This window comes from Styela clava, chromosome 8, assembly GCF_964204865.1.
Source record: "Styela clava chromosome 8, kaStyClav1.hap1.2, whole genome shotgun sequence".
In the NCBI taxonomy this organism is placed as follows: domain Eukaryota; kingdom Metazoa; phylum Chordata; class Ascidiacea; order Stolidobranchia; family Styelidae; genus Styela; species Styela clava.
This window is the reverse complement of record NC_135257.1, coordinates 21,826,018-21,893,989: the sequence shown is the minus strand read 5'-3', so window position 1 is coordinate 21,893,989 and position 67,972 is coordinate 21,826,018. Positions and strand designations below refer to the sequence as shown.

At 36.7% G+C, this 67,972-nt stretch overlaps 6 non-coding genes across 6 annotated transcripts; 1 reads left to right on the top strand and 5 right to left on the bottom strand.

The window, feature by feature from the left end:
- Positions 1-44,505: 44,505 nt before the first annotated feature.
- On the bottom strand, positions 44,506-44,588 carry Trnal-cag (transfer RNA leucine (anticodon CAG)). Its single transcript has one exon. It is a non-coding gene; the product is annotated as a tRNA-Leu (tRNA).
- Positions 44,589-47,400: 2,812 nt separating this feature from the next.
- Positions 47,401-47,472, bottom strand: Trnad-guc (transfer RNA aspartic acid (anticodon GUC)). The gene has a single exon. It is a non-coding gene; the product is annotated as a tRNA-Asp (tRNA).
- A 1,378-nt stretch (positions 47,473-48,850) lies between these two features.
- Positions 48,851-48,922, bottom strand: Trnad-guc (transfer RNA aspartic acid (anticodon GUC)). Its single transcript has one exon. It is a non-coding gene; the product is annotated as a tRNA-Asp (tRNA).
- A 593-nt stretch (positions 48,923-49,515) lies between these two features.
- Trnad-guc (transfer RNA aspartic acid (anticodon GUC)) lies at positions 49,516-49,587 on the bottom strand. Its single transcript has one exon. It is a non-coding gene; the product is annotated as a tRNA-Asp (tRNA).
- Positions 49,588-49,933: 346 nt separating this feature from the next.
- Trnad-guc (transfer RNA aspartic acid (anticodon GUC)) lies at positions 49,934-50,005 on the top strand. The gene has a single exon. It is a non-coding gene; the product is annotated as a tRNA-Asp (tRNA).
- Positions 50,006-50,470: 465 nt separating this feature from the next.
- Positions 50,471-50,542, bottom strand: Trnad-guc (transfer RNA aspartic acid (anticodon GUC)). The gene has a single exon. It is a non-coding gene; the product is annotated as a tRNA-Asp (tRNA).
- Positions 50,543-67,972: the final 17,430 nt, after the last annotated feature.

Sequence of the window (67,972 nt, the reverse complement as noted above, 5' to 3'; positions counted from 1 at the left end):
TTAAGGATCTAGAAAGCGTTTCAATCTACAAAAATTGCAATATATGATACGGAAAATGCCTTTTTTACTTTTCGATGAGAGGAGGGGGCGTCAGACGTTATTATTTAGGTAAAAATACGAGTTTCGATTATTTTCAATTTAAAATTATTGTATTGAAACTTTTTACTAAATTTGCGCCCCAATCCAAATGGCATCCATGGAATGAACCATACTTACCGCAAATACGTCTGCTGGCTAAAGCAACACTCCCTAATCACTTAAATTTTTTAACAGTATTTGTTATTTACTCTGACTGAAGGTCGCGTGTTCCAGCTTGTAACGGACACTGTGACGTCATAGACTGGGTTATAGATTACACACTGGTATGTGTGTAGTTAAATTCCATCTCTTTGATCAATATGACGCCATCGTGTTTACATGATATTACGTCAGCATTGCTCATGACGTATAAAAACTATGATGTTTTATTCATTTGCTTCGAAAAAGACTCCAAACAAGCATTGAAAGGTGAAGGGGGGGAAAAGTAAAGGGCAGTGTTCCACACTAAGGTGTGCGTGTGTGCGCGCGCACACAGCTTTCAGAGGCTGCGCACACGCATAGATTTACTGCGCACAGACGTATTTCGATGTAATGTAACAATGTGCTCGGTTGGCAGGTTGAGAAAGTTTGTTGTTGGCCCACTTATTACCCGGTTAGAACGCTGAAATTTCTTCATTGGTTTTTGCACAAATATTAGTCATTTCCAAAAAAGTGCGTACACACCAAAATTTCTGCGCACACATACTACAAAAAATTAGAGGGAACACTGGGGGGCGTGCGTAGCCAAAAATTTTCAAAAAAGGGTTGCTGAAATTTCTAATTGTCGAGTCAAACCGTAATAGCCAGCGGGGTTTCATGAATCTTGAGGGTCTAAGAAGCATTTCAAAGCTACGAAAAATTACTATATGTATGATACAGAAAATTTGGCGCTCCCGAAGTATGTGCACCAAGATGGCGCACAACCGGAACCCTAACCGGGCACACATGCTCTATTCAGGTTGCGCGCCATCTTGGTGAACATACTTCGGAAGCTCCGAAAAAAGCCCTTTTTCACATATTAAAGGGTCCGAGACCAGTGGTGGGATTCAAATTTTTTGTCAGCCGGTTCCATCACACAAAAATCATATTTTCAGGCGGTTCTGTTACAAAAAGTCATGTAATGCTAACCGGTTCGCTGATCTCATAAAATTCCGTGAGACGGTTCTACAGAACCGGTGCAAACCGGCTGATTCCCACTACTATCCGAGACTCAATTTCTTCTTCAGTATTGCCTACTCAATTTCTTACGCTCTTATTGAGTAGGTAAGTGTCCGAGACTCACTTTTTGGTACAGCATTGCCCACTCAATTTCTTACACTCTGAGTGAGTAGGGAAGTGTCCGAGACTCACTTTCTGGTACAGCATTGCCTACTCAAATTCTTACACTCTGAGTGAGTAGATAAGTGTGGAATTTGAACCCGACATTCCATTCAGTGGTAATAGATCCTCAAATATCACTGAATCTTATTAGAGCTGGGCACTTCGAATCGAATAGTAAATTATTCGAATCGGTTCAGAGCAAATTTCGAATCGTCGCCATCTTGATTTTGTTTTTTCCGCCAATGGTCAAGGTGAATTCCCTAATTTTGTTTTTATTGGAGCCATATTTTTTCAACAGAATTCCGACATATGATGACCATTTTTTGTAGTGAGTTATTAAGAAATAGGTGTTTATCATTGTGTGTGAACGCTCAGCAATTTGTCTGGGTGATGTATTCTATGTTTTCAGTAATTCATTTGTTGACAGAACCAATTACAATAAAAAAGTCGCATACAATTACATATCCCCCATTGACTACCAAGTATTTGAGATTCGATTCGAATCGAAAAAAAAATATTCGATTCGATTCTGAAATCATCAGGTATTCGGAAATGCCCAGTCCTATATCTTATACATACAACGTCAGATTAAAAAGTAAACAAAATTTTTGCGGTGAACGTCTTCAAGGTCGTTTAAAGGTTAAAGTTCGTAGGAATTTGGCTCCGAACACAAACGAACATGACGTCAAGAGGTTTTTTTTATTTTGTTGCTGCGTTAATTTCTTTCGCAGTTTTGCCCGGTGCCTTTATTACTGCAAGGCCAAGTAATGGCCGCATGCTCGCGGATACCTTTGTTTGGGATTGAAAGTTGGTTTACGTATCATTGGATGCTTATATGAGTAACTCCTTACGTGCCGGCCATGGGCTCAGTGGCGTGCCTAGAGGGGGCGAATGGGGCAACCGCCCCGGGCAGCACATTGTAGGGAGGCAGCAGAACCAAGCTGTAGAGTTTGAGTTGTTACACATGCTCTCCTAGATGTGTTCTTATTTGACTAAAAGCTAACAGGCTTTGTTCTGTGGTGATGGTTATTCAACAAGGATTGTTTCCCCGACCCTTGACTACAGAAAAGATGTTCCTATATTTTACAATTGCAACATTTTTATTGCTTAGTTGAATAAATCAAACGTTTCTTTCTTACTTGACCTTTATTTGATTTATTCTCGTGTATAACGACATCTATAATCTGTTCATCACCCAAATTATTTTAGAACTTTGGTATAAGAGGCAGCATTATCAGAAACTCGCCCCGGGCAGCAGACTAGTTTGGCACTCCCCTGCATGGGCTGCATGCGTATTGCCTTTTTCAGAGTTAAAGGGTGAAAACTACAAGGGTATAAACTATTAAATTTAAAAGTAAACGAAATTTTTGCGGTGAACGTCCTCAAGGTCGTTTGAAGGTCAATTCGTGGGAATTTGGCTCCGAGCACAAACGAACATAACGTCAAGAGGGCTCGAAGACTGATGGAACGAATGAGAAGTCTCACCAACACCCGTTCAACATATGGACTATGGTTTACACTTGAACTGTGTTTAAGAGCGGATAAAAGTGTTTTAAACTATTCACCCGATAGGTTGAGTGTATTGTAGTTTGGGTATTCTGTGGTTCACGTCGACGTCCGCATAGTTTCAATCTTCAAATAACAGTGGATCTTATACAGATGCCGTTAGATTAAAATATAAACGAAATTTGGCCACTTGAAAGATTATAATAAAGTAACATTAGTCGTAATCCAGGCAGCGCGTGGGCCACAAACCAGCCCGCCAAGTCATTCAGTGTAGCCCTAGTCAAAACTCATCGCGGATAAAATCCTAATCCGACAGTTCGTGTTGGAAAAGGCACTCACGTGAGTAAAAATACTGTTTTTTGCTCTTCTCGCGGCGTTAAAATCTGTCGCCGTTTTGCCCGGTGCATTTATTACTATAAGGCTAAGCGATAGTCGCATTCTCTTCTCTTGCCTTTCCGCGTCGTCGTGTGCATGAAAAAACTATTTTTTTGTGTGGCCCAGCTAGATGTCTGAAGTTGGTTATATTCCCCACCGATATAAAATGCTGCACTGCCCTGTACTATGGTTTACACTTGACCTGCGGATGAGAGCCGATAGAAGTGTTTTGAACTTTTGACTAACAGTTTGCGTCTGATAGCTGGGAATTCTGATTTTTTGTACAACCCCGCCACCACTCAGAAAAATAAAAATAATCATCCAGCGAGGGTTAGGAAAGCAGAATGCGCTGGAAATTCAAATTTGAAAATCATTACTAACCCTAAGTAGCTAATTACTAATTTGTATTTTGAAACGTGGAAGGGATTCTTTTCTCATAAGTCACATTTTTGCATTAGTGACGGGGGCTTTGCACAAAATTATTTTACTGTTCATGGAAGAAGGGGGGCAACAACCTATGTGTCCGCAGTTGGCCATCCCTTCCATGTTTTAAAAAATTCGGCAAAATGTTTGGCAAAATCCGTAAATAAGCGTGTAAAAAAGAAACATAAACACAAATAAAATGGCGGGAAAGTGTAGCTGGTTAAGAACCACTGATTGCCTGAATCAGGCCTTGTTTGAAGATAGAAATGTAGTGAACAAGATCACAGCCTAATCATTGATCTAATATTTCACAATTCCCATACCTAACAAGTGACGAGGAAATCAACAAAGTCCTGTGGGAAACTTAGCTGTCAGGAACTTGACCCACGACACTTATTTGACATCAAGTGTGACGAATGACCCCAATCAGCTGTTCAATGACCCCTTGTTAAGGATACTTTGTCTTGTCGGCGTAAATTTTCGCACAGAATTCTAGATAGTTAGGACTGTCATAAATGCGCACAATTTTTTTGGTTTTTCGAAGTGATTCAAAAGTCTTGCTGGACACTGACACAAATGTATCTCTGTAACGTTTTGTATGACCGAAGACTTCTTCAGACAAGCAAATTTCGTTACTCCCGTAACCCAGGTTAGGGTTAGGCCATAATTTAATTCCGATTTTCCCTATTTTAGTTTTATTTCGAGCTGGGGACCGTCTGTGTTAGTCAAGTGAATATACCCCCTGTCCATAGGTTTCAGTCCTATTACACAACTTTATGTAAAAGACGAACAACGACTTGACTTGTTCGAAACGTTAAAGAAACGAATTTAGCGTGAAGATTTTTAAATCGCTTAGGAAGAAGAATTAGCTTCAATCTTGCTACACCATCTATGCATTATACACAAACTAAAAATGTCTTCCTGCACACTAACAAAAATATATTTATGTCCATTTGTATAATATCAATTGGGTTTCTGTGGCACTAAATAATTATCGTCCCACTATGCTTTTGCCTTGCTGGCACAAACACAGAAGATATCGGGGCAGTGTCTTCCTGCCAAACTAGATGTTTAAGTGTGAGTGTGTGTGAATTTATTGAATACTATATAGGTGAGTGAACACCTACCACTTCTTTTGACAAAACCTTCCAACTTCAATTCTGTACTGTACTTTTGAACCTTATTTAAAATGTTGTCTGCTCTCCTGATTCCATATTCATTTTCCTATTTTTTTGTTTTATCAAATATTTACTATCTGTTATGCTGATTATGGAGTCGAAATAAACTTATACTAATAATGCTAACATCTCACCCAGGGCCACATTATTAAACACAAAACACCACATTATTAAAAACCAATAACTTCAAAATACACATTAAATTACTGAATTTGTTTAGCATTACATCTTTTTCCTCAACTGAAACCACAATTGGTCGCTTTGTGTTTGTGTAAAAAATTCCACAAAAAAAATTGTAAAATCAATTTCATTTTCATAGTAAATTTATAGTAAGTGAGATTAATAGGTGTTTCCTGTTTATCTCATGGTGGGAAACGCTCTTAGCTCCTTACATATTGCCAGATATCAGTGGCCATTCGTACAGGGACTTGCTCATAGCGAACGGTGTAAATAAATATAGTAAAACGCCCCACTAGTATTATACGATTTAGGTGACTTTCATAAACTAACATGGAATTTTTTGTGAGTTTGATGAATATTTTTGACAGCATTTGCCAACAAAAACACAGTAATCGGCTTGTTTCAACTCTAAATCCACAACTGACTCATGAATGCCCTTGACTAAACGTGAAGTGCACAGTCTGGTATTTCGCAACATTCAAAGCTTGTCTAGTAATTAAGTTCCCATGATAAAAAGTGAAGGATTGGTTTGTCGATTAGCATACCAGACTCGTATTGTGCGATGAGCTAATTGATTGTGACGTCAAATTCCTGTGTTTATATCGTCATGTTTTTCTATTATAATGTCATGTCTTTATATTAATGACGTCAGTTTTTGCGCTTGTGACGTCAACATTTTGTATTATGACATCATTGCCCAAGACTGGCATTTCGCAACATTCAGAACTAGTTTAGTAGTTGAATTTTCATGATGAAAAATGAAGGATCGCTACATACATTAGCTAGATTACCCAAGCTGTAAATTTATCTCAAAAGCCCAATTTTTGCATCCATGACGTCAATTCTTGTATGTGACGTCGGTTTTTGTGTTTGTGACGTCAACTTTTCAATTTCAATTGTAACATAACATTTTGTATTCTGACATTTAGATCTTGAACTAAATGTAATAGTTCAGTTTCCCCCAAGACGAAAATAGTTATTGGGATTGTCTATCGAGGACACATTGAACAGTGTCCAACCCAGTTTCCCAGTTTGTTTCAATCTGGACCGAAGTGGAATTGGGAATTGACTCGATTTAATTTTTTTTTTTTTGCTCGGTCGAAAATTCATGGGAATTGTAACTATTGTATCAACCCTCGTTCACAGTTGAAAAAGATTCCGCGCATACTTGCCCGGGGTCAAGATGCTCCGGAGAGAAAGAGTGAGATAATGAAAAAAAGAAAAGTAAGAGGAGTAAGTCATAGAGCTGTAGTGTGATATTTTTGTAATTGATTGAAACATTCAAACATAAAAGTCCAAATTCTGTCTACACGAAGTCCTGGTCCAGAATCAAATTAGACTCAGTAGAATTGATCGTCAAAAACACTGCAATATTGAGTATCCTGCCAGATCGCGCCCCGACTTAAAAGTGTATCATGATCCTGTCTTTCTCAGTATTTGGTCGTCATATTTTGTACTATGTCACGTTTGTTGTAAATTTTCAATAAATTTTGCCATGGCAACACTGAGAGCGCGGAAGCGTTAAATAATTTTTCGTCCCAAATTTGATATTATGACGTTGACATTTTATATTGTGACGTCATGCTCTGCATTATGACGTTACTTTTTAATATCAAGTAGTTTGATCAAGATCAACTTTCCAAATTGAATGATTATATCAAAATTCTACTTTATTTTACTATTTTGCTAACTGTTTTAAATGGTGTGAAACTATATCAACAAAGCAAGTGAATGGCCATTCCCTTCCAGCTGTGGAGAGCATACGTCATACTTGACGTCATCTCGAGAGTTTGCAGTGGGCCACCGAGTCGACGCGTCTGGTGTGAAATTCGCGTATACTTGTGAGAGAGGCTGTGAGATAAGAAAATTCGTTCAGTTCCCGATTTCCGCGAGATACTTAAAAATTAACTTCGGTTCCGGATACGGATATTGCGGTCATCAAAATTTTTGACTCCTCCAAGACGGAGGTGGTTGGATAACAAAAAAAATCCGACTTCAATTACGACTCCGGATCCGGAATCAGAGTCCGAATTCTTTAAAAAAACGACTTTAGCTTCGTCTTGAACTCCAGTTTGGCAAAGATTTTGATTTTGACTTCATCTCTCTATTTCAGTTTTGAATAACAGTCTTGCAAATATGACCAACCCCTCCGGCCTTGGTTATAATAAATTGGAAACTGGAAAAATAACACTCTACTCGAATCTTCTAAAAATAGCAGAGCAGGAGCATTGTTTGTATATGTATGAAAATGGATCATAAAAATTGTCAAATTGTCAATCTAAACATTCACCTCAAAACACATTTGCACTGTCCACACCTTTAGTAAATGGACATGGTCACGGCTTATAAATTTTATGATATAATTAGGTATGAGAAAGCCATTTCAGGCTGTTGATTTTTTATGCGCTATTTTCACACATCTCAAATCCGGACCAGTCTGTATACCTTTGTTCCCCAAACCGCTCGTAGGACAATTAGGGACCGCGTAATGATTTAATATGGCCCGCCGATATTAAATGACATAGTTTAACACTTTTTTTGTTGGGGGGGGGGGGGTTGTACATACCGCCAATTGTTACGCCAGTGTCAGAGTTTATGCGCGTGTATATTCATAACAATCCAGTTTGGTATTCTTCGGTATCTTAATTATACCTACCGTTACCGGTATCGACTCTTCGCGGATTTTCTGGCCCGCAAATATTCTTCTGCTTCTAATATTAGCCCGTGGTCAACCAATTTTGGGAACCACTGCAGGGTAAACAAATAGCAAATGATACACAAGAATTATTAGCTGAATTGCATGAGACTAACTCCCAATCCTTTCCCAATGCATTTGCTCTGTTGGATTCGTATGCGTATAATGCAAGGTTGCTGTAGCACGAGTAAAGATAACTATCCTAAGTGATTCAAGAGCCTTGCATAACACGAACACAAATATATTTCTGTAACGTTCCGTCTAAGCAAAGTCAGAATTCCTCAGACATACATAGTTCAACCAAGATCAGACCTTGGTCTGACGAAACGTACAGGAATATATTTGTGTTGGTGTGCAGAGAGACTCGTGAATCACTTTCATTTATATATCAGTAATTGTTTGTATTGAGCCTTGTTCGGAGCCTAATTCTGAAAACACTCTATAAAAAAAAAAACTCCTCCCCAGTCCCCACACCCAAATGGGTAATTGAAGTTGACAATTATATTAGGTAAGCAATTTCAAAAAGTAAATATTTTATTCTCCGAATAATAGTAACTCTTTTATAAAGAACGCCAGAACCACAATACAGGATGCTATTGTTATATTACCAGGTCATTTTAACGTAATAATGAGAATTTCCTAAAATATTTATTGTGTAACAATCAGTGCCACTGTGTGAGGTCTCTGCGCTACATAAAATTTTATTATTTTGTCATAAAAGCGTCGGATTGTTTGATTCAATAGTCATAAAAAAAATATCAGAATTCATTGTTTACCTCATAAAAGCTATAACATCGAGAACACAGACTAGAAGACTTTCAAGAGTTAACATTGGCAAATATTGCGAAACTTCGTTATGGCAACGTGATGTGATTAAATGACCTCATAATACCCAGAGGCGAAGCCAGGAGTGAGAGGTTCTGAAATTTCTAAGGTGGTGCAATCTATACAGCGACGAATTCGATATTATGAAACCCCCGTCATATTGTTTTACGTAACAAAAGATTGATGTCACATCATTGTTACAGCATAAAATAAAAACAATGATGGCGCGAAAATCTATACCAGAATGCATAATTTAGGAGTTTGTTACAAAGGTGTGACGTAAGCTACTGATGATGTCACAATAGGGAAGGGGAGGGAATGCATAAACTTTTCTTTGGTTTAGTTGAGTAATGAGCCCCGTGGGTCTGTTAAAAATAGAGGGGTTCGAATTCTGAAAATTGTTTTGTGTATTAAAGTACTGACGTCATTGTTTCCATGGTGACGTTATTGTTCAAACTATGAAAGGTATACATATCGTAATAAATCTCAATGACACTGCAAAAATCAGTACAAACAAATTCATTTTTGAAAACCTATAACGAACAGGTGACGTCACAAGATGATGAAGTCACAATAGGCTCTCCTTTTAAAACAACTTACGACTAAAGTCACCTCTATGTGTCCTAAGCTTAATAAAGTAAAGGTTATTGAGTATATAGCATTGTTCATCATTAAAGTCATTATGATGTAATCTATCAATGACTTCATAGTTCACCTTGGAAACGGTTGTTGTTTTGTGCAAATAAAAAAACCTTTGGACCAACCATCCTAATATACACCCTAAGGCCTAAGCGTATCGTAAAGCTGACGACAAATGGTGCAATATTTCGATTCTAGTAAACAAGATCTAAATGGGTGGGACGTGGGAGGTAACTAAATCTACGATCGATTACTCTGTGTGACGGTAATTCCGAATTTGCTGTTAAAATTCACGTCGTTTCGACATTTTATTGGTATTTTGACTCCGAAAAAGGCTCTGCAAAGAGTCTACACTCTGTTGATATAAGTAGCAGTTTGGAACAGGTGTTCTTTACTTTCATTCTATTATTTACCCCCATCTGCCAAGCTCATTTTATCAATTACCAGCAAACATCTTTCTCTGCAGTGACAATAACATTTTCTTAACAGATGACTTTGCAATCCCGACCGGCCAAAAAATTTGTTCATCCAGACTGGCGGGCCATGTAGGTATGAAGTAAAAAGTTTCATTTTATGAACAATATTTACAGTGTTACAAAAGCAAAAGTTAGAAACAATAAGCATCGTGTAAAACTAAACTTTATCGCAATCTCGATAAATTCTTTGAGTTATTCTTTTAGCTAAAACATCAAAATGCGGTTTTAGTTTCGTTGTGGCGGTATCAGGCGGCCAGATTTAATAACCCAACGAGTCGAATTTGGCCCGCTGCCAAAAGAGTCGAATTTTGCCCGCGGGCCGTACTTTGCCTATATCAAGGCTAGCGAATCCGGCCCGAAAACGTGGGGTTTCAAGAGATGAAGGTTTGAAGAACGTTTCAAGCTACGACAAATCGCTCTGTAGATATAGAATTGTTTTTTACGTTTCAAAAGGGGGTTCTGCCCATCCATCGTTAACCCAAACAATTTTTTTCTTGTTGTCATAAAAATATCGCAGTTCTTGTTAATTACTGCGCAAATTGCTTTGAAATTTTTCAGTGGTTTGGGGGCTGTATTTCTCGCCAGGAGACCCACTTTCATTCATAAATTCTGTGGGCTCTAAGGCAGGGCTACCTAACTATCTTTACCGAAGATCCGCATACAAAACTTCAAAAAATATTTGGGTCCGGTCTTTCCAGAAATCATATTTCGGCATACCTAAACGAGCACTTCCTCATCCGACAAATGATTATTAGCTAATCATGATTGTTTATTGTGGCATAATAGTCCTTTTCATATATATTTAAATCTATGAAAATGATTTTATGAAAGGAAAGTTCAAAAGTGGGGCTCATGATCCAAAATAAAGAATTAAACACGGTCCAAATCGATTACCTGTAAGGTCCGGATTCGGACCGCGGTCCGCCAGTTGAGTAGCCCTGCTTTTTTTGTGTGTGCGATAACGTCTTCAATATGAAAGATTGCATACAATTTCCGGGCGTAATTTATCAAACTGTCGAAATCGACAATGCGCAGAGCTACATTACACAAATACTTGCGGCTTTGCAAGGACGCTGCGATCAATTGATATATGAGGAATGACGGTCGATGGTGCAATATTTTAAATGTCATCTTAAGATTCCGTCATTTCCATGAGTCAGCTTTTTTACCTGTATCAAATAATCTTGTTTCCACAGGCTTATACTACGAACAAGGGTAGTACGCACTACGTTCACTCACTCAAAAGTAAAAGAGACTCATCTATGACCAAAGTTATGAGCACTCACTCACAAATAATAGAGACTCATCTCTGAGCAAAGTTACGGGCACTCACTCAGAAATAAAGGAGACTCATCTCTGAGCAAAGTTACAGGCACTCACTCAGAAATAAAGGAGACTCATCTCTGAGCAAAGTTACGGGCACTCACTTAGAAGTAAAGGAGACTCATCTCTGAGCAAAGTCACGGGCACTCACGCAAAAGTAAAGAAGACTCATCTCTGAGCAAAGTTACGGGCACTCACACAAAAGTAAAGTAGACTCATCTCTGAGCCAAGTTATGGGCACTCACGCAGAAGTAAATAAGACTCATCTTTGAGTAAAGGTATGACAATCCATGATATACCAAGAGTTATTAAAACGATATATAAGAAAATATATACTTTCTTATCATTTGGCTTGTCCATCAGTCCTCCCTCACCTTACTCACGCACGCAAGGAAAATTAACCCATTATAAGCTTACGGGAGATTTACTCGTACTTCGGAAACGCGAAACCGTATATTTATCGATCGTCGGTATAACCAAAATTAGGAATTGTAAAACAGACAGGGTAAACATGACAGGAAAGTGCAAGATCATTTTCTACGGATCAGAGTACGAACGTCATATCCGAGTCATTCGATAAAACCCTTCTAATAATATCATAATAAGTATGTTGTTGTAAAAGAAGTTATCATATGAGAGAACGCCAGTTAACCGGTTAACCAGTTAACCGCAGCGTGAAGTTTGACGTAATAAATTATAATTTTAGCTTGTTACAATATATTTCGACCGAAAATTGATTCTGAATTTATCATTGTCAAATTTTCATAATCATCAATCGTGGTACTTCAATTTTTTTCACATTTATTGAGCCCTTACCAATACAGTTAGTGATATTCTTTTGAAATAAACGCCACGCGATGACGCAATCATTTTTAAAGAAATTGTACATTATAAAGATGATTTACACCTGAGATGTCAGTTAACGGTTCAAATAAATCGTAACTGTTAAACATCTATAATCGATTAACCGATTAACCGGGTAACCATTCCCAGCCTGCCACTGCCACATAATTTTATTCAATCCTAGGGCTTCTGATACATCATTTCCGTTGGGCCTTTGGGGTCGGGAGATGAGTGGTTTATCCGACAGTTTATATCGATATATTATATATTGATTATTCATAGCCGAATATCTATTGGGTTTGCCATTATTATTAGATTTGCAACACCTTAAAGATCATTTTATGCTGCCAGTATCACGTTTGCTTTTATATATATTTTTATAATTTATAATATCCAGACAATAAAAGACAGTTGAACCTGGTTCAGGTATTCCTTAAGCCTCTTGATTAGAATGTTTTATTGGGGTTTCGCTACACCAATAAGGTTTAAAACTATCGAATAAGTCCGCTGGACAGTGATTTCCAAAGTTGCTTAACCGAGCATCAAAACTATAAGCGGAATGATATTCACGGGCCAGGAGAAGGAAGCGCCTGCAATGGACCGATACCGGTCGTATAATTCAGATACCGGTATAATTGAATTGTTACACGCGCTAATCTTTGATAATGACGTAACAATTGGTGGTATCTATAACTGTGATAATGACGTAACAATTGGTGGTATCGAAAACGCGAAAAAATTGGTGTTCAACTATTTTACTCAAGTTCGGCGGGCCATATTAAATCGTTAGGCGGACCGTAATTAGACCGCGGGCCGCGGTTTAGGAACCACTGACATAAGAGACGCAATTGCTAATAGCTTCATAATACAAAGTCAATTTATTTATTTCCTATCACGATCATTACTAGTTATTTCCTTTATCTCTGCATGTTGCCGGGATGTTTATTCAATTTATAAATATTATTGTTCAATTCGCATATTTGTGCATTTTCCCACGGATTAAAGCGCGCGAAAATTCTTTCACTTCCTTTATGACGTTGCAATGTTGTAATAATCACCAAGCTTTAACTTATTTTATATTTGAAATAAATGTATTTAATTTAATGGAATTTTGAAGTAAACCGAATTTCGAATTTTTGGTAGGACATATTTGGCGTATGTATGGCCATAAATAAACAAATAAACAAAATTTAAGCAAAATTTTATTATATTTTCCGATTTTTTTTAAAAGCGAACCAAATTTAAATCCATCATCGCCTTTCTGTATTGAATTTCAACTTAGCCAGGCTACGGTGAAATATGTCGGGAATGTAGATTGTTATCTCACAAAGGAGGTGGTCTATAATTCTCTCACATTTCCCGCCAAAACATGACGACATAGACGCAATTGTTAAAAAAATAATACTGGAGTACCCAGCTGAGTTTACGCCTTGGTGCACATAACTATGAGAACATAATAGTAACATTATTACAAAACAATGCAAATTATGCGGTGATGAAGACATTTTACCAAACGTGGGCGACTGTTGGGTTACCCGACACATACTTGGGTGACATGGGGTCGTTAAATACTTTGAAAATACCCGCTAGTTCACTAAATTCTAAAATAAGTAGCGATGTGTTGTGAAAACTTGGGTAATTATTACAGATGGGGCTGCTGAAAGGTTCTGGGCTAATTCCACAAATAGAAACTAAGATAACTGGGTGTGAGAATTCAAAGTCGTTGAAGTTTCGAGATGTTTTTGACTGTACTCCCGTATTATGTGCACCAAGATGGCGGACACCAGAACGAGTATGTGTACCAAGCTAGGGTTAGGCCATAATTTTATTCCATTTTTCTTTACTTTAGTTCTATTACGAGTTCGGAGACCAGTCAAGTGACTCCCGTAATATTTGTACCGGAAATTATGGCCTAACCTGGTACACATACCACGTTCCGGTATCCACCATCTCAGTTCACATATATCGGGAGTATCGTTTTGAAAAAAGCGATTGACATTTTATTTGTTTCCACACGGTGTTAACTGGAATTGTCTCGAGTCTCATATCAACAATTATCTACTGCGAAGGACTGCAGCAAGGATGATCCAAACTATATATCTTAGCGATACACCGGTTACTTGCAACTCTTCTATCAGTACTCTTTCCACTTTTAGTTGAAGGCTCGGAACCTTTAAGCAAACTTTTATGAACACTACTACATGACTCTTAGCGTGTTAGTGGTTCTATCGCAGCTGATCACTAGCTCTTTTCAAACCTTCAAGTGGGGGCCCAGACCTTTCTGCAAATAAAAAATCCCAGATAAAGCACATAGAGCAGGGGTCGGCAACCTTTTGTCGCTCGTGGGCCAAAATTAAAGGTTGCACGTCATTGGCAGGCCGCACATATTTTTATAAAGTTAAAAACCGAACGAATGACCGATGAATCAAATTTTTCACACCGATCAGAAGTTACATGTTAAGCAGCGCGCGAAGACTGATCATTTGAATATTTTCTGCGCCATTAAATCATTTGCACTTAGCATCAACTTTTCTGCGTTTTGTTGCCATTTGTCTAATTATAATTAAATTACAGGCTCATTAAGATAGTAATTGTGAAGTATATAATTGTCAAGTTATAATATAATTTAGTCTACACGTGTCTCAAAATAAATTCTGTTACGTAAGTCGACAAAACAGCTGTTTTGTTACTATAATTCAGTGAAGCTTCGCGGGCCGGAATCCGGCCCGCGGGCCGTAGGTTGCCCACCCCTGTCATAAAGTGCAGTGGCTCTAGTAACTCTATCAGTACCAGTACGGAAACTTGCTCTACTCAAACTTGCTCGGGAACTTACTTTGAGCAAACTTTCATAACACTTCTACATGACTCTTAGCGTGTTAGTAGTCGCTTGGGTAGTTAGTTTAGTAGTAGTTGGGATAATGGGACCTTACTTTGAGCCATCGTTTATTTATTTACCTCTTCATATAAAAGCTCGCGACTCTTTCATCAGTTCTCTCGAACCTCGAGGCCCAGTCCTTTCTGTGGATAAAAAATCCTAGGTGAAGTGGCTCTGGCAACTCTTCTATCAGTAATCTTCCAGTCGAAGGCCATGGCTTGCGACCTTGCAACTATTTCATCAGTACTGTTTCTGATTTTAGTTGAGGCACGGGACATGGTTTGAGCTATCTTGCAACTCTTCTATCTAGAACTTGCAATTCTTTCATCAGTACTGTTTCTACTTTTTGTTGAGGGCTCAGGACCTTACTTTGAGCAAACTTTTAGGAAACCGTTAAAAGGCTCTTAGCGTGATAGTTGTCGCTTGCAACCATCCCATTGCTACTCTTTCCTCTTAGATAGGGGTACCTTACTTCGATCCATCGTTCATTTATTTCACCAGCTCTCTCGAACCTTTAAGTGGAAGCCCAGACCTTTCTGTAATTGAAAAATTCTAGATGTAGCGCACAGAGTGTTGGTGGGGCTTGCAATCGTTTTATCGGCAATATAAGCAATCGTGGGCCTTGAGACCTATATTATACACGCAAAAGTGCTTGCTTAACCGAGGATCAAAACTATGAGCGGAATGATATTCGCGGGCCAGGAGAAGGAAGCGCTCGCAATGGACCGATACCGGTCGTATAATTCAGATACCGGTATGATTGAATTGTTACACGCGCTTAAACTGTGATATTGCTGTAACAATTGGTGGTATCTAAAACGTTTTATTGGCACTATAAGCAATTGTGGGCCTTGAGACCTATATTATACACGCAAAAGTCGATTTCTACTTGAATCAACACTAGGTACTCCTGAAGTATGCGCATCAAGATGTCGCACAACCTGAATCCTAACCTGGTACACAACCTGAGTTCAGGTTGTGCGCCATCTTGGTGCGCATACTTCAGGAGGTCCCAACACTAACTTTGTTCATGCTGTTATTTACCTTGACCCTATTTTGACCAAAATTTCAAAAACAATACTGATGGAAATCTCATTATTGATCGGTAATTTATGTCAGCGTTCAAAAGTAATTACCGCGAACCCGAACCTGAGAAAATTACCAAAAGTATTACAAAAATTTGTTAAAAACCGAATCAATTCAATTATATTCTCAAATTTCATTCTTGTCTAGTCGAAACGTTTGCTTTTTACAGCTATATCAGATCATGCTAGGCCCATAGATAGTTTCTGTAAAAGCTTAATCTGAAAATTTGTTGACAAAATATTGAACTGAAAGCCCCATATGTGGGGTTCACTTGTGTGTAAGAGGCCACATTGCATAAGAAGCTTGTACTATTTAAACGGCGATCGGAACCGTATATCCGAACGCACTGAATTCCAAACTTTTCTTTGTGGCCCATTTTCTCCCCACTGTTGTTGCACAAAACATTTTGTGGCCCATTTTTAAAATCCTCAAGCAGGAGGGGGAAACTAAAAGAAGAACAGAAGCAATTCCACTTTATTAATCAAAACGGAAATTATTATTTAGTAAAAGAAAACAGCATTATCATTTAGGTGCTCTCGAAGTATGTGTACCAAGATGGCGCACAACCTGAACTCAGGTTGTGTACCAGGTTAGGATTCAGGTTGTGCGCCATCTTGGTACAAATACTGCCGGACCGACATAATTTATTTCTAATACAATCAAATTTAAGCATCTGGTGATTTTGTGAAACCGATTTGGCATCGCCTATTCAATTTATTACAGCCGTGATTGGAAGCCGAAGATTTGTTGACAAAACACGAAACAGGAACCGCTGTACTCATCACTTTTAGTTTCGGAAGGTTTTAAAAAACACATCTCAAATTTTTTGAAATACAGCGTGTAGACCACAACGACCGGTGTTAAATAAGGACCAAATACTTGTTGAGGTTGAGAAACCACTGTGTGACTAGGCGGAATGTGATGCTTATGCATTAACCCTGCTAAAACGCTTAAAAACAGTGAAAACCCGTCAAAAAACACCAAGAACCCTGGTAAAACACTTAAAAACAGTGAAAAACCGTCAAAAAACACCAAGAAGCCTGCTTAAACGCTTAAAAACAGTGAAAAACCGTCAAAAAACACCAAGAACCCTGCTAAAACGCTTAAATTATTACAAAATTAGCCGACTGACTAATAACAGCAGATGCCAAGTTTTTACGCTGTGATACTTCCCACATATACGATTACTATTGAGCAAAACTCCAATACAAATATGAAATAAACACTATAATTCACTGGGAAATAAAATTATTAACTTTTACGTTTTTGTTGAAAAAAACAAGCGATCCTCCCATAAGTTGAGGAAATACTGCGCTAGGCCATCGCATCCAAAGCGAACATTGAAATATGAATAAGAGAAACACAATAAAAGTTGTGGTCTTTGTTTTGAGCAAATATATAGATCTTTTATTAGTGGTTTCTTGCAATTATTATATCAATACTAAACTGATACATAAATCTCAATGGGATTGCTTGTAACTATTTTAACAGTACCTTTAACAAGCGTATTCGCCTTGACTAAACAAGCTTGACTATAGCTGGCCAAAGCAAATAAGGAATTCTTTATGACGTCACTTCCTTTCAAAAATCAGCCAGGACTTTAAATTTTCCCATTGCGTCATTTCCCACAAAACAGCTGATTTGCATTCTAGCACCAAGGTCAAGTGCAAGGAATTTGAACTGTGACGTATACAAACAGGTATTGTGACAAAACACTCAGAATTTGAGAATCGGATTCGAAATTTCATCTTAAGTAAATGTCACCCGGGCTTTTGAAATTACTGGTATATTAACTGGATTTTGTGTGTAATTCAATTTTACGCATATTTTTGCTATAGTTACCCCAGCTGGTGCTGCAATCGCTTAGTATTCGAGCATATTAAATATATATGTTTAGTAAGGGGAAGTACCGGAAAAGGGGGTGGCAGATTTTATTTTTCCTACGTGTATTATTAGATCATAATGCTTGTACTGTGTTTTGACTTCTGTAATGCAGGAAACGGGAGGTTTCGACTGTAACAACATTTCGCATGTGATGTTTTCTTTTCTATTTTTGAACAAAAAAATGGACGTAGAGAACGTCTTCACGTCTTTCGCTGCGAACAAGGCTCCTATTTTAACACAAAGTAGAAATATCTTTTGCAGGTATCTTCAATTAATGTTAATTAATTAGGGATAGGATTTACATATTTACCCCGGGTTATAGCTGAACCACGGTCTCTCTTCCGGTTACCATTCTATGTCGGGTATGGGATTAGTTAGTTATTTGTTTTCAGGCAGCACCAAGATGGCGCACAACCTGAACATAGTATGTGTACCAGGTAGGGTTGTGCGCCATCTTGGTGCACATACTTCGGGAGCGCCGTTTTCAGATACAATTACTGAATTGGTAAATAATAAAAAAAATTAGGGGAGGAGGGGGGGGCGTGGTTTGTTTTTTTCAAAATCACACTTTTCGCATCAGTGGCGGAGGCTCGTACAAAAGATCCCAAAGATTTTTTCCCGATGTCTCAAAATAATAAATTCTTGTTCTTTTCCTACTTTAATTATCTAAAATAATATCTATAATAACCTCAAAATTCTATTAAAATTTACACAAACTTTTTAACAAGCGAAACTCGCGTGTTTGTTGATTGCTTCCACGTTATAAACATTAGGGTGTCGGTAATTACTTCCGGGATCGAATATTATAAACTTCCGGCTGGCAACAAGGAAGTTGTTAAACTTTGAACTCATTCTTCATGACATGAGTTTTCGTGGTGCAGACAATGCTGACTAATAGGTTAGTACAGCGGTTCGTGTGGCGCCAAATTATCAAGGAAAAATACTCGCGCGCACTGACACGAAAAAAATATGCTTAAATAAAACTCGTGATCGTTAATGAATACTTTATGCCCTTTTACGTTAGTAAACATGTAGGCGCACCTTTTGGGAACCGCTGGGTTAGTATATTCGTGTGGTATGTATGTTCAATCAATGGCCTGATATGACACCCAGAGGTTAATTTCGTTTTGAAGGGTATCAGACTCAGTAATGTAAACCCGGTGCGAAATCCGGAGCTGAAAACACGAGTCAATTTTTAGCTATTCGAAATCCGGGAGTTTGAACCGGTTCAAAAAAACTTCGGACTTGAATTGTGAAAAAAGCATCACACATAGCAAATTTGTAGCTTGAAACACTTTTTAGACCCCCAAGAGGGGGGGGGGGGGGTATTTGGACCAGAGACAGAAATTTTGCTTACCTAGACTAGCGAGCCATGTGAGTGTGACGTAAAAAGTTCATTTTATGAACATAATTCAACAGTGTTATAAAAGCAAAAGTGGAAAACAATAAGCCTCGTGGCAAAACTAAATTTAATCGCAATCTCAACAAATTCCTTGAGCTATTTTTAACTAAAACTTCAAAATTAGATTTCAGTTTGATTGTGGCAACATCAGGCGGACCAGATTGAATCACCAACGGGCCCGATTTGGCCCGCGGGCCGTACTTTGCCCATGTCTGGGCCCTAACCTTATTAGCCTTTCAAAGTTATATATGCGCATTTAGGAGTGCTACGTTACAATTAGACAACAGACATGAAATAACAAAAATAACAAGTCATAATAGTCGTATCTTATCGGCTTTCCTCTCCCCCGGGAAAATATAAAATATATACTAAATGACAAATCAAATTGAAATATTGTATCAACTTCATTGAATATAAATTCGGGTTCGCGCATGTTAATTTTCCTTTTGAGCTCATTACAGTATAAAATCGTGTTCGCGCTTATTTGTTTTGCAAATTTATGATTTACCGTTTGTTTATTCTGTAAGTTTTAACAATTTTTTGATCAACCGCATAACACACAGACTATAAATTAATATTATTTAGTCACAATAAAAATGATTGTTACGTGACAAGGGCGTAACTGATTAACGATTATTATCTATTAACTTGTTGTTACATCGTAATTTCTCATAAAACGTTGTCGTCCGAGATCGCTCAGTCAAAGGAAATTTATAATTTTTGATCGGCGGTAAGAATCAGGCCTATACTATAACCAGTGCTCCCATACCGTAAGTTTAATTACAATTTGTCACAATTTCCAAGGCGTTTGCACTATATAAATTATAAAGTTGGGTTATGTCGTAGTGTGTGTACAATGTTAGGGTTAGGCCATAATTTTATTCCGATTTTCTTTATTTTAGTTATTTTATCTGTTCGGGAACTGTAGGTTTTAGTCAAGTGAATAAACCCCCTGCTCACAGGTTTCAGTTCTTTCACACAACTTGATGTAAAATAGGCGAACAAAATTATTTACCTCCATATTGGTACACATACTCCTGGAGCCCCTGAAGTTGTTCATGTTCGAAGAATTATTTTTTGAGCTGCGTCCCTATTTAGTCAATGAGAAAGTCTTATCCAGGCTGGCGGGTGTGTGAAAACGCAAAGTTTATAAAAATAAGTAATGGCTGTAGGGCGTCGCCAGTAATTTCCGAAGTGGGCACTGAAATTTCTAATTGCCAAATCAGACCGTATCTTTGAACTACGAAAAATTACTATGTATGACCCTTTGACCTCAAAATTATATTAAAATTTACACATACTTTTTAACGAGCGAAACTCGCCTGTTTCTTGATTGCTTCCACGTTAAAAACATTATGGTGTCGGTAATTACTTCCGGGATCGTATATTATAAACTTCCGGCTCGCAACGAGGAAGTTGTTAAACCTTGAACTCATAAAAAGGGATTGTAGTTAGCGGGGTATTGATCTAAAACCCGTTTCAAGCTACGAAAAATTGCTGGAGTACAGAATTTTTTTTTGGCATTTGAAGGGGGGCTGGTCTGACCCTCAACACCCTAGTCTGCCCCTTGACCCCCTGGCTTGTACAGAGCCTTGTTCAAAGTGATGGTATAACTCCATACATATCAGTGGGTTCTTATTGTTTACTGCCTTCTTCTGAGTGAATTCGTGAAAAAGTGTCGCATAAGGAAAACCTTTTATCAAGTTAAATGTCAATAAGACTATTGCTTACTTTATGCCACTCGTGGAAGGCAATCTTTTGTCGCGACATAATACAAACAATGAACAAGCTTTGTGCGGTGATAATGTGTGCAAATATTATGTACACTCCGGTACAAACTAGTTAAAACCGTCCAAAACCGGTTATGATATTGAAGTTGATTTGGGGGACTCAGTCGATTTTAATCATTTCCATGTTTAGTGGCCCTTCACTAAGTTAGCTAACGTTTTCTCCAAACAAGTCAGATATCTTAAAGAATTGCTCTACAAACGTACTTCGCTGTCCAGGTCAACCGAGGAATATATGCGCGCATTTTCATTTATCTCGGTTGGCTCATTTGGTGAAAAGATCATTGATAGCAAGCCAAGAAACGTCCGGTTTTCAGTAAATCGTTCAAAAATAGAACAAAATTGTGTGGGAAATAGCATATGAATGTTTGTCTGCAAATACCGCAAAATGCCGTTCAAAATAATGTTGAAAATCAGCCTCCCCTATTACGTCTATGGTGTTAAGGTGTAATGAAACTTTTAGAATTTGGCGTCATTAAATGCTGAAATGCAACTGAAATTTCAGAGGTCCCTGGAACTATATAGAATTATGGGATCTTATGTACAAAGCCCCGCCGCTAATGCAAAAATGCTTTAAAATACCAAATTAGTAATTATCCAGTTGGGGTTATCGTTAGGAATGATTTGAAAATTTGAATTTCCCGCGCAATCTGCATTCCTAACCCTAACTGGATAATTAATAATTTTCTCATTTTAAGCGTTTGGCAGGGGTGTTTCATTGTCGGGGGCTTTGTAGAAAAGATCCGGAGTATGGTGGTGCCGTGGCGTAGCAGGGGGGGGGGTGATTTTGCGGGTCGAAATCCCCCCCTTGAAATATAAAAAAACAAGATCATTTTCATGTATCATAGATAGCAATTTTCCGCAGCTTAAAATGCTTTTTAGACCCCAAGACTACTAAAAACACGAGTATTCAAGCGTTCGATCGGACCTGCTGGCTGTTTCAATCTAACTTGGCGAATAAAAATTACAACCCCCCCCCCCCTCTGAAAATTTCTGGCCACGCCCCTGTGGTGGTGCATTACGCTCAATATATCTCCTAATTGCCCCCCGGTTTTCGTGATCATAAAACAAAAAGGCACATCCAAGTGACAACTATTATCACATTTTCTTTCCGGTGTCTGCATTCCTTCGAAGGCGCTCTTTAACATATTCGGCACATTAATTACTAAATAAATAATGCCCTGGTTCGCAATCGCACAATGTCTCCATTTACCGATAAAAATTGTCAGTGACGTGTCAATATAAATCTAAATTTACCGTGACGAATTATGAGGTAACATACAGTTGATTATCACGTCAAAATTCCCAGGAATATCAATTGTTTGATCACACGTAAACCTTGTCATAAACAAACATCTTTATTATCATCATCACAAATATTGTTGCGACATACCCACTATTACGAAATAATGATAACAGAATAGAAATTGTTACTACACAATGCATTCTTAACCCATTTACTCATGTTGATAGCCATAGAGACAAACTTAAGTAATGGATATACAATAACCTAGAAACACTAGAAAGCTGCTGTAATTTGTTCAGGGCGGGTGTTCTATACTCAGGGGGGTCGTACGTATATCATTGCTCGACAAGTTTTCCTTACATCGGCAAAAACAATCACTAAACACCCGACTTATATGCAAATTGGTCGATTAATTCTTTATGCATGTCAGTAAAAATCTCCACATATTATCGCAAATCAATAGAGAGGGCACTGGGGTTTTGTGTACTAAACTGTAAGTCCTTTCTCCTTGTGCTACTTCCAACTTTGGATCCGTATGTGGCCGTTGTCGTAACGTAAGGATACTTGAACGAAATAATATTAGAACAGGGGTGGACAATTACTTTTCTAACTTTGTTACCGAGCGGGAGGCTCAAATATCAATGTGAAAAACTATAGAAGAAAAATTTATTTACAACATCTAGGCTAAAGTTCATATATTAATAAGAAGCAACAACGTAACAATCGTGGCCATTATGACGTTATTTAGATTGATATTTTCAACAAAATTTATATTCATAAAATTATAGTGGTAATTTCAGAAGACCAGATGAAACATTTCGTGATAAATAAAAGTAAGGTATTTTTTTTCTTTCTATGAACTAGCAAGACTTATTATTATTATTTATCATTCCTGTGCAATGGTCTTCAACCCTCCTGGTGGGGGGGGGGGGGGGGGGTACAATGGAACTTTCCGAAACATCGAGGAACGTTGTCATAGGCTGTGAGGAAAATTGCATAAACTATAAATATATATAAAATACCCCATAATATATTGACAAAATAAAATGATCTTCTAAGTGTGGTGGAAAGTTTGATAATAATGGCAAACCTAATAGGTATTTGATAATGTTTAAACAATATACATACAAATTATATAGACTCGCTTTTGAATGTGAACTCGCAGAACCTGGGAACCGTATTGGTGGAACTCTAGGGCAGGGGTTCTCAAACATTTGATGTTATGGATCCCATGAAGGGGTTGAATATTATTTACGGAGTCCCACAATGAATTTAATACAAAATAAAACGTATCTATTGGAACTTATAGATATTGTCATTTTTGAATTACCGCCTTGTTGCCGCATTTCCACACTGAATTGCTTTTTCGGACAGTTACAAAATTAGCCAAGTCAGTATTTTAGCAAGTAAACGAATAGCTCGCGGAACCCCTAGGAACCCCGAATCGCTGTCGCAAAATTAATTTAGTCATATGACTGCCGGTTGGTAACCACTGGGTTAATCTACTGGTTTACCGTACAAGACCGATTTACCACATAACTAACCACTACAACCAAATATTTACCTATGTGCTTTGTAGACGATATATTTTATACCGTACATCTAAGCAAAAAATAGCTTTTTTTATCTCACGGCTCAACAAACTCGGCCGTAGATAATGCATGTATGAAAATAAGGAAATATCATTGGCCATGTATGGTGAATTGTCGTTTCTTTTTTATCGCGGTTGAGTATTTTCGGAGGTCGCTATTAGATAAGCTTGTTTTAATTGTACATTAATCTACACGAAGCCACTTGAGCTGCAGACAATGTTTCACTACTAACTTATCAGTATAGTTGTTTGAAGACTTTTAGTAATAATTATACAGGAAGATATACATGTTTTTTTCCTCATAGTGAATATGCCACTTTTCTTCCCTCCACCCAGGCCTTTCTTTATGTCGTAAATCAGGGTTGTATTCATGAATTTTCAAATCGCGGGGAGGGGGTGGGGGTGAATTCTACAATTTCTAACTGTTATGTCAGACCGAAACAGTTGGCGTGTCTCGTCGGAAGCCGGAAAACGTGGATTTTTAAATATTTCGAAGGTCCAAAAAGCGTTTCAACGCTAGAAAAAAATGCGATCTACGACGATACAAAAAAAATGCCTTTTTTACACTTCAAAGGGGGGTCGAGGGGAGGTGCGACTCTCAAATGCAATGGGTAGAAGGCGCATGTAAATATCATTTATTTTTAAGAATTTGTATTAAATATTGGTTTCCTTTATATGGGAAAGGTATTTTATCATTATTGTAACGTCACAATTATTGTTTATTTACATTGTCTAACCTTTTTATTACGCAGCAAATACAATAATTTGAAATTTGAACGAAAGATTCCCGCCTTTAATCCGGATTATCATAAACACTTGGGTATAATATGATCATACATGATACACACGTAATAAATACGTAGTATGGTCGGTCCATGCATGGGAGCGTTAAAGATTAATTTATGGTCACGAAAATTTAATTGTATAAATCCTTTCATAAGCATTGTTACTTTGATGCTAAAAATACGAAAATCTGTTAAAGTATCTGGTTAGACAATTTGTACCAAATGTCATATGAAAGTGGGCCCGCTAATTGTAAAACCATTAAAATTTGGTGAAAAGACGAGTCTTTCTGGGCGAATTTGGTAAAAAAAAATTAAAATATTCATTCTATCATTATACAAATGGATGCCAATGTCATATGAAAAGTTTAAAAGTTTGTACCGGATGTCATATGAAGGTGCACCTGTGAATAATGGAATTTTCGAGTGAAATGTCGGTTACGCAGAGAAAAATTGAAAAAGTAATGGGGAGTTATTGCTTTTTTGAAAATTTGAAATCCGTTTGTTATGTAGTTGTGATTTTAGTTAGAGATGGTATGGGTTCTCATACCTATACCCAGGAATTCTATCGATCTGAAACCCAAAATAATGACGACTGGCAAAATAAGGACGACTTTCTGCATTGTGAGCAGAGATAGCTGGCTTTCCTATGGCCTCCAGGTTAATGTCACAATTACAGACGTCACAGTATGCGAAGCAATCATCCTTCAAGCTTCGTTTAATTTTGAATTATTTCATGTACTCATCACGAAAAACGATCTTACATTCGCTCATTTTAAAATTTAGGCTAAAATACAAAAGACTTAAATACACTACGACAAAACCCAAGGATCGCCACACTAACAATGTTTCATGCCTATCTGTGCCTTGCTTCTTTGTGTACCAAACAGGATTGTGGTGCTTTTATGATGCCACAAAAAACAAACAACACAAAGCTTCCTTTATGAAGTCCAAATAAGACAAAATAAGGACACGCAATCCAAAAATAAGAATGCAAGCTAAAAAATAAGGACCAATCTTAGAAAAAAGGACGGTATGGAATCCCTGCCTATACCTGACCCAGAGTGTAATAATTCGGGTAAATAGAAAGATTCTGGTCATTTTAAACCGCAGGTATGCAACATTTTTGTCGGTGGGCCATATAACCAACTTCAGACATCTAGTTGTGCCCAGTGGCGTAGCCAGGGGGGTGGTTTTGCGGGAAATCATTTTTCTGTATCATAGATAGCAATTTTTCGTAGCTTGAAATGCTTTTTAGACCCCAAGACTAATAAAAACACGCATATTCCAGCGTTCGATCGAACCCGCTAGCAGTTTCGATCTAACCTGGCAAAAAAATTTCCGAACCCCCCCCCCCCCCCTTGAAAATTTCTGGTTGTGCCACACAAAAAACATAGCCGAAAAGACAGGAGAAGAGTATGCGACAATCGCTTAGCCTCACAGTAATAAAATCACCGGCAAATTTGACGCACCGACAAAAGAAAAAAACATTTTGTATTTATACCGATGTGAGCGTCTTTTATAATAAGCTGTGTGTTGACGAGGGCCACAATAAAGGGATTGACGTAAATGGTTGTGGCCCGCGGGCCACCTATTGCATTCCAGGTTTAAGCTATATTAGATTTTTGCTTAGAGTAGTCATTGCTTGTACAGGAACTTTTTCATGGCAAAAAGCATAGTTTATAATTTTTTTTTTACAGAAACCTTTTTTAATTTCATGGAAAAGTAATTTTCTGCGTGTGGTGTGGGGAATATTTCATTATTACGTTATAAAACGGGTTGAATGTAACAGTAACCTATCTAATTTAAAGTCGACTGATCACTGTTCCGTCACCATGATATTGTTAAGTTCAAAGAGAAAATGTCATTGTGAATATGATATCATAATTGAATAATTTGAAACGATTGTTACGAAACAAAGACCAGTTTCATTTTTGGATTGTAACTCAAGTACTTTAAGAAGGATTAACAGAAAATTTACGAGAAATCTTTTACGCTGTACCGGTGAAAGTAAACTCTCGAGAATTAAGTAAAATGAGAAAATCTCATCTCACAAATATGTAAGATTTGTTATAATCTGTCGGTTTGTCAGTCGAAAATAAATTCTCTTGAAATATATGCTATTTAACGGTTATATGCGGTACTAACTACTTATCCTAATTCTAAACTTTCGCTCTGGTGGGTCATAGGATTGTAACGGAAGTGAAGACAACTACTACTCTATGGTGATTAAAAAAAACTCTCGCCACAGTATGTTTGCATTATAGGCTTTGTATGTCCTGCTGCACAGTTGTCAATGACACAAATATGCGTGTTTTATCGTTAGTCTGACAGTCCAATTAAGTATCTAAGTCAATTTGAGCATACAGGTAATTGAAAGTATACTCTCCTAAAATAAGTACAAATTGAGAAAATCTCATCCCACATATATGCAAGTTTTGTCATAATCTGTCGGTTTGTCAGTCGAAAATAAATTTTCTTGAAATATATGCTATTTAACGGTTATATGCGGGAATAACAACTTATCCTAATTCAAATCATAAGATTGTAACGGGAAGGAAGACAGCTGCTACTCTATGTGATTCCAGAAAACACTATTGCCCGCGCATATTTGTATTATACTGTGCCAAGATGTACGGTGACACAAATATATTTCGTCTTCATTCTCCAAATATTTCACAAATATGCGAGTTTTGTTTTAAGCTTTCATTTAGCAATTTCCGAAATAATTTCAATTGAGCAATAAATGACTCGAGTGAACAGTCGTAAATAAAACAATTTTTCACGGGACGTTTCCGGGCCTTTACTCCGAAAAGGAATCAGGACAAAAAAACCAACTTAACCAAAGTAAACTTTTCTGTAATAGATGAAAAACGTGAAATAATCTTTCAACAAACACGTATAGAGCTTTGATGTAATCTGTCAGTCGAAACAAACAGACATAAATAAAACCATTCTCAATGTGACGTTTTTCGTCTTCACTCATAAAAAAAAGTTGGACAAGCAGTTCAGCTAATTGAAAGTAAACTCTCCTATAAGTACAAATTGAGAAAATGTCATCCGACGAATATGTACGTTTTGTTGTAATCTATAAGTCTGCAAGTCAAAGTGAATTATCTTGAAATAAACGCTATTAATGGAATAAATGCGAGACTAACCCACTCATAAAAAGACCCTGGACAAGCGGTTTATTTTATCAAAAGTAAAGTTTCGTAAAATAAGTACAGAATCTGAAAATATCATCCCACAAAATGTACGTTTTGTTGTAATTGACCAGTCTGGCGATATGTTATCAATTGGATTTATGTTGGACTAACTAACTATTATTTTCCGGTGCATCTTCATGCGGATCCGTGTGATAATCGTAAGGTCAATCTATTGACATGTGTGGGTTAACAAGTTTAGAAATCAGTAATTTATTATTTCACCATACTGACAACACATTGGATCTACAAAAAATTACGTTGCCCCAAAAGTATGCGCACCAAGATGTCGCGCAACCTGAATCCTAACCGGTACACGCATACTATGTTCAGGGTGTGCGCCATCTTGGTGTCCCGTCCCGGTTAGCAAAATGTCCCGGAATTTTACTTTAATGAAATTATCAAAATTAACTCCAACCTGATGCAAAATTATGAATACTTCCGTCCCAAATAGCATAACTTTGCTTTAATTCGAGGCTTAATTTTTTTAGCTCATTAGGTTGAGTAAAATATTGAGAAATCCTTTAGTTAGGGAATAATGAGTGACGTTTATTGCGTCATTATTCTATTGCCTTCAGTGAAACTACAGCAATTGCTGCATTAGAAGCCTTTTATGCTTGGAGTTGGAGGCATTAGGCATAATAACTTTCGTTTGGTTTTGTTTGAGTCATATTATGCTGCAAGTAATCTAGAACTTGAGATTCTGTAGAGTAATGCAATATTAAAGCTTATAAATATAAATATGGAATATAAATTTGCCAAGCTCAGGCCTTCGGCCATTCGTCCAGTTATTTCATTTATAGTTTTGAGTTTGTCCCGGATTATGCCCAAGAAATTATGGTAAGTCTAATTCTGGGTAACTATGGCAATAGCGTCTTGAGGTAGGGTCACAATGGTATCATTGTGAGGCGACTATGGTACATTCTATTTTATGAACTGAGAGTACCATAAGCACAAGGCCTGTCAGTTGATAGATATCACGCGTCCGCTGGTCTGTTTTGTCTCACCCTACCATCAAAATCCGTGCATCTGGAAAAAAATTGTTAGTCTTTTTCAATCCGACTGTAACCAAACGAGAAAACCGTGGTTCACTGCACTATTCGATCAGTGATTCTCAAGCAGTGGGGCGCGTCCCACAATGGGGGCATCGACAATGTTCTGATGGGTCGAGAGGATAAAAATATTTGTCAAACTTTGATCTTGTCCGCCTCATTTTGGATATTCACACTTTTTTGGGGATACTTTCGTTCTATTCACGTGTTATCAACGCTTACTTAAGCCCTGCTATCCGTTGTTTGTAGCCCATTGTTAGCTGGGAATTTTTGAGGTGGGAGCGAGACTTGACAAATTCTAAAAACGGGGGCAAAGCTTAAAATGTTTGAGAATCACTTTATTAGATCGTCTTATCATCTGGGGATAAACAAGAGAAAATTCTATTCTCAATTTTTGTTGAAAATACAATAACAATTAAGTCTAATCGTTTGATATGGCTTACTAATAAATGCAATCGACCGTGACTAAAATTAGGGTCACGAGGTCAAGTAATAATTCAGCTGTGACGAGAGAGGCGATGACAAGATATTTCAGAAAAGGTCGCAGAAAGTTTAATTCGTCTCGAAAGGAAAAGAATCTTCATACTTATATAGGACTGAAAATAACTCATAATCACTGAGTAGGGTTAATACGAACCGCAAAAATTATACGTCATGAATAAATTGGACTAAATAAATATGCAATTCATGGGACAATTGCAGAGATAAATTTGAAAAAGGCAATATAAGTGTTGGTAATTACTGAAATATAAAGAATAGATCAAGCCCGTCTCTAAGTATCTGTGTGTAAATTCCAGGCATGTCTTTGAAATTGCAATGTACCAGTACTCTGAGACGCAAACTGTGAACATATTTCACAAGTCATTGTTTTATACCAATATTTGTAACCTATCATAAAAGACAAAAACTCCATTGTAATTTAAATACCAGTAGTCAGCCGTCTTGGCCACTTCAAAACGATAGTGCCGCAGAAATACGATAAAGTTGTTTGGCGCAATAGTACAATGGTTATCGTCCTGTTATTGACTCACGATTAGTTTTCTTTGATTCTAGTCAACTTTGGCTTTGGTTGGGTTAGTTATTACTCCGCCTTCTCTGTTTACCTTATATTATTCAATACATTTCCAAACTTAATGTAACTTAACTTATACTAAATTAAACAGAATCAAACAAAAAAAGGTCATAATTTATTAGTTGGGCAATAAATAGCAAAAGTAAAAAAAATCAGAAAATTGGCAGTGGTGCAATAACAGGATGGAATCCTAAAATGATATATTTTAAATAAATACAAGATAATAACATAAATTTCATGGTATGACTTCCCGTGGTGATAAGCCCGCCAAGCGCCACTGATAAAACGGGTCATTTAACGTGATGATTTATGCAGATGACAGTGTCGTCTTATACCAACAGGGTGCCCTATGACGTCATATTCAGTATTTGCCCCAATGATGGCAAGGCCTTAGTCATCGTGTATAAGAGGAAAAAACATCTTTAACGTGAGAAAAACACACATATTAATGAAATATTTGCCAATATCGTCGGTTTTATTAACAAAAAAGTCAAATATTTGAATTAATACATTTTGAAAGGTTTTCGAAAGTCATTGCGTTACTCTATTATTCATCATTGTTAACGAAGGCCAAAATCGAAACGATAGTGGTTGGTTGCTTTCAGTTTGCTAATCTATTCCATTCTCGATTTGCTTCAATACGGTTTCAATTCTAAGTGTATGGGCGCAAAACACATCGTCATAGTTTCATATGGTTGTTGGTTTTTCGTTGTCGTCTGTAACCTTGCACAGAGATAAGTCTCTTGTTTTCTGAGTGCATGCACAACCATAATACTGTGCTGTTCCAATAGTTTTTGGCATTTCAATAGGATCGCTCAGAGAACAGTCTCAAATACGCCTGAATGAATCCGCGTAACCATACTTCAACTAAATTTTTTAGGAAAATATGAATTTTCTGAACCGAGCCCACAACCAAAAAAAAAAACCTCCCTCGTATGCTCAAAATAAAAAAAAAAGTAATTATTAAGTTAGGATGTGGGTTAGGAATGCAGAATGCGCTGGAAATTCACATTTTGAAATCATTCCCAACTCTAACACTACCTGGATAATTACTAATTTGTTATTTAAAAACGTGGCGGGGTGTTTTATTGGACCTCCTGAAGTATGCGCACCAAGATGGCGCACAACCTGAAATCAGGTTGTGTACCAGGTTATAGGTCAGGTGGTGCGACATCTTGGTGCACATACTTCAGAGGTGCCGTTTTTTTTGAAATCTCACATTTTTGCATTAGTGAGGGATTTGTACAAGAGATTAAAAAATATATGTCGGTGACAATTGCTTAGTGCTTCTATTGCGCCGTTTCATAAATTTCCCAAATGCTATAAAAAAAATCGTTTCATCTCGTTTTTATTATTAGTGCAAATATCAGCCCAAAACGTTCAAAGTTTATTTTTTGTTTGTGGAAGTATGCATAGTGCTGCTGACTCATGGTTTGTTGACATTTGCGGTCAGAACGCTGAGTCAGGACGTCGTGGCAAAAACTTTGGGTTAAAATTGGTTATTCACCCCGTAGTACCCACTTAAAAATATAGTGTTTATCTGCTTATTAGTATATTTCTATGTCTCACACGAGTAAAACAACAATTTATGAGTAATACGACGTTTTGCGTCGTTGCCACGACAACGTGCGTCATATCAAAACGGTATAAAAACCTATACGTCTGATTAAGTGCTTGTCTAAAATTTTAGAGGTAAAAAATGGTGTGATTGAATAATAACTTATATGAGTATTGCAAGTTTGATTATTCAAAATCTCAATCGCAGGACTAATTTTTAATTCACAACATACCGAGGAATGTTTCAATCAATCAATCATCATTTATTTGTCAACACACTATAACGAAAACAAAAACACTTTAATAGTGAGACATGAGTCGTGAGGGATCTCGAAAGGTGTTCAAGCAGCGACGACGCCTACAACGCTGATTCAGATTAACGAATAAATTTTATTAAATCCAGATGCTTCAGGAGTACCGATGCTTCTAATTATTATTATTTTCAAGACTTGAGAGGCACCGAAACAATTTTAAAATATACGTATATAACAATTTTGGAAAACCTAAAGCCTAAAAAATACAAAATTCTCTAAAAATTGCAGCAAGTGGGCCTCATGAACTCAGCATATCTGGATATTTGAAAATTGCTTCAAAAACAACTAAGATAAATCATGGGTAATTAACAAAGGGGCCAAGTGCTCCTGACCTTTACTTTAAAAAAATTTCATTGAAAGGCCTCCGTTATCAGAGAATTTAATAAGGCGGAATACACAGGCAAAACAACCAGCTCATTCAAAAGGGTGAATAATTGTAAATAAAATGTTTTCAAAAAATATAATAAAAACAAGAAAGTATGAGTAAACGAATATTTAAATGAATGTGTCACATCCTTATAATATCCACCTAACATATCAATGCCCCATGAGAGAATGAGTTATGATTTATCAATGACGAAAAGTTGTTTCCTTTGTCTAGGGAAATAATAGAATGTAACATAGTGTATCACAACATAGAGAATTTTCAACTTACTGGACACGGCAGTGTACATAACGATCGTTTCAATATCATGTTGTTGTTCTTGTTAGTATTCTTCTTCTCTTTCGTCAAGATGAAATCGCTTTTCTCTTCGAATACTGGACCAATTGCTTTGAAATTTTCAGTGATTAAAGATTGATTTTTTTTTGCCAGAAGGCTATTACTTTTACTTATTTCAAAAATTTCTGTGGACTTCAAGAGATTAATTTTTTATGTGTCAGAATAAAAAATAGCGACACTTTGTGACGTGTCCGTATATTTGAGCACAGCTCTCTTGTAGTTGTTTAACAGTTTTTCTATAATATTCACACTATTAACCCTGTTTCACTTTCAGTCGAGGGATTTAGAGTATTGCTTATCAAAATGCTTGCACATAGAAATAATTATGGAAACCAGTCAAAACAAATAATTCAAAACAGAAGGCGCAATAAACAAAGAGAATTATTTCAGAAGGTATTACAACAACTAGTTGAAGTAGCCAATCGGACTTTATACGAAGTGTTTTTGATCGCCTATTATGCGTATTTTAGTGGTCAATGGCCATCATTATCATGTCATAATCAAATTGTCAATGTCATAATGACATATGAACAAAAATCTTGTTAAATAACAAAATTTACGAGTAACTAAAGGAGCTTAAACAATAAAAAAGCTTTTCTACAAAGAACTGTATAAAGACTACCTTGTTCTGAGCGAGAACATTCAAAGAAGGAAAATGGACGTTTATTTCCCAATAATGTTAGAAAAATACTTCAATTTATCATACTTTACTTTACGTTACAATTTTTTTTACATAGTTTTACAAATTGTCGTCGTTAAGGGCCTATCAAACATTATATCAAAGTCAAGGGCACTCTGGACATCAATATGCTGGTACTTAAACGTATGTTGCCAATAATGCACTTGAAAATGTGAATCACATAGATAACGAACAACGGTAAATCTTGTCTGGTTAACGGTCTGGTTTTGTCTGCTAATAATACACTTGTTAAAAACGGCGGTTAAACGATTACTATTGTTAACGGTGAAAAGTATTTTGTTGAAGTTAATTGATACCACTACTAATTAATGTAGCTAACATACAGCGGTCAAACGGTAAATCTTGTACGGTCAACAAATTTCTGTGGGGTCTATGAGATTCGTCGGCGGTGACCTCGTCACAATAAAAAATTGCGCACCTTGTGGCGCTAGTCTACTGTGACAAATTGCATACCCGTACTCTTTTAGGTTTCGTGTCCATATATTTGAGTATCTCTCCTTTGTAGTTAGTAAACTAAATCACGCTATTGTCTGTTGCAATGAACGACCCATTCATCACATTTATATCATTCTGACAATTTAATCGATGTCTGGTATTCCGCCAGTTATGAGCATCCTTCTCTGACGCCACAAAATCGTCAAGTATAGCGTTATGATCAAACAATGAGTATCAGACGCGGATTTCCGATTTGAGTGTGTTATCATAATCGATGGTACGCTTCCCGCGTTTTTTAAGGGTTCAAGGCCAAAAAAGGCGCGAAATATTACGATATACATTTATTTTCGTAAACCCTTTACCCGAAATTGGATTTGTGTGAAATATTTCACAAGTAATTTACAAAAAAATCTAGAGCATTCATCGATTATACTATCCATCAGTGCTCTGTAGTTGGAGTTTACGGTAATTTTCAAAGATCTTTAGGACGCCTACGCTCTGAATAAGAAAATTAGTAGACTATCTAGTAAGGGTTTGAGTTGAGAGTTAGAAATGCAAATTGCGCTGAAAAATCAATTTTTCAAATTATTTCTAACCCAAACTGGATATTTACTCATTTCTTAGTTTAAAACGTGGCGAAGGTGTTTTTTCTCAAATCTCACATTTTTGAATTTGTGGTGGGGGTTCGTACGAAAGATACATTTTTAATTCAACAACTTACAACTTGAGCACTATATGACCAGGCCTTTGTGCACCAAAATCAGGTGATTTAAAAATAGTATTTTTAGACAATCCTCAGCGACGATTATTCAATGTTTCTAGTTTTGATTAGTCCAATTGGTCTCAGTGTTGTCATTCGATTAATTTTTTCGAATCGAATCGGATCTCGAATACTTGGAAATGTATAATTGTATGCGACTTTTTTATTGTAACTTGTCTTCCTAACAAATGAATTACTGAAAACATAGAATACATCACTCAGATAGATTACTGGCGTTCACACACAATAACAATCACGTTTTATCAATAACTCACTACATAAAATAGTCATATGTTAGAATTGCGTTGAAAAAATATGGCTTCAATACAAAATAAAATTGGGGAATTCACCTCGACCATTAGCGGAAAAGAAAAAAAACAAGATGGCGGCGATTCAAAATTTAGCTCTGAACCGATTCGAATAATTTACTATTCGTTTCGAATATTCGATTTGAAACGCCCAGCCCTATTGTCATGAAGTATCGACACCCCGATTCAAGTCGTGTGGGCAGGGGTTAGCGGGGTTTTCGTGTTCCAAGCTACAAAAAATTGCTATGTATAAAACTTTTTTTTTTACATTTTAAAAGGGAGGGGGTGTCTCGACCTCCAACCAAGACTACGCCCCTGTCAAAGGTCATCGAAGTCTCTAAGTCGAGTCAGTCATTGAGCCCATTGGCGGTCAATTGATGACGAGTCAGAGTCATTACATTTATATGACTCGGAACATTTCGAGTTTTAAGTAATGGCGACGAATACTACACGCGAACATAAAGTGAAATTTTCTCTACCTAGATATAGCGACATCTAGACCTGGGTTGTTGATTGATCGCGGGACGTGTTGGCCGCTATATGAATATTGTATTCCGATGGTGACCGTACATTTGAACCCACGTACATTTGAACCCATGCGTATATCCACGGGTTCAATCTATATGCGGGTGCTAAAACCCATGGGTTAGGGTTAGTATGGGTTTAACTATCCGTGAAACAAAAAAAATTCCATAGATGCAATAGCATACAGGTGCAATTGTCATGGGTTCAAATGTACGTGGGTTCAAATGTAATGGAACCTATTCCGATATTTCATCGCTCTACTTGCAACTCTCGAATCGCAAACAACTCGACCGCAACAGCGAGTTTTCTTCCTCAATCTTAGGCTAAGTCATTACTTATCGATTTTAATCGGTAAGTATGTTGATAGGTATTTGTCTGTCTGTCTGGGGGCACGCGATATCTCACGAAAGCGAGATTGAATCTGCTCCAGATTTTGCATGTGCATTCATCATATCTCGGACCAAAACCTATTGATTTTGGGCGAATTATGTCGTATAATTAGCGAGTTGTTAATTAATTAGTGATATTATCTTTTTAAAGTTTATCGCGATCTTTATATCATATATTTTATCGTTGCCCTTTCAATCGAAGAGTAATACAGTTAGGAGGCCACAGTCTTGGTACGCTAGGAGTCACATGGAAACAACCGTGTATCCTACATAGACAATAAAATTAATTTAATTTTTCTCCGAATGGAAAACGCTGGACTAGTAAATGAACAACTTTTAGAAATATCTAGCCAACGCATAGGTGTTTATTCTCAAAATGTAGCATAGCCTAATTTAATTTTTTTAAAACATAAAGAATTTGTATGTTTCAGCACTTTTTACTATTATATTTATTTAACAACAAGTCTTCGTGTCTCAACACTTTATTAATTGCTTTGGGCGTTGCTCACTTACTGGATTATTTGATTAACTGAAACGTGCGATGGATTTCATTGGGCAATAGGAAAAGGGGCGTGTCGAGGGCAAAGTTTTCCTATAAAAATTGTATACGGGGCCCTGGGTAACTGACTTTTAAAACAAACTTTGCACAGACCTTGGCACATTTGTCATTTGGGCTAGAGGAACTGGTTGGATTCAGGTTCGAACCCGTTCCTGGCGTGTCGTGACAGTCATCGAACCCGTTCTTAAGCTGACGACTATCGTCATATTTGGCGCTTCAATAGTTTTGAATCTCATCACTGGCTAAAATCATTAGTATTATGACTCTACTCTAATTATGATATGATTTTTATTCTACCCCCAATCTACCGTCTATGTGGAGGACCAATAGCCCACTGCGGAAGAGGCCATACAAATGGCGATTGGGATATCCACCTCAAACCTGCTGACTGAACGGTAGCCCAATAGGCCTCTAGGGATCATATATCTATTTATATTCCTAACCTGCTGTCTATTTGGAAGCCCAATATCTATCTATGGAGGCCATTTAAAGGGCGATTAGGACCATCAATCTTTCCATATTCCTAATCTGCAATATTGCAGTCCGATAGCCTTGAACGGAGAAGACCATTCAAATAGCGATTGCGACCATATATCATATCCTAACCATTTGCGACCATATCCCTTTTCCTAACCTGCTGTCTGTGTGACAACCCAATAGCTCTCTTCAAAGATGGCCATTTAAATGGCGATTGGGACCACTATATCCATTCCCTATTTTAACTGTTCGTCTATGCCCATGCAATGTCGACGTCTTGAGTTGGGAATGTTTTCACTGGAGAATATTTTCAAACTCTCCTGGGTCAAGAGTCGGGATTTCAGACTTTCGATCAAGTTTTTCAAATAAACTCAAAAAGCATGAAGTTACTAAACAAATTCAACAGTGTATTAAAAAAGGCTAGCACTCGTCGAAGTCATCAAAATTTGATTTCAGAGTTCGGGGCTGGTGTCGGGGTACTCCCGCAGTGTGTACCAGGTTAGGGTTAGGCTATAATTATATTCCGATATTTTCCTTATTTTAGTTATATTACGAGTTCGGGGACTGTCTGTGTTAGCCAGGTGGATATACCCTCTGCCCATAGGTTTCAGTCCCTTTACACAACTTAATGTAAAGTACGCGAACAAAATTAGTTACCTTCATATTGGTACACACACTTCTGAAGCGCCGGTGTCTGAGTCAATTTTTTTTTAAACACGGGTCAGGACAGGAAACTAAATTTTTCTAAACCAGGACTCGGTAGCGACTTCACAGCTTTGGTCCATGCGAGACCATGGATAAATAACTTGTGGTTTAGCCAAGAAACGAAAGCAAAATCAAATTAAAGTTCCTATGAATTCATAATATATCCGTTTCAAAAGCATAGTTTCTTAACGAAGAAGCACGCAATATTATGATTGTGACCTAATAATTGCATTTTATTATTCTTACCTTTTTATTTTTACTTAAACTTAAATAATTCATCAAATTAAGGAAGTAGTTTTCTCAATTCACCCCATGAATTATAAATGTAAAAATTCGATCTCAAAAGTAATGAAAACTGATAATTTGCCCCAAAAATCTTTTGATATCTGGCGTGAATCGGTAAACAGGTCATTATGGAGAGAAAATTGATACTGAAGGCAGTGGTTTGTGACGATACAATGTGCCTGTATCCTATTCATTGTTACCGCATATATATATTATGATTGTTAAGCCATTGTGAAGAAACAAACACTATAATTTACGCAGATGACTTCGAAAATAACAACAGAAAACGAAGCTTTAAAAAATAATTTTCACTTTCGAGTTTTCTTTGTTTAGCCTTAACCGCATATTGCTTACTTATTTAACCTTGGACGCCAACGGTTAAACCAGCTTTATGAGTTCCCGTGGGAAAAATAAATTTTGATTTTTTTTTTTCTTCCGAGGGGGGAGGTTGGGGAATACCCAGAAAATCACGGAGAATGGAATAAAAATAAGCATGCGGAAAAAGTGAATTTTGATTTTTTTTTATTCCGGATAGGGGAAAATATCCAGATCGTTGCGGAGAATGGAATAAAAAGTAATATAGTCACTTTGAATGATTGTATAAAAATCTACGCCAAATTATAAACAAAGAGATGAGCTTTTATTATTCAAAACGCCACGCTTATCTCATAGAGATGGATAGACAGCAGGTTAGGAATACGGATGGATATATGGCCCCAATTACCATTTAAATAGTCTATATAACCTCCTCCATATAAGGCTGCCCGTACTCTTTCATGAATTACGACAAACTATTTTACAATCTAATCGAGTATTTCGACTTTGTTCTCTCTCGTTTTATTTCCCGCCATTCTCTTTTTTATTTTCTCTCCTTATTACATCACAAACCTTTTTTTAATTCTCTCGTTTTCGAAGTAAACAAAAATAGATCTCTCTCGCCGATGGTGGATTTTTTCACACAACGATTGTCAATGCGTTTCGCTCCGAATGAGGGCTAGTGGAAGTTTCAATCCAAAACTAAAAAGTATCCCTGGTAGAGCATAAGCCAGAGAAGCAGACAGGAAGGTGGCTGATTACAGTAGTTTTGAATGGTTCTAGGAAAATTCGCCATAAGAAATCTCGCCGTAGGAAATTCGCCGCTTAGGAAAAATCGCCGCATGAAAAATCGCCTTATTTAAAAAAGATCGTTATTCAAGAGCATATTATGACCCTATAAACCTAACTATATCACAAATACTTGTTTTACAGCAAAATACTCTTGCGATTTTTCCTATACGGCGAAATTTCCTGACACGGTTTTGAATATATCGTAAAATATATTCTCTGCCACCAGCTCACTAATGTTACCACCACCAGTGTGATTGAGTTGGATTGACAATGCGGAAACGGAAATATTCCGGTTTTTCCAGTCATAATACTTCCTTACTCAACGGCCGCTTGTGTAAAAACCGGTGTAAACCGTCAGAAACCACGCAAAATCATTGAAAACCGTGAAAAACCACCAAATACCTTTCAAAGGCGTACAAAAATCATGAAATACCATAAAAAATTTTTTTAGAAAACGTGCTAAAAAAGCGAAAAATAACCACCAAATACCTTTCAAAGACGTACAAAAACCATGGAATACCATAAAAAAAATTTGAGAAAACGTGCTAAAACAGCGAAAAATCTTCAAGAACCTGAAGGGTTGCACGGTAAGGTAAATGGGGTGGGCGATGCCAAATCGAAAAATTCCAGCTTTTTCAAACTATTGTATCTTGTTATCAAGAAGCGAATGCTTGTACAGTGCTTTGTTTGGACGTAAAAACGTCATTTAACAAAGTATATTTGGGGATCTTTTGTACAAAACCCCGCCAAAAGCACCGCCAACGCTCAGAATAAGAAAAGTAGTAATTATCCAGTAGAGTCAGGAATGCAGATTGCGCTGGAAATTAAAATTTATAAATCATTCCTAACTCGAACTGGATAATTGATGATTACTAATTTGTTTTTTTAAAACGTAGCGGAGCCTGACGTTTTTCTCAATTATCAAATTTTCGCATTAATAGCGAGGGCTTAGTGAATTTTATTTGTATATTTTATGTCTGTTGTCCTACTATAACGTCCTAAACTGCAGTTATACTTGTTGGGGTCGCTCATCCGTGTCTTAGGCCAGTAAAGTCTTGAACATGTATCCCGTATGCAGATACTGTTGTATTTTTGAGGCAAATAAACATACATACGTACAAATGATTTGCCCTAATCAGCGTAGTCTCTAGTATTAACAATAATATTCCTCTTAACGCACCAGCTGTAAGGAGCTAACCGCCTACTTAAAAATTTAGCAAACTCTCATGACCCCCTGACAAGACGTGGGTGTGATTATGACAGAATAATTGAGTGTACTGACCCGTGAAAAAGCGTTATAATAGGTAGAGTAGGCGGTTTTAAAAACTCTGTGAACGCAAACAAATCACAAAGCCCAGAAATTTGATTGTTTATGAAATGATAAATTTGCCGCAATAACGTTTTATAATGTCAGAAGAATATTGGAAAAATGCAAAAAATTGTTTATCAAAAAGAAAATTCCATTTTTTGGAATAATAATTAATAATTCGGAATTAATTAAAATATATATATTTTAAATTTTTTTAATGAATATTAGCCCAAAGCAAGGTCGCATGATCGAAACTTTAAGTAAAGTTGCAAATCACTGGTGCGTGACGAGTCGCAGTGATATCATCAAACAAGAGAGCTATGCTCAAATATATGGACACGTAGAGTCACATAATTTTGATGACGTCATAGCAAGAAAAAAAAGTAATAGCCATCTGGAGAAAATTTTTATCTTTAACCACTGAAAATTTCAAAGCAATTGGTCCAGTATTCGAAGAGAAAAGCGACTTTTTAAAAACGTGTCAAAGAACAACAACAACAACAACATAATATTGAAACGATCGTTATGTCCACTACGTATCAAATAACAAGAGAGCGATGCGATCAAGATATATATGGACAGTGGACACGAAGACCAAAACAAAGTAGTACGGGTACGCAATCTGTCACAGTAGACTACCGGCACAGTAGACTACCGACACAGAAGAATACCGGCACAGAAGACTACCGGCACAGTAGACTACCGGCACAGTAGACTACCGGCACAGAAGACTACCGGCACAGTAGACTACCGGCACAGAAGACTACCGGCACAGAAGACTACCGGCACAGTAGACTACCGGCACAGTAGACTACCGGCACAGAAGACTACCGGCACAGTAGACTACCGGCACAGTAGACTACCGGCACAGTAGACTACCGGCACAGTAGACTACCGGTACAGAAGTCTTCACGACTAATACGAAACCCGCCAGAAGGTGCGCAAACGATTGTTTCAGAAGTTACAAAGAATAGCGAATCTCTACAGTTTACACCAACAGAAATAATTGAGCCAAAGTAATTCATAAGTACGCTTCGTTTCCGATAGGAATGACAATTATTTTTTACAACAGTGATTATGTCATTTTTGCGAAATTGTAAAATTATATATTCCAAAGGCTTATATGCTACCCACCTGAATGTCGAAAGATTCCTTCCAAAAATAATGGCTCCCGACATATTGTCCGATTTCGAAGACTGCAGCGAAAGACGCAAAAAAAGTGTCTCAATAGGGTCGTTCCCCAGAGGTATTGCGAGTCGAAACTCCAAACTAACCCCCACTTTGAAATGTAGGGGAAAAAAGCATTTTCCAGATCATGAATAGCCATTTTTTGTAGTTTGAAAGGTTCCATTACATTTGAACCCACGTACATTTGAACCCATGACAATTGCACCTGTATGGTATTGCACCTATGGAAATTTTTTTGTTTCACGGATAGTTAAACCCATACTAACCCTAACCCATGGGTTTTAGCACCCGCATATAGATTGAACCCGTGGATATACACATGGGTTCAAATGTACGGTCACCAGTTTGAAACGACTTTTTGACAATCAAAACTCTGGAAATAAATGTTTTCGCTAGCGGTCCAACATAGAAATTTCAGATCGCCGCATTTGGAAATTCTTGTCTACGCGTCTGTGTCGTATAACAAGTTTTCACTTTCATCTTAGATCTGTAGCGAGAATTCAAAATTATTTATTCCATAGGATTAACCTATAAGCGCCCTCAGCGTCAGAAATAACATTTCTCTAGAATTGAACGTGTTATTAAAATTCTTTGAGTATTTATGGTCAGTAATCATAGGATTTGGGGTAGAATACAACGATTCTCTTTAAAATTGGGTGATTACGGGTTGTTTTCATTTATCAGACATTACGTAATGTATATGGGCGGCAAAGTTTTCGAAGTGAGGCCCGAATAGTAAAACAGAAAAAGTTTCAACAATTTCGTTGAAAAATTTTAATTTAACCATGTAATAAAATTAAGGGATATTTAATTTGTTGAGATAAACGTAATGTCTGATCCTTTGACTTGTGGCAAAATAGTTATATCTAATGTTGGATTTAATGTCATAAATGAAATGCATTGCAGTATTACAGGAAAAAGCTCGACGACCGATAATTACTTTGCACAGCGCATTCGATAACGTGCTGAACATTTTGGAAAGAATCAAATCTTCACGGACATGTATTGCACATTAAATGTACTGCACCATTTCCCCTCAACCGTTCCTTCGATGCACTACATGAAGTTCAACTCACTCACCAACTAAGTATTTTGCGAAAACGCCCAAAATGCTTCATTTGCATGTTTGCATTCCAATGTTAAGTTATACTTCCGAATCATCGACAAAAAATTCACCATGAACCTGTTTTTAGACCAAAATACCTTTCCGCTATGAATTTGACGGGCAGAACTAATGTTCCGTTTTTATGCGGGTTCGAACGCCTACGCCTACGTGCTTTGCCAAAATACGTAAAATAGGTGAAATTCGTAGTTTTCAATATCAAAATTAAAAGAAAATACTCGACAAAATCGATTAACACACACTAAAATGTTCTTTTCTTATTTAGAATTCGGGTGTGTTTAAAACACGTGAAATACGTTTAAATTTCAAGTTGCTTCGACAAAATGTGAATGGCAATTTATTTCAAGACGATCACGTGACCGGTACTTACGAGAAATAAAGAATATAATATATGAAGCTTTAATAAAACACGTAAAATAGGTTGAAATTTTAGGTTTTTTTCACCCGCTGGTGATGGGGACCGGTCCTTAAGAAAAATTGACGAATACACCTTGAAATTGGAGTTAATTTTACTTAGTTTTAGTAGCTAACTCAGATATATTGTCCGATTGTCATATAAAACACGTATTGATCGATTTTAAGTCAAAATTTTATGAAAAACACAGTGAAAACAATCATTCGACTCAAATTACACGGAATAGACAAATTCGACAAAATTGGCCATTATATCATAAAAATAACGTCAATTTTACTCCTGCTTTTTAATAGTTATTACCTCAGAAATTCTTGGAGTGTTTTGGTGAAACTTTCACACGCCTTGTAACAACAATTGAGATTTCAGGATTTATTTTGTGTTGTTTCAGAAGACTGTCTCAAGTATGGTACGAGCCTAATGTCCGCCAGTCAACGAAACCAGCAGACCTTGAAAATGATCGAATAAAAATGGGTGAAAATGGGTTCACGTTCTCGGCTCTTTCGGGACAAACAAGTGTGAAACTCGACAAATACGTGTCCTTTTCCACAATGAGAAAAAAATTAGAACAATTATCAATTTAAAAAAATCCATGATGATCCCGATTTAATGTCTTATTTCGCGAATAATACGACGTTTCAAGCTTACTAACTAATAACTATCCAACGTACCTATAAGTAATACGCTTCTGTCGCATGTTTTGCTTTACCTCATCTTTCCCGGGCGATCAACATCGTTCCTATCAGAATCTCACAATAAACAAACGGCTACAATTATATTTAAATATCACGATTCAACTTAATACAAATACACCATACACAGAATAACGCTCGTTTATCGACTCATCTGTTCCCATAGAAGAGTGTACCACCTTTTCCGCGTCCTGAAGAAGCAATTAAACAGCGAAGAAAACAAAAACCGTTCATACGATCACGATATCTATGAGATCTATTCGAATGTCGGAATTAAAAAGGTTACAATACATGATAAAATTCTCAATTTTTGCGATGCGCCTGGGTTAGTCCTATTTTGCAAAGGCTACGAGATTCAAAGCCTATCCAACTTACCTACAAGTAATAACGCTTCTGTCGCATGTTTTCCCTTCACTTTATCACTCCTGTACGATCATCTTCGTTATTATCAGAAGATTACAATGTACGACTGCAATTATATTTAAACAGCACGATTCAACATGAACGAAGTTCTCAACTAAAACTCAAATCGACTCTCAGGGCGCAAGGCAGGCCTGCAACCATACAACTGAATTCTTTTCCACGTCCCTATAAACTATGTATAAAAAATAATCACTTAAAAAAAGAGAATGATAACAAAAGTAGAAAGGAAAACGCATCGGAAATCTGATCACAATTCTTGGTACTTCCGTGGTATGTGAAACAAGATGGCGGACACCGGAACGTAGTATGTGTACCAGGTTAGGGTTAGGCCATAATTTCAGGTACGAATACTACGGGAGTCACTTGGCTAGTCCCCGAACTCGTAATCGAACTAAAATAAGAAAAACTGGAATAAAATTATTGCCTTACTTGGTTCACATACTACGGGAGCGCTCAATTCTTATCATCACATTAGGTCTAAGGCCCATGCCAGAAATCGCTAATTTTAATGTATAGAAATAAGTCGTGCTCATAAGAGATAGAAAATGCAGCGGTGTAAACTTACGCTATATTCCTGAATACCAGGAACGTCCTGACGTGTACGTGTGGAACATACATGCCCATGCTACCCTCAAACCGCGTCATGAGAAGGTGTGTTTGTGAATGAAACAAAGATGACAGAAGTGGGATTCGAACCCACGCCTCCAATGGAGACTGCGACCTGAACGCAGCGCCTTAGACCGCTCGGCCATTCTGCCTTGTCGTAAGATGACATCAATCAATATTATATTGAGTGATATGCATTTGTTTTTATTTCTGCGCGAGACGGCTTGCTCTCGACTGCATGGTAATGCACAAGTGACTCGAGAGAGAGAGCTTATTATTTTTGTCGACCAAAATACAAATCAATTTTAAATTAATCAAATGAATGAATTTTGAATGTCTGTTTCGGCTTTTTCCAGCCGGGGCTGGGAAATTCCTTTCAAGGGGGAGATTCCATTGTGGTAAGCGAGAAAAACTTTTATTTTATTGTAATACATATTGATGCACTCAATATAAACTGTTCTGATTATGCAAATGTCAGAGAGCAAGTTGGGTATACTACTAGATAATAATCTATCGAAGTTGAAACAAGAAACTAAAACTGAAAGGCTATACAAAGTAAGGGAATGGAGAGTTTCAAAACAGACAAAAAGTGAAAAGTATAAAAAGAATTAGTATCCGAGCCACGAAATACAGATACAATTAAAGAGAACCTCTTATCCCGATAAAAATGCTGTATATATTTCAACCGGTCAGACGGAACGTTACAGAAATACAGCCATTTAATTGTACAGCAAGACTCTTGAATCACTTAGATTTTAGAATAATGATTTTAACAAGTATTTGGTCTCGGGAAAATAAAAATATATTCGTGTCAGTGTGCAGAAAGACTCTTAAATCACTTAAAATAGCCATATGTACTCTTGCTACAGCATCCCTGCATTATACATATCCCTTAGCACAGAGGCATAGCGGAAGGATGGGTGTTTAGTCTCGCGTAACCCCGACTAATAACGAAGTCAGTCGTGGCGGCCACGAGCGTCCACAAGATAAAATATATCAGATGAATCACGTGTTTATTGTTTTGTCATGCTCTATTGAACCGTGATCAAAATAATAAATCTTATCTTAATTGTTCTTAAGCGCGAATAGAACCTGCTATTTAGATCTATAAAAGAAAGCGTGGAGATTGCTGGTTAATTAAGAGTAATGCTAAATTGGAGTACCGTGTTTTATCTACTGTTCTTTTCTCGCTGGAGTTTTCACTCGGGGGTCGTAGTGACACTGGGCTACAACTACAAAGCCATTTATATAATATCGATTTCCATATGAAGTTGGATTAAACGTTCCATCTAGTCTAGTCAGAGTTCTACAAAAGGTAAAATCACACAAAAAAGGCCGAAAAGACCAAATTTGCTTTATCAATATCAAACAATAGTATACACTTAGTCTAGCAAGTTTCTATCCGTCCTGGCTCGCTATGTTTTGGTCACTGCATATTTCGCAAGATAATCCTTCTCGGAATGACGCCGTCTGAAGTAATATGACCTCCACGTTCTGCGCTTTGACCTTGACATTTGAACTTTTCGTGCGAAACCACTTCCGGGAATTAATCCGTCTGGTCTTTAACCTAACCCAACGTGACAGAAAAAAATCAGCTGTTTCAATAAATAAACAAAAACCCCAAAAACATAGGTTCTTAAGGTGCAAGAAACCCAGGGGCTCCGCGAGCTATTCTTTTCATTCATTAAAATACTGACTTGAATAATTTTGTAACTGTTCAAAGAAGCAATAACGGCATGGATGAAATTTTACAACGGTAATGACATCCCAGTCAATAATTAAAGTAATTTTAATTTACCTATCACAATTAATCGGTGAGTACCAGTGTGTTTTTTGTTTTTATTTCTATGAATTCACTGTGGAGCTCCGCAAATAATAGTAAACATCTTTAGACGCTCCGTATCACCAAAAGTATCAACGAGAATATCGGTCAGAGACCGAAGACTTATCGATCGAAAGTTAAGGGATCCCCAAAACAGCGCTCTTACTCCATAGTGACACCTTGTGTCCCATCACTAATTAATCAATAACTCGCTAATTATACGACATAATCCGCCCAAAATCAATAGGCTTCTGGTCCGAGATAAGATGAATGCACATGCAAAATCTGGAGGGAGATATCGCGTGCATCTAACAGACAAACAAACAGACACACAGACAGACAAATACCTATCAACATACTTACCGATTAAAATCGATAAGTAATGAGTAGGATCCTAATAACGATGATTTGATGAGGTAGAGACGATTTTTTAATTTGTGCAAAGCGTTGAAGAAAAACACCGTGTTTTGTATCATTAACGGTATACGAGAGAAGTTTTTAGTTTTCTTCGCTATAATAGTTAGGTCATAATAAATTGTTTCTTACGTAATGAACCAAACGGCATTTAAATTGTAATCACGTGAGAAACGAGAGAAGCTATATTTCCCACAGCTTATAGCATCATTATTATGTCACAATAACCCAATTGTAGTAAACATTATGACAATTACAAACGAAATAGTAGATCAACCGACGCTTGTAATCTGCAATTGATACTGTTTTTATTATTGGACACGAATTGGACCTTTCAATCGATTTACTACATTGCTATTGTTATTGTTTAGAAAACGCTTTCTTCTGCAACTACCTGATCAATGGGTTTCATATTTCAAGTGCTGGAAGAAATTGATAGAAGCTGGCTGTGCTGAGAATGAAAACAACAACAAAAATATATTGAGCTGATAATCATAAAAAATTCAACTGCACCGCAACCTCGCAGTTTAAAATCCACTTTATAAAAACCTCCCCTCGGGAAAAACGAATGGATGATACATATAAGATGAAATTTAAAACAATATTAGCAAGAAACAGCTTAGAGCCAAAGAGAATACAACTAGAACTAAGCTGAACGGAGTAAACTTTTTTGTGTTATGTTGAACTAAAAAAATTATCTGATTTACTTTATAAAATAACAAATAAACCTCCCCGTCGGGGAATCGAACCCCGGTCTCCCGCGTGACAGGCGGGGATACTCACCACTATACTAACGAGGAATACAAGTTCAACGCGGCTAACAACTGCTATTAAACGGTTTCGGCTACTGTTATGGAAGACAGAGAATATTATCCTCTTTTGTGACGGATAAAAAATAGACAGACAGACGGACAGATAGGAGTTAATTCATCCTCTAGCAATTATTCAACAAATCAAACAAAAAACACAAATAACATCTCTCAATTGGTAAAATATACGACTAACAACTGAATCGATAGGTGGTCGGAAGTGCCATGCGGTCAAAAAATCAAAACACCTCTCCTGACATGAATAAGATTGGCAATAAGATTACACTGTATATTGCAACAACTATAAATCATATTAATTTGTTGTAACTCAATCAATCAATCAATCAATTTTATTTGGTCACTCTGATACAAACAAAACAACAACAAAGGGACAAACAAAATACAGAGGACCTGGAGGACGGGCATAACTTAATAAAAAAGTTAAATACGTACAAGTACGTGCCCGTCCCCCCAAAACAGGCAAAACACAATAAAACAAAAACACGATGTGACATCGGGCAATATCTTATAATTCAAATTAAAATGTGAGACGTGTATGTGCTTTTTATATACAGATATATGGATTAAAGAACACTCGCTGACGAAAAATGGTGATGTTGTGGGCCTACTTCAATTATATTGCAAAAATAACACAGTGACAATTTTTTTTTTACTTATAAACAAGCTTGGTAAATAGATTGGATGTTCCATAGCAGTCTATGCAGAAATCATGGATTGGGGTATTGGGTTCTTTTGTCGTTTTCGGTTAGTTCACTTTAAAATCATTGTATCCGTTCCAATGCTTCCAACATTAATATCGAATTTCCACGAATGACCACCATTCAGCCATTCCAACAGGTGCAGTGATCCCATCTTTTCTACGCTCTGTTCCATCATACACGACTAGATTCATAAAAGGATGAAAACCTCGCAATATACCCGTAACAAATCGTCCACCATTTAACTTTAAATCCAATCTTTTATCCATAAACCTCTTTAATTCTAGTGGATGGGCTTTGCTCATGTTGATATTGCGCGATACAGATTACAGATACCGAAACATACAACGCGTAGCATTCACTAGTCTTTTCAAGCTGACACGTCCGCACCCGACGACGGTCAGAACGGAATCTTATAATCATGCATCAAGAATAATGTGATACATATAAGACGAAATTTAAAACAATAGTGGCAAGAAACAGCTTAGCGCCACAAAGGAAAATACAATTAGAACTGAGCTGAACGGATAAAACTTTTTCGTCTTATGTTGATCCAAAAAAGTTATCTGATGATCACATAAAATAGACTGAAACGCAACCCCGCAGTTTAATCAGTATACGTAGTTTGACATCCGCCTTATAAAATAAATCTCCCCGTCGGGGAATCGAACCCCGGTCTCCCGCGTGACAGGCGGGGATACTCACCACTATACTAACGAGGAACGCGAATGCTACATGGCTAAAAACCGTTATTCAACCAATGCCTTCGGCTACTATTTTAGGGGAGAGAGAATATTATCCTCTTCTGTGACGAATATGTATGTATGTATGTATGTATGTTTATTCGTCTCGTAATAGTGATACATAATTAAATGAGCACTTATGGATGCATGCACAAGACCTACTAGCCTAAAACACATATAAACATAGACAGACAGATAGAACTTTATTCATCATCCAGTCATTATCCAACAAATCAGACCAAAATATTACCTCTCATTGGGTGAAATATACGACTAACAACGGAATTGATGAAAGGTCGGAAGACCATCATGTGGTCACTAAATCAAACAACTCTCTTGGCATTAATAGGACGGTTTACATTTTATATTACAATATTATAAAACATGTTAATTTCTTGTAACTTATATTCACGCATCAAAAATAATGTGATACATATAAGACAAAATTTAAAACAATAGTGACAAGAAACAGCTTATCGCCACAAAGGAGAATACATTTAGTACTAAAACTTTTTCGTGTTATGTTGAACAATTAAAGGTATCTGATCCGCCCTATAAAATAGCAAATAAAGCTCCCCGTCGGGGAATCGAACCCCGGTCTCCCGCGTGACAGGCGGGGATACTCACCACTATACTAACGAGGAACACGACTTCTGCCCGTCTAACAACACCTATTCAACGCATCCGGCTGCTATTTTAGAGAGGAAAATAGAGGGAAGAGTGACGAAATGAGCAATACATTGTACTGCTTTCACTGGATACAATTTAAATTGTGTTTTACAAAAAATATCATTCATAGTTGATTTGGTTTATGCCCGTTTCTCTTGTTGGTACAAGTGCCAAGTACAACTAACTTACATTTAGTTTTCGAAGTATTTTTTCATTGTGCCGCTAAGCTGTTCATTTATCATAGGAGAGGATAATAATCCCCTTTCTGGAATACTAGCCGAAGGCGTTGAATAGCACTTGTTAGCCGCGCAACATTCGTATTCCTCGTTAGTATAGTGGTGAGTATCCCCGCCTGTCACGCGGGAGACCGGGGTTCGATTCCCCGACGGGGAGGTTTTTTTGCGATTTTATAAGGTATGTTAAACTGCGAATACTGAATAAACTGAGAGGTTGCGGTGCAGTTAATTTTTTTGTGATTATCCAATAACTATTAGGTTCAATATAACATGAGAATGTTTTATCCTTTCAGCTTAATATCCCTTGTTGTTCTAGTCCTATGTTCCCGTTGTATCGCAAAGCTGATTTTATTGCTGGTGCATCAAGGCAGATTTCACAAGCTGACTATAAAGTAAGACCAGATATGATTGTCAAATGGCCTCTACAGCCCGCTTATGTTTATAGCGCCAATTCACTATGTACATACAGACAGATTTGTCATTCATGGTACAGCAAAAAATATTCCAGAAGCTGGCTACAGAGTAAGAAAGCAATGCTGAAATATCGATGTCCACCATGAGTGATCAGTAAGTAAATCAGTGCACGAAGTTGAACGCCCTCCTTATCAAATTGCAAATAAAGCTCCCCGTCGGGGAATCGAACCCCGGTCTCCCGCGTGACAGGCGGGGATACTCACCACTATACTAACGAGGAATGCGAGTTCCGTCTGGATAACAACAGCTATTCAACGCCTTCGGCTACTAATGAGGAGGAGCATTATCCTCTTTTTTGATAAATTACCAGACATAAACCAAAAGAGCTAAGCATGTTATTGGACACGACATGGAAATATGGATTGTTCTATTATTATTATTATGTTGTTGTTCTTTTTGGTATTTTTCTTATTATTATTATGAAAAAATTGCCTTTCTCATAAACTACTGGACCAATAGCTTTGAAATTTTCAGTGGATAAAGACTGTTTTTGCTAGTAGACTATTACTTTTTGTGTCCATAAATTTAGCATAGCTCACTTCACAAAAATTTCATCAAGTGTAGGTAGAACATTGTATAGCTTATTAGGCCCGCAAAGTATGGATGAAATGAAGATCCCCCCTAAATATATATCAGGTCGTTAAATTCATTGTGGAATGTTTTCACAATTGAATTGAACCGATACAAAATAAAATACAACCAGCAGTTAATATTTTATTTCTTGAGTTATTTATTATTCTTAGAAAACTTGCTAACTTTTTTGATATATCTATTCGAGAGAAATGTTTGCAAAAATTTTCGTTACCAGAGAAAGCAATTCTTATTCAACCGTTTGTTTTCTTTTGTTACATAATAGTAATCCGAGCCAATGGTACATTATGATGTCATTATTTTGGCGGGAAAACGGTTTAACGTTCCCCCTATTGATACGTAACAAAAGCTATTATGATAAAACAAAGAGATTAAACGGTAAAATTATCACACATAGTAAACAATATACTTCGTTTTATCAACGAACAGACCAGGTTCATACATAAGTAAGTGTTATTAATTTCAGTATCACGTGACTCGATTTCGCGCGCTTTACCCAATACCAAGCAAGATACGGATATATGTTTACCATTCCATTCTAGTTAGTGGTTTTAACTTTTTTTCCCTTTTGTAGCCCGAAACCTATTCTCGTATCCCATATCAGAATAGCGGGAAATAATATTATGATAATATGTAAATAGCGAAACAATGTTTTTACTTTTCAATTTCCACCATAATGTCATATTATTTATTATAACAAAAAACAGTAATTTAGATTAATAAATAGGTGTTTGTTTACAGTATATCAGTTAAGTGGAAATCGCCTAACTTAGTCTTTTGTCACTTCCACATTTGTCCCTGATAACTGTCTGTTTTTCACCCCATTTCACTATTCTCACACCCCCAGAAGTAGTTTTATCACCCCTAGCTGAGAGACCGTGATCTACCACTTTACTCTTAGTATATCAAGGCTCGTTTAATGTTTTCATTGTTCTTATAACAAACTTCATACAGATTTCGACACATTTGTTACCATTCCTTATTTCGACTAGGAACATTTTAAAATAGCTTTTTTTGAAAAACTGATAAACGATACGTGTCTCACTCTCAACATATATATTAATTAAGAGGTAATCATTGAATAATAATGGTTTGTATGTTTAAGTTAATATAGTGCTTCCAACACCTTTTTTAGCACCAGGAAATATTTATCTACAAACATTTACCGATGAACAGAGCACACACTTGTAAAGTACTGGTAGGATTACAAACAAAGTAACAAATTATCGCAAACTCATAACAGAATGCTTAATCAGCGATTAATCATCAAAGGGAGTGAATAAGATCCTTAATTGGTGGGTGCTTTGTGACCTAACAGAACGCTGATTCAGTGATTACTAATTACTGAGTCTCAAAAGATGTTTGTTTATCTTTTAAGGTCGATTTGACGGAATACAAAAGAGATGGTGAAAGTGGATCTCAATTTTCATTCTCTCGTTTTTCTTTTGGAAAATTGCAAAATTAAAATTCACCCCTTTAACTGTTAATTCCTGCGTGGTTTATGTGCAATATGAAAAAAATGGCGCAGGCTAAAAAGCATCTCCGTAGTGACATCATAATAACAGTTGAGAAATAAAGAACGTTACAACCCAACGATGTAGGCGACAGTAACATTTGGTCGTGCACTTTCTGGTTTTGAAAATTTACCCAATCTGAAAAGATTTATCCCCAAGAAGAACCCCGAAGATACCCATTGAGACATTATATATCGATTCGCGATCTGATCACCAGGTCACGGTTTCTGATAAAACTTGAGCAAATCAATACCTGGAGCATACGCAGCGAGAGATTTTCTCAGAGAATGGAGTAAATTAGCATTTACTGGCGTGTAATGAATGTATTGGGGATGTACGCAACGAATCGAATATTCGAATACATTCGAAAATGATTATATTCGATTAAGTTTAGTAAATTCTTGATTCTAGAAAAAATTTTGAATATTTCTATTCAAAATGTCGTTTAATAAGGCATTTATTTTTTCAAGATAAATTAGTTTACTTCCGACAGAATAAAATAGAGAATACTAATTGAAATTGAAACAAAATTTATCTCAATGTTTCTGGATAATCAAATTTAAGATCCACGAATTTCCAAAAGTCTTGAACGATTTCTCTTGTGGAACAGATCATTTCAATATATATTCGATATCTCATATTCAAAAAGATTTTGTTGGAAAATATTCGGAATAACGGGTTATTCGGTTTTGGCCATCCATGAATGTACCCATAAATTCAAACAGTTCCAGTAATTCTTGGCGTTTCAGTGGTTTCAACTGAGTCTCATTTACTTCTGAGTGAGTGTGTGTGATGCGCGAATAATTCTAGATATTTTCGGTGCTCCCGAAGTATGCGAACCAAGATGGCGGACATCGAAACGTATCATAGGTAACAGGTTAGGCGATACTTTTTTTCCAATTTTTCTTATTTTAGTCCTATTATCAGTTCGAAGACTAGCCAAGAGCCTCCCGTAGTATTTATACCTAAAATTATGGCCTAACCCTAACCTAGTACACATATTACATTCCGATGTCCGCCATCTTGGTTCGCATACTTCGGGAGCCCCATATTTTCAGTATTTCTTGGCATTTCCGTTGTCGCCTGTAATTGTTAAGAGATGTGTCTGCTGTTATTCTGAGCGAATGCGTTTGACTTGAGCAAAATTTTTGACCAATATTTGTTAAAATCAAAGCATTGCGCTCAAAGGTTCTCTCGAATGACACAAGTCAGTTATAAACGGCCAATTACGACCCTGTGAAATTTTGTAGATACTGTAATCTCAATTAAACCTTGTTTACATAAGAATGAATAGAATTTCCCTGAGTTGGCAAATCTTCAAGACTTTTATTTGAAACAAAAAGCGTCAAATTTTCTAAGGAAAGTAAACACCGTTAACGTGTATTCATTGAAACAGTAGATACAAAATGGCCGCCAGGTTTCGCTCGGAACTCCAAAGTAAACAACCGCAAGAGGCGCAATGGTCTGATTGTTAAATATTTTAGCAATGCAGATTGAAAAAAAAAACTCGGATGAAAGATCCTTCTTCAGCCACGGAATAACAAATTGGGTTGTCAATTTCGAACCGGAAAGATTTATTTTGTTCAAAAAATAGCTTTTACATAGGCAGAAGATATAAAAAGTGATTTGATCATTTGCTCAAATCTGTGATTAGATTTTCTGGAAATTCTTTGTCATAAAGACTCTTATGTCTGCGAAAAAATTCGGATTCAAACCGGTTCGTCGATTAAAACCGATTTAACGACCGGTGCAATGAATTTGCCGCTCTCATTACTTACGGTGCCTGCAGCTTTTTTTATAATTATTATGTTGACTAGATGAGAGTAAGAACTCTTGCTAAGTATGGTAAAAAATGCTTTTTTTGTACATTTCACGGGGCGACGGTTAACCCCCCTTGCAACCCGATAGTACAAAAGTCATACTATCTCAGATTCATCACGTTCCCCACCTCTCGCCCAGGGGAAGAAATTGCGCAACGAAATTTTTCTTGGCTTGAGGTCTCGACTCAATTGCTTTGAAACTCGAAAGGTCTGAAAGATTGGTGGGTGACTGGGCTGAAATACTTTAAAATGGTTTTATCTGAAAAATTTTCATTTTGAACAATTGAAGTTAGATAGCAAAATTAAAATTGACTTTATGTAATTTCTACTTCGATAGTCTTTATTTAGCATGCTACCATTTGGTAGGGTGTTCATATAGTCTTTGAATTTGCAAAGGGAATTTATCGATACCATGTATTGTTTTGTCGGTCAACGACGGTCACAGGCGTATATTAAATGAAGTAAGAATACTTGAACAATTACTAATTAAAATAAAATGGTTAAGATATATTGAGAACTGACTTCATAACAAAATTGAAATTGTAAAGAGACTTTATGGACACCATGTATATTCTATAACTTCAAATTCTTGTCTGTGTAATAAATTGCGCTAGAATTTAAACCCCTTTTTAAACCATTAAATCAACTAAGCGAGAGTTAGGTCTCTTGTTATCATGTTAACATTAATCGCGGTGAATACATTGAAAAGACTCATTAAGGGTTTGGAGAAAAGCCAGGACAGACAATAGCAATTACCAAATCAGCGTTTTTGTTATTCGATCCATTATTGCGGTTACGATAACAAATAGGCCAGAAACAAAGTGAATAATAGTTACACAAGAGAGTAGGGTTTCGTTCCATATATAATGAGTATACCCTGATCTAGCTTCGGCAGGTATGACACAATTTGTCGTCGCTCATACACAAGCAAGTTTTGTTCTACATCTAATGATAAGGAGCGAATTAATGACGCAATTAATTTTTAAACAATCGAGAATTTTTGGTTTATTCAACATTTTTCATTTGTAATGTTTTGTTTATTTCCAATATATGTTCTTGCTTGCTAATTAACTCCTATATGTTTAATATAAATGAACCCATCTATGGCCATACTGGAAACATGGTCCTGACTTCAATTTGATTTTCAATCTGAAAGATTTCATCAGTAAATGTCTCAGGTACACGTATGGCCGCAGATGTGGCAAAGCCTATATAATTTAGTCATGTGTGATCTGAAAATAAAAAAACGTGGAAATATGAGAGAATAGATTGTTGAAGAAAAAATGAAACAAAAAAGAGGGAAAACTAGAAATAGAATCAGTAAATGTAACTTGAATTTTCGGTAATTGTTATTGTTTATATCTTACCAGGATATACTTTCGAAGAGTGGGCATATAACCGTGATGGTCATAAATCCAATCAATAGCACATATCACTTCAAGTACTTAGTGCTTTATGGTATGAATTATTACATGTAAAATACGGTAAATATACAATTTATTTCAAAAGCATTGCTGAGAAATATCATTTTTACAGTAGAGAAAGAAAGAGAAAAAAATGGAAATAATGTAACATATCTAATTTCCTGTTTTAAAAGTGTCAAAACTTATATCAAAAGGAACCCAATACCCCCAGTAAGTGGGTCCTATTGTTGACACCCCCATCTACGAATCAGCGAATAATCAACCTTTTATCGCTCGCGGATAGATTTGTCCCAAAGTGTGTGTAATTAAAGTTTACTATAAAGCAAAATATTACAAAGCGCAAGTGAAATTTTATACTTTTAAAAACATTTTTTTATTTGTTTGGTTACCGCAAATGATAGAATAGATATTTGATATTTATTAGTTGATTGGCAGCCGGCCGGTGATGATTTTAAGTTAAAGCTATCAACGAACTACCCCGCGAAGGAAACCGACTGGGTTCGGATTTGCTCCAAACCCCTGGATTTTTTATCCGTAGAATTATGAACGTTTTTCGGTAATTTGTATGTATGCATATTCGTCGAGTCGAGTGCAAGAACTTGCTGCAGTCCTTGTACAAGCGCTGTGTGCTTAACAATCAAAACTACATTAACAACCAAGGATTATAAAACTTGCAAAAATGGTTACAAGAAGTTCTCATTGATGCAAACTGAAGGTAAATATGTATGACCCACATTCTTCTTTTCCGTAGTAAAAATATAAGCTCCGACCTATTTTTCTAAAAAGGATCGCCATCCCTGATATAAACTTCACTGTGACGGCATCGCTTCACTCGACACCATCTTATCCAAGATGCGATAAACTGAATAGGCAGAGCCGGACCAGAAAGGTTCTATAATGAAGTATAGCTTTCTACATATTAGTGCCTTTCTCGGAGCGGAAAAGCGCAAGATGCTCAAATATATGAAAGTAGTATCAAATCTTTCACAGTATCGATAGTCTAACCACGAAATCGTTGAAATGTGGTTACAGAATCACGGCACGGGGTGTATTTTTTGAAATTTTGATGGCGTCATTACGTAAAAATTTCAAGTGAAACGAATTCCATCGAGCTGACAGAAATTTTTGACAAAAATAAAAGTAATAGCCGTCTAGCAAAAACAACAATCTTCAACTACTGAAATTGGCCCTGTAGTTGAAAAGAAAAACGATTTTTCACAACAAGAAGAAAAGTCCAAAGTGACAAAACGATCCATAGGTCCACTTCGTGTCCAAAAAGTGCAAGGCCGGTTACAATTAATTATGAACGTAACTGTGCTGTCACAGTTCTTTTTTACACAATTCTCCTCTTTACGAGTCCTACATTGATATACACGCATTTCTCTCTTCAAAACCGATGTCAGAGGTGAAGTTACGGCATTCAATGAAATGCCAGGAAAGTTTCTATATCATAAAATAACAAGTTGAATTGTTTAAATTTTATTCATAAAATCTGTATGCAGCAGTATGTTGGCTAATTTAATCTTTAAAAATCGCTCGAATAATTAAATTTAAAAAGTAAAAGATTTCAAATGCCTACATGTCTGTGAATCCAATCTTAGAAAGGCAACGTGCACTCATTCAGAAGACCGATGTCACAGCAAATTTACGGAGTTCTTTGAAATGCCTAGAATGTTACTACTTCGTGAAATAACAATTTGTTTTGTTTTCTCAAAGAATATTGTAATCAAACGCCCTGATTTTATGCCACTACGTGCCTATTCTGATACACACGCTCAAATCATAAGTTTAAAATTTTTTATTTAATAAATGTATATGCTAGATAATTCTTCTAAAATTGCTTAAATAATTAAATTTAAAGTCGATTTGCCTACATGTCTGTAAATCCAATCTTAGAATGCATTTACTCGCTTCATTTACTTTATAATGGGTTTACAAATTGGTCTGCCACATTTGAAGTGGAAATTTGTGACGGCATACTTAAATCAATTGTTGTTTAAAAATAGTGTCAAGTACTGCATTATGCGTCACAATGAACTTTAATTTTGCAGACGACACTTTACACGAAAAAGCCGAGGGTCAAATTCAACCGCAAAGGGGGGTCCGGTTAAGCTGGCCCCAGTTTTTGGCAAGTTCAAGGCCCCCTGAACTCAAATTGGGTCCAATTCGACCCGGCGCGCGCCACCGAGACGTTACTTCACACCTTACATCCCACAAGCCTTTGTTTCGGGCGACATTACGGTGAAGTACCTCCCAATCTGGCTATGAATTGGTGTCTTATATCTTGCATGACCGGCGATAAAATTACCCAAAACGATATTATTATCAATGAGCCATGTTTAATCGAAAATGTTTATTCATATGGCGAATTCCTGAAAAGCTAATTAGAATTTGATTAAATCTTGGCGTCAATGTCGTCTCGGAAGACGACACCATGACTGAAATTTATCTTGCATTATTGCAACACAAACGTTCGGGGATTTCCATGACATCACAATATAAACTGCAATCAAGCCGTTTAAATAACTTTGGTGTATAAAGTTTACAAAGAAGCTAATTCTAATCTAGAATTAATAACCAAAAAAGATTATAAATTACTTTCTGAAAACCATAAAAATAAAAGAGTATTAAAATCTTTGTCAAATCTTAAGTATAAGCATACGGCGCAAAGGCATGGAAGGATAACTAGATAGTCTCGCAGAAACCCAATCGTTATCATAACTTTTCTGCATTTCGAAATTTAAAGAAATTGAATATAAGTTGACTGTTATGTGAACACTACCCAAGGTAAAATATATTCGATTATAGATTAATTGAGTATTAGATTATTTGGATTTAGCTATCGCCCTTAGTGACATACTTATATTGCAATGTTTGTGACAGCAACACAGCATGTTTACGCTTTACGATTTAAAGCCCCAGTTTTGTTTTCACCACAAATAGTCAACCGAGAGGAGTTCTCACCCATTCACAAACTGTTTGGTCAATTTTCTTCATTCGGGCTTTAAAACCCCGAAGTCAACTTCGCATCCGGATAGACGAAATTTTGGACTCCGCCTCTTGAATATCGGTAATTAACCACGAAATTTGAAACAATGGGAAATCTAGTGGAGTTCCTACTCATTAACAAATTGTTTGACCAATTTGTTAAAAGAGTTTTAAATAGGATACAAATCCGGATAGGGAAACTTTTGACTCTGTTTTCTGGTAACAATATTCCAACCACACAATACTTACTAATGGAATCAAATCAAATGCATGGACGTGTATAGCAAATAATGTTTTTATTTTATGTTTATCCCGAGTGAGAAAAGTCGATATGACTACTTAATCGTATGTTGGCATAGTCCGGTCACAAGTCGGATATGTGAATAGTTATCCAGCAAGCCATTGCATATGCCTGGAATGGGATGGGGAATGAAGCCCTAACCAACCAGCAGGGATTGGCATTTCGAATCGAATATTAGAATCAAATAGTAAATTATTCGAATCGGTTCAGACGGGAGTTCCGAATTGTCGCCATCTTGTTTTTTAGCGACAGGTCGGGGCGAATCCCTCGTTTTTTTTATTAACACGAATTTTTAAAATGCAATTCTGACATATGACTACTCTTTACATCCGATTGCATTATTGATGAAACAAGTTTCTTGACAGATATACAACTACATATCTTCAAGTATTTGATATTCGATTCGAAAAAAATATTCGGTTCGATTCTGCAATCAATCAATTCTGCATTAAATATTCAAATGCCCAGCCAGCTCTACTTGCTTGCGCAACCCGCCCAGCGACTGCTGGCAGTTCAGTAATTTCTTTATAAATAATTACCTCCGGCCTACGAACACACACACAGAATAATCAATTATCAGACTTATTATGTCAAGCGTATTCCTAAATATCGCGAACTCGCGATAAATTGCGCAATTTAGCCTTGAAAAGGGCACAATCAAGATATTCGAGTAGTAACGAATAGAAGGAAATTCGACTTCCCCAACAAGACGTTTCCTTCTAGTGTTATTCGATTTTTAATATTTAGCAAACTGGTATGTACCTATTAATGATTGACCGGGCATGATGGGATGATAAAGATTGTAGCTAATGTATAGCCCATACATGGCCTTACATAAATAATCTATAATAGAGTTGATTGCTAATTACTCAAAACACGGTGTCGTTAAGTAAAACCGCAATGTATCCTGATTAAGGGACAGAAATTCCCCCGAATTCGCGACATGATTAACGATTTTGGGAATTTATGGGTAATGACTCGGATGTATTTGCTGCTTGTCAAATTTTATTATTGCGGTTATTGTTTCTTTCGACAATTCAGTATTTTATTAAGTGAACGGATAGTTCGGAGAGCTCCATGGGTTTTTCTCAAGAAGCACTGGGGCTCCGAATGCAGCACTTTAAAAACCTATGGCCTAGTGTTAAAAGCATTAAACTTGGCATCATATGTTACAAATCTAGTCCCAGCGCATTGTCACTAGGGCTGGGCATTTCGAATCGAATATTCGAATCTAATATGAAATTATTCAAATCGGTTCAGGACAAAAGTTCGAATCGCCGCCATCTTGTTTTTTGTCTTTCCGCTAATGGTCGAGGTAAATTTCTCGTTTTATTTATTGAAGCCATACTTTTTTAATATAATTCTGACATATGACTCTTTTCTGTAGTGAGGTATTGATGAAAACGTGTTTTTATATTGTGTGTGAACGCTCAGCAATCTGCCTGAGTGATGACTTCTATGTTTTCGGTGATTTATGTGTCTGGAGGACCTAAAATAATAAGAAAGCTACATACAAATTAATATCTCCCAAGTATTCGAGATTCGATTCGATTCGAAAAAATTATTCGATTCGATTCTGAAGTTATCAGGTATTCGAAAATGCCCAACCCTAATTGTCACCTCACCTAGGGCGTAAGAATTTGGTTAGGCAATGCCGAACCAAAAACAGTCCTTCCAGTATAAGGATGCTTGGGTAGCAGTGGCAGCTTTACAGTGCTTTATTCGGAGTGATTAAGTATTAAAACCCTGTGCCCAAAAGCAGTTAGGCTCATCTAATCCAATTTAATCCACATGAAACAACTAACTATGGAAGTTGGAATATTTCACGATATTTGCAAGAGTGTAATTCAAAGCATGAATACGAAACTTCCCGCTTCATAAAATTCAATATGGAAATTAGATTTCCCGCCTTTTTATTCAAGTTCTCGAATTTTAATTACTTGCATTATGGTATCATAATGCAGTTTCATTTGCAGATTGATAGTTCATAATACTACGAAACCATTTCAGTAGATTCAGATAGTGATGAAACAAAGGGTAAGACGAAATTAATGAATAGCTCTTGTCAAAGTCATGGTCGCATTTCTATCAAGAATGATAGATTGCTGAATCCGGATTATCATATCCTAATAGTATAATATTCTGGAACCGATAAATCAGAGGTTCCCAACTGGAAGTACTTTTTACAGGTCTTGGTATATTTTGAAATCAAGAAATCCCAACTTTTATAGACTAAAGTGTAGTGGTTCCCAAACCGCGGGCCAATTACGGCTCGTGTAACGATATAATATGACCGGCCGAATATGTTGAACACTTTATGTTTTTATATTTTTGCGTTCTAGATACCGGCGATTGTTACGTCATTATCACAGTTTAATTACGTGTATATTCGTAATAATTCGAATATACACATATATATCTTAATTATATGTAGTGGTACCGGCCCTTGCAGGCGCTGCCCTCTCCCGACCAGCCAATATCATAACTTCTAATTCTGGCTCCCGATTAATCAACTTTGGGAACCACTGGTCGAAAAGGGTAAGTCGCAACGAAATTCCGAGAACAAAATGAACACATAGTTTTACATATTTCTATATTTACTATTTTTACTTCTTTTACTTCGAACATGGTTCTTTACAACCCTTACAAGAGTCAAATGTTATTTATTTGTCTTACGTACCCTTGTATATCAAATAAATAAATCATAAATCAAAGAACGTCGCTTGCTATACAATCGTCCACGTTGCAACTCTATCGATTTGTCGCCCATTCATGAAAACCAACACGTTTCGTAACATAGCCTGCGTTACAATTATTACTTAGGCAAGATCGATTACTAATTAGCAACCCTGTATACCAGCGGTTCCCAAACTTATTGTTCGTGCGGCGCCAAATTATCAGCGAAAAAACTTACGTAAGAAGCCACTATATTTCAGAATGTTTTGTATTTGAAGATGCCTCCAAATTTTTATAAATATTAAATATTTTTACACACAGAAAAGAATTCTAGAAATACAGAAAATTTGTGAAACAGCTATTTTTATTTACAAAAAATAACTTTTACAAAGTTTTTCAAAAGCATATGTTATAAAACACTCATACATGCTCAAAATGTCATACGTGCACTTCAGAGCAGTGTCTTAACCTAGAAGTCCAAGTTCGTGTAGCGTGATAATTTGAAAACGAGCTTGGGAAGAGCTTGAAACGATATCCCACAAGTTAGCCTTCAAAACGCTACGCGAGCATGTATGTATACATTTTGAGCATGTATGAGTGTACATAACATATGCCTTTGAAAAACTTTATAAAAGTTATTCTTGGTAAAAAAAAAACGGGGCTCCCGAAGTATGCGAACCAAGATGGCGGACATCGGAATGTAATATGTGTACTAGGTTAGGGTTGGGCCATAATTTTAGGTATAAATACTACGGGAGGCTCTTGGCTAGTCTTCGAACTGATAATAGGACTAAAATAAGGAAAATTGGAAAAAAATCATCGCCTAACCCTAACCTGTTACCCATGTTACGTTCCGATGTCCGCCATCTTGGTTCGCATACTTCGGGAGCATCAAAAAAACTGTTTGACAGATTTTCTGTCTTTTCTAGCGACCACCATGTATTATCCAAAATACCGAAAAGCGCTATATTACGAGCCCTTCTATTATTTTGTATATTGTAAGTTTGTAACCATTCGTCGTTTATTACATGGTCTGCTGTGCTATCATAATGCGGTTTCAATTTTACATTTTTAGCTGATAATACTATAAAATGATCGATGATACAAAAGGCAAAAAACGTATTACGTCATACCGCATTCAATACCTTCAAAATGTCAAGATTGGCTTATTTGGTCAGTATCGGCAGGTGATTTAAATAGCATTGACTCTATTTGTGGCCAAGAACTTCAGTGGCTCGAACTTTAAATCTCGATGGGATTTGGTTAACCCGTTTCACTTGTATTAGCAGGCGCGGGCAATTACTCAACACATTTCATTCAAAGTTGAAACAGCAATTACCGGAAATGAATAGAAAAATTACCATATATCGTTAGGTTCCCGAAGCGCACCGGCGATGACCCCGATATCCCGACATAAATGTCCATTTGAAGATAACTCATGATTCTAACTAGATATCCCAACTGACCAGTGGATATTTAGTTGACAGACATACTCCCGCCACTGATAAGAAGTTTCCGACGCGTGCAATTTAATCTTTATTTCCAAGCTTCATAATCGACGAGGCATAGAAAAACATCTAAATGTTAATTTAAAATTCACAAAATGTTGCTATGACGTCTTATACCAAATAAAACAAAACTCATATAAATATTTTGATTACATGCGATGCTGCAATAAGTTTGAGATACCGTGATACCGACTTTTGTTTTCTGGATGATTTAAATAGCATCGACTCGATTTGTGGCCAGGGACTTCAGTGGCTCCAACTAATCTTGGTGGGAGTTTGTAAAAGTAGACGTTTCATTTGTATTAGCAGGCACAGGCAATTACTCGACACATTTCATTCAAAGTTGAAACAGCAATTACCGAAAATGAATAGAAAAATTACCATATTTAGGTTAGGTTAGGTTGCTGAAGGACTATTTATCCTTCTTCTATGCCTCTGGACTGGATCCGCGCGCGTATAATGCAAGAATGCTGAATCAAAAAAAAAAAGTTAACTATTCTAAGTGAACCAAAAGTCTTGATGCACACTAATAAAAATATATATATTCGTAAATCTGTCTTTGATCAGACTAAACTTTACAGAAAGACATTTGTGTGAGCAGTAAGACCCTTGATATGCGTTTTCAATTGAACTCTTTAGCGGTGAAGGCGTTGGCCCAATTTCACACCGCTTCTCCTAGAATGTAATGCATCGGTTCCCATCGCGCGCCCAAGGACCTCCAAGGAGGCCACACAGCAGTCAGAGGGGAGGGGGGCGAAAAACTGATTTTACTTACAAGAAAACGTCCCGTTCTTCTAGTTCCATCGCTAAATAAGGTTATTGTACGCGGGGTTTTCACTTTGTTTAGCATGAATTGTTTGAACATAAGAGGATTTGTGATCTCCTAATAAATATAACACCATGAACACCACTGAAATGATAAGCCACAAGTGCTAAAAGCCTCCGGAAGGGAGTCATAAGCCATAAAAGGTTGGGAACTACCGGTGCATTGAATCGGACATTGTATGAAACCACGTAAGTGCCGATTTTTAAAATTATCTGATATATCTCAATAAATATCTGTGATTAGTCTAGCGTCTTGAATTTCATAAAAATGTCATTTCCAGTCATCGGTATTTGTGACGTCATAAGTCACGAGTTAATTGTGCCAAATTTTAAATTTCTAAATATAACTGGCGACAATGAAAGCTGTTTGTTTGTTAATAACCGTTTCAATTGTTAGTATTTGTGAAGAAATAAGGAAGCAGTTATGATGAACAATTGATCGTCGATTTTCCGATATTTCGAAATAATTGGGAATTGCCCAAAACACCAATTGAATATTTATTTGTGTATCATTATGTAAACTTTTGGCAATTTTGTAATTGCTTTTTGTTTTCGCTAGCGCAAGCGAATTTGTTTGATCTTGATACATGGCAATGCCCGGATATAGCCAAGCAGAGACAAAATACATATATATTCGTTTTGAATAATATATGTGATTAGAGAGTGATATGCACTTAAAATAATCTATATTTCTGCTGCAGCACCCTTGTAATATACGCATACGGATCCGCTTGCGCAGAAGCACATAGGGGAAGGATAAGTACTTTGTCGCGCCTATACCCAATTGATTGTCAATTTTTGAATTGAAGTTTCGGGTAACTGTGGGGTGCGTGGCAATATTTTTCATTACATTCGCACGGGCCCACAAACAGGATGAATATATTCCGTTGTATTTGTCAGTCCATAGTCTATTGATAACTCAAATAAAGATAAATAAGTGACTATGTTGTAGACAAATGACAAAATTGGTTTCAAATAAAGCGTACCTGCGGTGACCCGATATCGAGACATAAATGTCCATTTAAAGATAACATGTGATGCTAACTAGATATCGTAACTGACCAGTGGACATTTAGTTGACAGACATACTCCCGCCACTGATAAGAAGTTGCTGACGCGTGCAATTTAATCTATATTTCCAAGCTTCATAATCGACGATGAATAGCGAGACATCTAAATGTTAACACATTCAAAACTAAAGCCAAGTGTTCAGTAAGTTTCCGTTGATAATCTGTATTAGTATACTGTATTTATACTGTTTAATTATAACCAACCAATTAGGTTTGTCAGTATTACTGGACTTGCTACCTCTGAAGATCATTTTCTCTTGTTTATTTTATTATATATATTTATAGCTTATACAATTCAGACAATAAAAGATATTAAACTGCACAGGGGTTCCTCGAGCCTTTGAAATGTTTCATTGGGGGTTCCGCACCATCAAAAAGGTAGAAAACCACAGCCTTCAAGCTTGTTACCCGAACTAGAAATATCGATTATTTAACAGAGTATAAATCTTACCCAAGAACGACCCCAATTCATCAACCTAAACAATCAAAATTCCCCCAATTAAGCCTTTGTTATCTTTGGGCTTCATTGCAAAAGAGGCGCCGTGATAAAATGTAACTTAACCCAACGTTTATCGATGCGAAGACAGACAAAAATGACGCAAAAATGCTGACCCTTCTATGGTTGTGGATATGAGGTGGAAGGATAGGATTTTCATCTTTATCTCCTTGAGAGGAAGGAAGAAAACATAGATTGGCTTAATCATATAGCAACCTGCCAACGGTCTATGGTTAATCAGGTATTAGAATAGACTTTCATATTTATCCAGGGAATTAGGGAAGCCGATAGCATATTTGTGCGGCGATTTCTTAGAATAATAGTCCAAGTTAGGATTGGGAATAGTTATCCAATTGCACAAGGCCCCGTACAAGCAGTCAATTATGCATATGAAAGCTATCATACTATCCTGTTACCACCCCAACACTTCTCTTCTGATTCGGATTCCTTGATTCTACGTTCCTGAGGTTATGCTAAAATAGATTATATTTTAACCTAACCTATATCAATCGAACACAATCGAAATCAAAGAAAATAAATGAGAAAATTATTGGTACACAAAGCACCATTGGAATTTGAAAAGTAAAAAATTATTGCCCCCGAAATAGTAGTTCCTAATGTATTAGGGGGCGCTCGTACAGAGCCTTCTTTGAAGTGAATGAGTAGCTCTTCGCCTATCAGTATAGAAACTCGTTTGAAGTGAAGACGTGAAAACTTCTAACATAAAATAACCAGAAAAACACTAAACAGGCACTTTGGCAATTATCAGAGTGGGCGATTCCTAGCAATGATGCCCAATAGTAACCAAACCCAATTTCAATCCCATCACGGTAAGTTGGAAAACTCCCTCAGCGATGCGCTTTGAAATTATAAACCACGTGATCAAATAACGTGACCTAAAATTACAGACCATTATAGGACGATCTCAAGGACATTTTTTGTGGTGAAATGAACATAAATAATGATACGCGATGACTAATTGGAGAAATGGGCTTTATACACACAGCAAAGAAACAGAATATTTCGAACGAATGCATCACCGGTGATTCTCGAATACAAAATTCTCAAAAAAATTTGTCCATATCCGTTGTAATGAAACCATCCCAGGAAAACTCATTTAAGCCGTTTTGAGGCTTTCATTAACTTCAACATTACTAATACTACTAAAATAAAAAAGACCACCAATTTACAAGATATAGCAATTTTGACGCAAATAAGACTCAATACTCGCTTTGACATGCGACGACAATGTACATCTTCAGATCGTTTGGTGATGGTGCCACGTTGGCCACATTAGATTAGTCAAATTTCGTGAAAATATTAAACCTATTGTCATTATTGATAGACATCGTCCAAACGCAGTTATTGCTCTTTAAATCACTCGTTTTGAATAACAATGAGAGAAACATTTATGTATTACAAGACACAAAAATGCTATGCAACATGCGACATTGACGTTGCATCTTCAATTTTTTATCTTAGGTTATCAATGTTTGTTTGTATTTACCTAATTACATTACATTATTAATAGATTACATTATTGGTGAGACAATAGCAGAAAAATACCCTAGTTTGAAACTAGCCTAACTTGGAATGAATATTGACACCAGAAAAACGATCTGGAAATTACTGGTGGGGCGATGACGTGATAGCACCCGATAGAATGTCAGGACAGTGTCATTTCCGACGAAGATTAATGGGAGAAAATGTCAAATTTCTCGACGAAATTTTAGTACAAATAAACCAAAGCCATAAATCACGTTTTCGAAGCTTTCTGAAGCGTGAAAGGCAATTTTATTCTCAAGGTCACGTCGCGGGTGGTCAAGGTCATAGAAATCGTGAAATTCCCGCGCTTTTTAGTTTGTTTTGACTTAAACTTTACGACCTTTGTTTTATAACAATTGAAGATGCTAAAAGTAAGAAATGTCAGCGGATGACATCCGAACAATGGAATTCACTAATGCCTTTGTTGCGTAATAATCAAACCCTAAAATACCCATTTTTGTTAGAAAGAATGTTTTGAACACGGTTTCGTCAAAAATCCGTTGTTTTCAAAACTTTAAAAGTAATTCCTTTCAGTTCAAAGATAAAACTAATTACAAAATAAAAATCTTCAAAAGTAACCTTAATTTTACAGTATTCAACAAATATCACCTATTCAATTTTTAGTTTATAAGTCTCTACAAACTCTAAATAAACGCAGGGCTTCGGGAGAGAGGAGATTTTTCTTGTTTTACTTAGTCTAGTTTGTTAAAATGACAAAACAACAGCATATACCAAATTCATAAATTTTACAGGCACAGTGAAAAATGAGTTATTTCTTTATATACTAATAAATGATAAGAAATTTCAAATTTTAAAAATTGCTGATTTAGCGATTCTAATCCAAGACTAAACTACATTGCAATTCCGACGTGGTGCGTGAAAGTATTTTCAA